This window comes from Myotis daubentonii, chromosome 1, assembly GCF_963259705.1.
Source record: "Myotis daubentonii chromosome 1, mMyoDau2.1, whole genome shotgun sequence".
NCBI classification, from domain to species: Eukaryota; Metazoa; Chordata; class Mammalia; order Chiroptera; family Vespertilionidae; genus Myotis; species Myotis daubentonii.
The window spans coordinates 71314311-71386399 of record NC_081840.1 but is presented as its reverse complement, the minus strand read 5'-3'; positions in this window follow the sequence as shown (position 1 = coordinate 71386399).

Sequence of the window (72089 nt, the reverse complement as noted above, 5' to 3'; positions counted from 1 at the left end):
ATCAGAAAACAAAGGATTGGGGCTATCAGGTGGTCAGAGACACCTAAAAGATGGAAACCCAGACACACCTACACAGATATATACTAAAGGGAAAAAAAGTGTGCTTGCTCTTTGAATATGTAGTATGTGGGGGAGAACAGATTTTTAAACAGAATGTTTATATTCTAATTTTCAAAATGGTAGAAATACAAATATGTAAAGAAAACGGAATGCATGTAAATATTTGGCCATTTCAGCCTTTCTGGGAGATCTGTAGTGGTATAATGTGCCAAGCTATATGATACTGTTGGTTAAAATGGTTTAGATATTGTTAAATAAAGTCAGCAAATCACTTACAGTGTTGAAAGTGTCACTTCTATGCAGAACGCTGCCAGCCACTCCCTAACCTAAAACATTAAGCAAAACAGGGCTCATTTTCCATGGGCTCAATCACTGAAGCTATTTGCCAGTAGAGCTCCTAAGAAAAATACATCTACACCCATTGCGACCCAGTTGCTTGGGCAATTGGGCAACTAACTATGCATCTGGGTGTGCATTACCAATTAGGCCTATGTCTAGATCTGTTTTAAGATGCATGTTTGTAGCACCATGAGAAGGAAAGAAATTCTTTTAAGTTTTTTTTTTATTCATGGATATTTGAAAGAGTGGTTTTAAAGGGGTAACAAATGTAGAAAATGAACTCAATCCCTTTGCACTGAACTTTATGGGAAAAGTACAGGAATACCCATATGTATCATCTGTCAATAAATTGTAGGAAATAAGGGGAAAGGCAATAGCAATTTTCAGTATAACTTTCACTTTAGGTTTTAACATGACCACAATTACCTACTGGAAAACTTTTTGCTGCTTTCTTTTGATATTTGAAGATTTGCCCAATTAAAACATAACTAAATACTGATAAAGTTGGTATGGAGTGCATGAAGAATAAATTGTATTTCCTATATGAACTGGATCTCTAGATCTGGAAACAACCCAAGAGTGTATAGCCCTTATTACCCTTGAATGCTTACTGTGTGCAGTAAACTGCTAAACACATAAGGTACTAAGAGACAGTGTCTGTCTTCTTAAAATATTCAACGTAGACACAGAACATGTTAAGAAATGATGAGAGGCAAAGTCCTTGGCTTCTTTTGGGCCCTGAGGTCATGGAAAAGTAATAAAGGCTTCCTAAGGAACTTCTGTTATTCCAAGCAAATTCAGAGGCACAAGACATACTAGCCTGGGACTGTGATATTAAGAAATGTGGCTATTTTGGCTTCGGAGGACACAGGGCTTCCTTTAATTTGGAATTAGGTACTACAGGAGTATAAAATGTACACTTGTAGGGCCCAGACTAAAAGGGGTAGAACCAAAAGGAATGGGTGCAGGGGGAAAAGGGAAATCCTAGCCTCACCTATGGGAGAGAACAGGAAAGAGTGCTGTGCAGGTGGCTCGGAATTCTGTAAGAAAAAAAATGGGGCTGATAATCAAATAAGTGAGAAATGCTCTTTATTGCCTCTCCCACTTGGAAATTCACAATCACATTAGCCTATTAAATGCTTTGATAAAATCCTGCAGGGAGACTGTATATCAAACTGGTTAAATGTACAACATGGCTCTGGAGCTTAAATGGTCTTAGTTCAAACCTCAGCCCTGCCACAAACTAGCAAGTCACTTAACCCATCAAAATAATAATTAAGACAGCCTGATCCCGGGTTTGCTCAGCTCCAAAATAGGGAGGATTGTAGGATCTACCTCTGGGCTGTTGTGAAGATTAAATAACACATTCCATATAAAGGATTAGCACAGTTCCAGGTGCACAGACAATGCTCAAAACATCTTAGATATTGTTAAAATTAATAGTATCTATACTAATAAAAGGGTAATATGCTAATTAGACCAGATGTATTCTGGACGTCCATCCTGACAAAGCTGGGGGTGTGGCCAACCTGCAAACGGCTCTCAGCCCCTCACCCAGGCCAGTCACACCCTCATCGGGGACCCTCACCCTGATGGGGGCATGGCCAGCCTGCAAATGGCCAATAGCCCCTAGCCCAGGCCTGCCCCACCCCCAGCGGGGACTCGCACCCCGAGGGGGGCATGGCCAGCCTGCAAACCCCTGGTGTCCCCTCGCCCAGGCTGGCCCTGCCCCCTAGCAGGGCCCCCCACCCTGATCTGGGACCCTCTTCAGGTGCCAGCCCCCACCCGTGCACTAGGCCTCTATCTATACTAATAAAATGGTACTATGCTAATTAGACCAGACATCCTTCCAAACAAGGCAGGGGCCAAGGCAGAGGGGGTTAGGGGTGATCAGGCCAGCAGGGGAGAGCAGTTAGGGGGATTAGGCCGGCAGGGGAGATCAGATAGGGGGATCAGGCTGGCAGGGGAGAGCAGTTAGGGATCAGGCCAGCAGGCAGGCAAGCGGTTTGGAGCCAGCAGTCCCGGATTGGAGAGGGTGCAGGCTGACCTGAGGGACAACCCCCCCCCCCCCCCACACACACACACACACGAATTTTGTGCACCGGGCCTCTAGTATTACATAATAACTAAGCCAACCTCTTTAAGTTTGTTTATGGTTCAGGAAGGACACTAGAAGAATACAAGTGGGGGAAGGGGCTTAATAAGAAGGCAGTACACATTTTAACCTATTTTTGTTTTTACAATTGTTGGTAATGGTTGAATAACAATTATCCTAACGGATTGCAATTTTATTTGTAAAGTTACCACTATCTGTGTCTATTTCTTAAAACATAATTACTACATTGTCTATAGATATTCCATTGCTTATCTTTATAGTCTTAATAACTTTTCAGGGCTTCAAATAGAGCTTCCAAACCCATTCCTTAAATGAGGGAACAATCTGCTCAACCTGCTTTAAGAATCCAGGAGTCTCCGCTTGCACTCTCATTTTTCTTATTTATTTCTGTCCTTTCTTTCATCCGACCCATGACAATGTAAAAGGTGAATAACGTGAACAGGGGAAGTGGGTCTATGTGCAGGTATAAGGTGTGAAGGTGCGAGGTTTGCCAGATGGGTAAAATATAATCATTGCCTTTCATTTTCCCTGATCCCAAACTACAGTAAATAAAAAATAACCAAGTATAATTTATATCAAAATTAGACACAATAGAAGAGACAATATAGATCAGATAATTTTTAATTTTTAAAAGTTATTTCAAGAAATGGTCTTAAAAATTTATTTCCTCTCTTTGCCTAAAATTTCAACCACTCAGTGTGCTTAAGATTCTTGCCAAAAAATTTAGCCAAATTTGTTTTATATTTCGGATAGGTCATCATTATAACAGATTTATTTTTAATTCTTCCTCCAGGGGATGTGTGCTCAATTAAAAAAAAATTCCTATGTATCTCCCTGGAATGCTACTAATCTCCAGGTTCATAATATAAAAATCTTTGCTTGTCCTTGTACAGAGCTAAAAGAAAACTGAACACATATATATATGTGTGTGTATATATATATTTGTGTGCAGGGTTGGGAAAAAGTAGGTTTATAGTTGTTAGCATGGAAAATAATACAATAATAAATTATAATAGAAAAATAAACTTCATGTTTTGCATACTCACAACTATAAACCCACTTTTGCCTGTGTGTGTGTGTGTGTGTGTGTGTGTGTGTGTGTGTATGCTGAAATCCACACCTGAGGATATTTTTCTATTAATTTGAGAGAGGAAGGGAGAGAGAGAGATATGGATGTGAGAGGGAAACGTCGACATTGCCCACAATATGCACCCTGACCAGGGATCCAATCCACAACTTAGATATGTGCCCTAATCAGGAATCAGACCTGCAACCTTTTTTTGTGTAGGATGACATTCCAACCAACTGAACCACCTGGCCAGGGCTAACTAGTATATATTTTTAACTAATGGGGCAATAAATGTTCATTTATTCATTTTGGTAAACAAAGTTAATGATCATATTCTACATTTCAGTGGCCACAGAAGATATTGAGGATGTAATAATAATGAAGACAATGCCAACCTCAAAAAGCTTCCAGTCTACTAGCATGTTCGAAAACCCTAAGATTATGCCCTTTTGTACTATTGCAAAGTTTTCTGTAGGATGGTATGGGAGCAGGCAGGGTGGGGAAAGCTGATAGAAAGCTACTGTTTGCACTGAATCTTAAAGGACAAACTAGGACTACAATAGAAGTGGGTTGTGTGTCGGAGTAACAAGGAGTACCCTTGGCCCCTTTCTCTTTCCTCTCTTCTTAACTGATCTCTTCTAGTTACATGACTGTCAGTTCCATTTAAATTCATGTAATTACTACACTTATTTCCTTAGTTCTGACCTTTCCCCTATAATCTAGATTTATATCTAAATTTTTATGTAATATTTAACATCAGATTTTACATGTTTAAGATAGAGCTGTTTGTTCCTCCTCTAATGTTCTCTGTTGCATGAAATGGCACCCCTCCTCACCTTGTTCCTAGTTCCGCTCTTGCACCTTATACCCAGTCTCTGAATAAGTTCCATTGGCTTTCCCTTCAAATTGTACCCTGAATCTGACGATTTGCTGCGGTTGCTCTACCCAGGTCATTTCACCTCTGGATCATTGCAATAGACTCCAAAATAGTCTCCCTAATCTTCTTACCCCCCTCCCTCTCCTCCCCCGACCCCCAAGCATGCAGAGTGCTTCTTTTGAATCATAAGCAAATCGTGTCTCTCCCTGGCTAAAAACTTCCACTGGCTTCAGAATATAGAATAACATCCAAAATCCAGAGTATGGCTTCTAAACTGGCACATGATCTGTCTGGGTTCCTCACTATCTCTCCTCTTAACTGTGTTGGCTACACTGGCCTTCCTGCTGTTTGTTGAACATGGATGCTGCACATTAATACCTTTGCACTTGCTGTTCCCTGCCTGGAATGCCATTTCCCCTGGAGCCCACATGGCTTGTTTCCTCTACTCAAGTCTCAGCTCATAGTGACCTCCTTAGAGACGTCTTCTCTGACTGGTAGCATTAGCAAACTTCCCTTCACCTGTCACTTTCTATTCTCTTGTCAAAATCTTTTTTTCTTCATCACACTTATCACTGTGTGAATTTTATCATATTTCTACATCGGTTCCATGAGGGCAGCAGCTCAGTTTGTTTTATTTGCTGCTATATCGCTAACACAGAGAAGAGGGTCTGGCACATAATAAGTGCTCACTAAATATGTATTCAAAGAGTATTGAGTCTTATTCTCTTGGTAGAAATGGTCAGTTGTATATATGGGTATGAAATTAAAGAGAAAGACCTGGTTTGGAATAAGGTTCTGAATTCAGAGAAAGGCTGTGCAGGTGAATTCCCAAAAGATGAGAAGGGAAGGAATCCATAGAAGCCCAGCTCTTCATTTAATGGGTGATCTGCCTAAAAGCAAACGTTGCATTAACAAAGCTGTAACACTCTTTCCTGCCTCTATGACGAGTGAGGCTGCTCCCTTCCTGCCTCCTTTCACTATTCCTTCCTTAGGCATAGCTTGGAATTTGCTTCATTTCAGTGTGTCTCATTCATCTAGCATATAACAAGGACAATCCACTTCAGCAGCTTATATAAAAAGATGAAAGATTAGCCCTGGCCAGTGTGGCTCAGTTGGTTGGAGCTTCTTCTGATTCCCAGTTAGGGCACATACCTGGGTTGCAGGTTCAATCCCTGGCAACTGATTGGCCTCTCTCTCTCTCTCTCTCTCTCTCTCTCTCTCTCTCTCTCTCTCTCTCTCTCTTTCTCTCTCTCTTACCTTTCTGAAATCAATAAAATTATATCCTCAGGTAAAGAATAAAAAAAGATGAGAGATCATGTATGTTGTGTGTGTGTGTGTGTGTGTGTGTGTACAGCATTAATACAAGTTAGAAAGTACTACATATCCTCACAGTAATGATCAAATACTATGAGAATTTGCCCTGACCGGTTTGGCTCAGTGGATAGAGCATCGGTCTGCGGACTCAAGGGTCCCAGGTTTGATTCTGGTCAAGGGCATGTACCTTGGTTGCGGGCACATACCCAGTAGGGAGTGTGCAGGAGGTAGCTGATCAATGTTTCTCTCTCATCGATGTTTCTAACTCTCTATCCCTCTTCCTCCCTCTCTGTAAAAAATCAATAAAATATATTTTTAAAAAAACTATGAGAATTTGAAGGGTGATTCTAATGAAGGAAGAAGGTATTCAAGTTGGGTCCTAAATTGATTGGCAGGATTTGTTGAGGTAGAGAAGGGGACAGAATGGACAAATGCATGGAGGTAGGAGAGCACAGGGTGTATCTGGAAAAACATTCTCAGCTGGCCAAAATCATAGCTTAAGAGTTCTTGTAGCAACTGAAGTTATACAGCATTCTTTGTTCTTATTTGCTTTTTCCTGCATGTCAAAGAAAATCAAGTATGAGATTTTGATTGTATCTTACAGCCTGATTATGTAGCAAAAGTCTATGGTTTTATTTAGCCCATGTGTGTTTGAAGATCAGTGTTGCAAACCAACAAGCTGTATGGCTGGGCAAAGTGTAAATCTTGGTTTTTTCTTCTTCTCTGATTTCAAGGGTCATTTACATTCTGTGTTGAAGGAGTTAAACCAGCAATAGTTTATTAATAACATTGCTAGTCTTACCCAGACCCAAGGCCACATCTATAGACTGATTTCTGGTATGATTTGAAAAGTTCCCTTTCAGAAAGGGTCTTGCTTTTAGGAACTATCTCCCCTCATTGTTCTTTTTGCAATTGTGGAGGCTAGTCTTTTGAGTTATTAGTGTTTTCATTAACAATGATTTCCAAAATCATTGCCATAACTATCACCTGGAGAAATTATTTAATATGCGGCACTTCTAATTCACTAATGGGCCTGGCAATGTGAATTGTTACCATGGTGCAGGGACCCATGCATCGGACTCCGAGACACACTGCCTTAGAGGACAAACTTACGTAAGGTAGTGTGATTCCTACCTTAGTATGAATTCACTTAATTCAATGGTTTTCTTTATTATAGCAGTTGGAAATGAACCAGCATTTGATTAATAAGGATAAGGACTGAGGAGTCGGCTCATCCTAAGTTAGGTGTGCATTGGTGAAGTGAAAGTGTGAGTGGGAGCCAACAAGAGCATGGATACACTTTGGTTAGTAAGTGGGACAAGGTGTGCAAAGATGCTCCGATGACTGCATGGCTTTCCTTTTGCTAATTTCTGCCAATATTTCTGTGTGAACTATATCATTTTTTTTCCCACTGGCATTTCTTACATACAGTTTAAACCATTTGGGGAATATGTGGAAGAAACATTTGAAAGTTGAATGACAATATTTTGGTATGAGAAAACTATAGAATGTGGAAATATTTCTGTTCAGTCCACCAAGATCCAAGTGAATTTGAAAAAGAAAACGAAGTTTCTGCACATTATTTTTTTTCGGGTCAGTTCTCTAGATAATTGTTGCAAATGTCTTTAAAACCCCATCCTACTCTATTTTTTATTTTTCCTGACATTGCTATTTCTCTCTGTTTGGGGCTTATCAACCACATGAACACACACATGCGTCTTAAGACCTAGCTGCTACTCTTTGGCAGCCCTGCTTGTCAAAAAGACGTATTCACTAGTCTCCATCAGTTTAAGCATGAAGAATAATGTCTTCAGCTTGACCAGCAAGCTATTTTATTGTCTAACTAAATGTTTAATCTCGGCAGAAGCTCTTCATAACTCCTACTCCACAGCAGCGCCAGTGACACTTCTTATTTTAACAGTGTCAAATTATGCCCAATTTATTTTGTTTGATTTCCTTGTTTGTGAACCGTTATGTGTTCTCCAAACCTTCTTTCTGGAAGTTAACCCACAGCAGGGAGACACTTGTCACAAGGTGACTTTACTAGCAGTACTTTCTCCTCGGTGATAGAATTGGCTCACCTGCCAGCTTCAAATGGCTTCCCCCAAACACATACTGGCTGCCTCCCACTGAGATCTGAAGCAACCTCCTGCATCCTGGAGTCTGGCCAAAATGACACTGCTGAGATACACAACCAGGAACTTGGTTGTGTTTTCTGGTGTGAAATGGGACAATGGAACAGTGAACAAATCTCTCTAATGTGAGACTCTCCTTCTTGGGGGATACATGCTATAATATTACATTTTAAATAGAAAAACATTTCTACCTTTAATTTGAGGTTTAAAAGCAGGGATAGAGTCTTGTAAAATGAGGTTTGAATAAATAGGCAATTTATAGAGATCAGAATAAAGGTTCTTACATGTATAACAATGTAGTGTTACCACCTAGTAGCATATAGCTGTTTTTATAGCATTGGGATTTTTGTTCAGTTGTATTATAAAATGTTTAGTTATTTCTGTGTTACGGTTGGAAAAAAAAGGTAAATTATTATCTTCAGGAAGATATCATGTCCTAAAATATAATATCAGCAAGTATTATATTTTGACTTATTGTAGTTTTTTTGCGTTGGCATCACTATAGATTAATTCTCCTTGACTGGAATTTCTTGTGACAAGAAATTCTAGAATCTTGAGTTTTAGGGAGTCAATTCTTCTCTTTGTTTGCTTGCTTTGCATCTCATCTCAACAGTGATGATTTTCAGTTTGTTGGAGGCCAAATTATAGTGATATGCATGCATAGTTCCCATTAGTGTCAATAGGAATTACGCACAGTGACGGAAGAATAGACCCCATATGTTTATGAGAAATGAATGATTTGAAGCATCTGTGAAACATTCTTAAAGGCATCTCTGTCGCTGCATGCAATCACAGCAAGGTTTTTAAAAAAGCACAAGAATTCCCCTCATTATGTAGACTTTAAGGAGCTTATCACTATAACTAAAGTATGTGTTAAAAAACGACAACTATAACTTTAAATAACGCACTACCTGGAACACTTTTGTAGGTGTGAAAGTAACTTTAAAATATGGCCATTCTATTCCAAAATTAATTTGTGTGTTACTTTCTGTGAGCATGTATTTTAATACTGTATTAGCATTTTTACTACATAAAATTCTAGTCATGCCTTGGCAAAAAGTTTTAAAAACTTTTTATTTTGGAATAATTTTAGACTTACAGAAAAGTTGCAAAGATATACAGAGAATTCCTGTTTATGCTCCTGCCAGGCTCCCTTAATGCTAATCTTTTACATAATCATAGTGCATTTGCAAGATTAAGAAATTTATGCCCAGGCTGATGTGGCACAGTGGTTGAGCGTTGACTCGTGAACCAGAAGGTCACAGTTTGATTCCGGTCAGAGCACATACCTGGGTTGCCGGCTCGATCCTCAGTGTGGGACATGCAGGAGGCAGCCAATCAATCATTCTCTCTCATCATTGATATTTCTATCTCTCTCTCCCTCTCCTTTCCTCTCTGAAACCAATAAAATTATATTAAAAAAAAAGAAATTTACTTAGTTTTTATGTAATTAATAGACTTTACTCAGAATTCCCGATGTCCTTTTTCTATTCTAAATAGATCCCGAGTGTCATGGTACATTTAATTCTCATGTCTCTTCATTATATCCTCATGTCAGCTTCTCAAGTTGTTTCTTATTTTGCATGACATTGATGGTTTGGAGGCGTACTGGTCAGGTGTTTTGTAAAATGTCCCCCTAAATTTGGAATCGCCTGATGTTGTCTCACGATTAGACTAGTATTGTGCTTCTTTTGGAAGAATATCAGAGAAGTGAAGTGCCCTTCTCATCACATCAGAGCGTACATGATGTCAACATGGCTTAGCTAAGTGACCCAGGTTAGTATCACTATTGGTCAGGAGATGTCTGCTAGGTTTTCTCTACTGTAAAACGGAGGAACATTAAGCTCCACCTCCAGGAGGAAGGACTATCTACCTACATATGTTATTTAGATTTATTCTCTAGAGATTTGCCACTTTTTAGTTATCTATATATTTATTTCTATATTCAGTTAATCATAGATTTATATCAGTATTGACTCAAGGGTATTCATTTTATTTTTTTGGTTATAACAATACAATGGTTGTTAATTTTGTTGCTCAAACAATAGCACTTTTGACCAATGGGAGCTCTCTTTTTACATGGTTTTATCCTTCCTTATTTCAAAGTTTTTAAGCACTTCCTTATTTGGCACTAGCAGACACTATAGGTTCTTCTTGTATTTTTCTTTCTTCCAGTCCTAGAACCAGTGTTTTCTCCAAGGAGAAAAGGGTCCTCTTATTAGAGAGTGATGGTTAAAAAACAGCATCTGGGTGCTGGGTGTGCTCATTGCTATTGGGTTGTTACTGCATCAAGAACCTCTCAGTAGACATATATATCCTATATAATAAAAGGCTAACATGCAAATTGTCCCCTTGGGAGTTCGACCGACTGGTAGTTTAACCGCATGCTATGATGTGCACTGACCACCAGGGGGCGGTGCAGAACAAAGGAAGACCCTGGCCAGCAGCTGGAAGGCCCCAATTGACCCTGATCACAAGCCAGGCCTAGGGACCCTACCCATGCATGAATTTTGTGCACCGGACCTCTAGTTAACATATATTCTCACATCTACATTTCTATCTATTTACTAATATGTAAAATGAACATGAATTTATACTGACATCTCTGACTCTAATCTAGTACAACAGGTTTCATTCAAATATGCTTCCCCACCCAACACACACTTATTTATTTATAATCTCTTCCTCTTGCTATAAGAGATCTGTCTCCCATTATCTACAGTTTAGTTATTATTTGTTCAAATCTGGTATATGTATAGAGTAGTTTCAAAATTGCTAATCCATTGCCCTGTGAAGAAAAAAAATGTACCAATTAAATTATAGTATTTATGTGCAGTTTTTTTTTCTTTAGAGTGTCAAGTCAAATTACCACTTCACTGAGTTTGTGTCACAGACATTTATAATATGGTTAGACTTATTGTTGCAGTCTGTATTCCATACTGAATTCTTCAACATCCTAGATGATTTCTTTAAACATTTGAATAAAGTGGCACATATGCTATGGATTTGTTTTTTCTCCATCAGCTTGCATTATATTTAGTTTTCTCCTCTTTCTCAGTTTCTTAATTTGGAAGATTAGTTATTCATTCATTTTAGATCTTTATTCTTTTCTAATATGAGTATTTAATGCTACAAATTTTCCTCTAAACACAATATTAGTCACATACCACAAATGTTGACATGTCCTTTTATTTTCCTTTAGTTTATAATATGTTACTTTATTTTTAAAGCTATATATCTCTTTTTTAAAAAATATTTTTATTGATTTTTAAAGAGAGGAAGAGAGAAGGATAGATAGAAATATCAAAGAGAAAGCATCATCTTCAATCAGTTACCTCCTGCACGCCCACTAGTGAGGATTGAGCTCCCAACTTGGGCATGTGTTTTAACTAGGAATTGAACAGCAACCTCTTGTTCCTGGGTCAAATGAAGCTCAACCACTGAGAAGGGCCTAGTGAATAATATTTTACATTTTCCTCGAGTATTACTGTTTGTCTCATAGATGGTTCATACATGTGCAATTTAATTATTTTCAAGTATTTGGATATTTCTAGATATTTCAATTATTGATTTCTAGTTCAATTTTTTATGGTTTGGGACTATACTCTGTACAGTTTCTATTATTTGGAATTTATTAAAGTTTGTTTTATGGCTTGGAAAATGTCTATCTTGGTGATTATTCTATCTGCATTTGAGAAGAATGTACATTTTGCTCTTGGATAAAACATTCCATAAATATCCAGTAAGTTAATTGGCTGATTATATTGGTCAAGTCATCAATTTCCTTATAGTTTTCTGCCTACTTTTCTATCAATTACTGAGAAAAAGCCTCCAATTCTAATCATGAAATTGTTTATTTCTTTTATTTTTTACATTTATCAATACATAATTGCTTCACATGTTTTGATGTTTTAAGTTAATATATATTTAGGATATTTATATATTTTAATATATAATTGACTTCATTATCATTATTTAATGTCTCTCTGTATCTGTAATAATAGCCCTGTTTTGAAGTCCATTTTATTGAAATTAATATAGTTACTACAGCTATCTTTGGTTAGTGCTTTCAGACTATAACTTTCTCCATCCTTTTCCATTAACCAATCTATGTTCTTATATTTAAAGTGGGTTGCTTTGAAGCTGTATATATTTGCGTGTTGCCTTTTTATCCAATCTGACAATCTTTGTTATTTAATGGTTATTTTACATAATTCTTATATAAAGTGATTATTGATATGGTTGGACTAAAACCTACTATCTTGCTAGCCTTTTTATATTTTATTACATTTTAGTTCCTTTTCCTTTTTTTTTGTATTGTAGGGTTTAATTAAGCATTTTTTTTTTTTGTAATTTCATTCTATGGCCTCTATTACTCTTTATAACTCTTTAAAAAACCTTTTAGTATTTTTAATAGGATTTGCAATACAAATTTTAAATTATATAAGTCCATCTACAAATTCTATTATATTGCCTTATGTTTATTTCTAGATCCTTATAATAGTATTTCTACATTTTTTTCTTCTTATCCTTTACGCCATTGCTATTATACATTTTACTAATATATATGATATAAAGACATGCAAAATAATGTCACTGTTATTGATTCAAAGTGTCACTTATCTCTTTTGTAGCAGTTAAAAATAAGAAAAAATATTTAATTTTGCCTTCACATATTTCATTTCTACATTCTCCCATTTTTTGTTTAATCTAAGTTTCTGTCTTCTATCATATTTCTTCTGCCTGAGCAACTTATTTTAACCTTTACACTGCGGAAGGTCTGATGAAAGTGAATTTCTTCAGTGTTTTGTTTTCTGAGAAATTCTTTAGTTACTATTAACTTTTAAAGGATATTTTACTGAGTATAGAATTCTAGGTTGACATTTATTTTTTCTTTAATGTAAAACTTTTGTCTCCTTTTTTTTCCCTAATGAGAGTTCACTCTAATTCTTATCCTAGTTACTTTATAGATATTGTTGTTTCTCCCTCTGATTGCCTTCAAGATTTTCTATTTATTGGTAGTTCTCAGCAATTTAAGTATGACATGCCTAGGTGTGATTTTATTTTAAATAGTTTATCTTATTTTTTAATATCTGAGATTTTTAGATCAGGATTTTGATGCCAGTTACTAATTTTGGAAAATTCTTGGCCATTGTATCTTCATATTTTTCCATTGTCCCATTCACTGTCTTGCTTCTTCTTCCTTCTAGGATTCTAATTATGCATTTTAGAACTTCTAAATTATCCCATAGACCTTGGAGTCTCAGCTCTGCTTCCCTCCCTTGCCGCCGGCGCCCCCTGCCCACCCCCACACACACATTCTTCCTTTCTCTTTGTGTTTCTGTTTGGGTAATTTCTACTGACATATCTTTTTAAGTTCCTTTTAATTTTTTTCTTGGCTATATTTTACTTGTGAGACCAACAAAGAAATTCTTTTATCTTTATTATTGTATACTTAATTTCCAGCTTTTTAATTGATTCTTTTTTATATTTTTTACCTCTCTGCTGAGATGACCTATCCAATCTTGCATGTTGTCTAACTTTTCATTAGAGCCTTTAATACATGAATCATAGAGATTTTATATTTTCTGTCCAATATCTGGTCATATCTTAGTCTGGTACTGATGATTGAATTGTCTCTCTCTCTCTCTCTCTTTTTATAGATACTTGGGTTGTTTCCAGTTTTTTATTATTACAGACAGAGATGCTATGAACATTTATGCTTTTATTTATTTATTTATTTATTTATTTATTTATTTATTTATTTTACTATTTTCTTTTTTTTCTTTTCTATTTTTTTATTGCTTAAAATTTTACAGAGAGTATTACGTATGTCTCCTGTTTTTTATAACTTTTTTTTTTAATGTTTTATAACTTCTTGAAAGCTGAACATGTTGAATAGGACAGTCAATACTGAGGTTTATTATTTTTTATACTTAGAGATGAGCATGCCTTTCCTTTTGCTAGGCCTTTGTGAGTTTTTGTGTTAATCTAGACAGGGTTTGGATTTGGTATGCTTGTTTGTTATGACTGTGGTTACCCTCTATGTACTATTTTCTTGATGTGGGCCCTTGTGCTTGTTTTGCCCTTGGCTTTGTGTCTTCCCTTTGGCCTGCTTCTCAGGGACCATCTGTCTCCTGCTGTTATTTTTCCTCCATACTTAGCCTGGTGATGGTGGGTACAGAAGGGAGACATACTGTGATATTTTGATTTAACCTCAATATAGGGAGGCCTGGAGGTAATGCTAGGTAGGCCTAGCAAATATTCCTACACATTCCCCAAGAAGGGAGTTTCTCTTTGCTCCTTCTCCTATCTCAGTTACAATGGGTTTTACCAGTGTCTTCAGATTACAGTGTTGATGCCCTCCCCGTTGCATATTGAGGCTTTTGTTGCCTAGGGAAGATGGGCTTGGTAAGAGTTTCACAGTGGTTCCTAGTCATTCCCCCAACTAGGACCATGAGATGAGATTACCAAGGAGTCTCTCTTACTTTCCTTTTGAGATTCTTAGAATGAAAACCTGCAACAAGGTGCAAACCACTTGTGTCTGTGGCCTCCTGGGGTTTTGTACTTTTATACTAGTCCACACCAAGCAATTAGCATTTGTGAGAAATGTAGCTTACCAGAAAGAAAATCTTACCAGTTTATGGGATGGATGGGGTTGTGTTCCCCAGGTAATCAAAAGTTCTGTTATTGTTTTTCCCTGAAAACACCTGTCTTTCTCTAGGTTCAATGTTAGTTTTATGTCCTACAATCTCAGTACTCTCATTGGTTCAATGAAAGTCATTAATGCAGTTTGTTCAGTTTTGTCCTTTTTTTTTTTTTTTGGTAAAGATAAAAACAACTTTCCAGTTTGCTACATCTCTGATTCACAACTGGAAGACTTATGTGTTTTTAAAGCTCTGTTCTCATGTGATTTTCTTTTCTTTTTTTATATATTTGTATTTATTTCAGAGAGGAAGGAAGAGGGGGGGGAGAGAGAGAGAGAGAGAGAGAGAGAGAGAGAGAGAGAGAGAGAGAGAGAGAAACATCAATGATGAGAAAGAATCATTGATCAGCTGCCTCCTGCATGCCCCACACTGGGGCTTGAGCCTACAACCTGAGCATATGCCCTGACCAGGGATCAAACTATGACCTCCTGGTTCATAGGTTGACACATAACCACTGAGCTAATGCCAGCTGGACTCATGTGATTTTCAATGATTTTTAAAAAATGATCCAAATCAACCTATGTTTTTTATGGGTTGGATTTTTTTTTTAACTGATTTGACAGAACATTTGTGTTCAGTTAGTCAAACAATATAGTCCATGTAGTCAGAACTGGAGTGTAGGACAAATGTGGACAGAGCCTTTTTTGTCCTTAGAATGAATAAGATCTCTGTGAGTTTTTTTAAATTGACTATTTCTTTTAAATTTACATCAATGTTTTAAAGGGATCAAGATCTCAATCTCTCTCTCTCTCTCTCTCTCTCTCTCTCTCTCTCTCTCTCTCTCTCTCTCTCTCTTCATCTTATATACACAATGTTGAGAATAGAAAAGAGAAAAAAGAATGTCATGAGGCCATGAGGGTTTGGGCAGAATCAGGCTGGTTTACTACTTATTACACGAGCAAGTGGCCTGAACAAGCTGGTGAAGGGAACAGGACCATGTGGTTTCCTGGACTGGCTTATGTGGTGGAAATAGAGATTCGCCAGCATTACAGAGTACCCTTCAGGCTTTTCGGAAGGCGATGGAGAGAGTAGAACCAGTGAAAGGAACAGACAACATCCTATCTAGACCATGAGTGCAAAGCCAGGTATTTTGTCTACCTGTTTTTTTGGTATCTCCTGAAAACTTTTGATCTCCTTTTCATCGGGAAGTATCAGCAGACCCCCATGTTTCTACTCAAGTTCTGGACTTTCTTGGGAGGCCACTAGTATATCTTGGCTAAAATAAACAAGCATGGGCTAGATCAGCGGTTCTCAACCTGTGGGTCGCGACCCTTTTGGCGGTCAAACGACCCTTTCACAAGGGTCGCCTAAATACATCCTGCATATCAGATATTTACATTACGATTCATAACAGTAGCAAAATTTCAGTTATGAAGTAGCAACGAAAATAATTTTATGGTTGGGGATCACCACAACATGAGGAATTATATTAAAGGGTCACAGCATTAGGAAGGTTGAGAACCACTTGGCTAGATGGTCATGCTGATGCCATTCTGCAGCTCTGTGGGGATGCTCCTCTTCTGTCAGGAAGACAGTTTATTCATACCTGATGCCCAAGAGCTGCAGTGATTCCCAGAGAAGGATTTTCAGATCCTTTCTTAGATTTTGAGCCAGGAACTTAAATTCAAACTCTCTCCAAATTTTAATGTTTCATCAGAAACTTTTGGAAAGCTGGAAATTCTTCAGGTCTTTAGGAATGTTGGACAACAAATGGTGGATTTTTCAATGATCCTTGATCTCTTTTGCATTCGGTTTTTCCTAAGGAAATATCTCAGCTAATGTTGAAATATTGAAATGTGGACACAAGGCTAAAAGCATTAAACATATTTATTGGTATGTATATTCTTTTTGGCCTGCTTTTATTGAGTGTGTAAATAGTTACCAGGGCCTTGTGCTAGATTGCAGAAATTAGACCTCAGTGTACCATGAAGGCAGTTCTTGTTTGTATGTAAGTCACTTTTGTGGCTGTCTGATGGCTCCTTTGGTTTTGTTCGTGATGGCTAGCCTTACCTTTGAGGCTGAATCAGAGGGTCTACTTATTATTTGTGTTATAATTACTCTTGTTGGTTTATTTGGTCATGGAAAGTATTCTTGCCACTTCTCTTTGCATCCCCAGTTGACCATGGTACAATTTTGTGCTGTTTCTCTGTGATTTTTTCAGATTACCATGTTGAACCTTCATGTCTTTCCTGCTTGGAGATTCCTGTCTTCTGTGGCAGAGACTACTAGCTGAAAGAAAACACACCGCCCCAAAACAAAAACAGAATAAAGTAGTTCAATCTTTAGTTAATGGATATGGATATGCCCAGACTGATTTTTAAATTGTGTTTTAGCTGATACTCATTCCTATTTTTCTTCAGCTCTACTCTATTTGACATTTTCTATGGAAAACAAAATCAAATGTGGAGTACTAAAATACTTTCCATATCTTTCTCAGTTATTTTCACCAAACTTGAAAGATGGGAACAAAATTTAAAAATCAAAGTTTGTCTCATTGAAACTTCCCTTGCCAAGATCCAAGAGACTAATGAAGAGAAAATAAACTGACTGCAGCCAGGGACATTGCAGTTTCATACTTAGGAGCTTGCATAGGTAATCCTTCCCATGCCACCCCTCAGGAATTGCACAGAACACTTTTATATTCTCTCTATAAAAGTAGCCAGATAAGTTTGGAAAATCCTGAATATATCATCTCTTCTTGGAATGTCAGCAGGTATTCTACATTCTGAGACATTCTGCAGCTAAAAGCTGCTTAACTCTATTTAGCTTATTCCCATATTGATATGAACAAAACTTAACCATGTTATAACTATTGAAGTTATTAAATCCCAGCATCTCTCATAATAATATTGTCATTACTATTTTTCTTTTGGGTTTGTATGTGTTTCATATCTCTTCTCAACTTTTATTTTTCAATTTATTTTTTATAAATTGTATAAGTCTGAATTTTCTTTTGTAGACACGATTTGACTTTTTTTGTCATCATGGGAGATTCATTCTATCTAGTGTAATAACCAATTCATTGGTTTTATAGCTCTCATTTTTCTGTATGTGTTTCTTTATTTAATCTGTTTTCCCTCTCTTTTTCCTCTTCCTTCTTTTTATTGGTTTAAGTTGCTATTTATTCTATTTTTCCTGTGGTTAATTTGGACATTCTTCTTTGATTTTCCACTTAACTTATGGTTATATCCCCTTCCCAGCTTTCATATTGACATATTTTTTCTACTATTATTGGGAAATGAGATAGCATGTCATTCCGCCAAATGCTCTATTTGCTTTAGGTCCTTACTCTTCCATAAAAATGAAACTTTTGGTATAAATTTATTCTCCCACCCTTCCTTTGCCCCATGCCACCCAAGTTTCAGAACATTATTTGCTCCTCTGCTCACCTCTACCCAGATTTCTAAGTTTTAATTAAATAGTTTAGTGGTTTTTGTCTGAACTAGAATTAAAACTTCTTTGCTGTATGTTTCTTCAGTTTCAAAGACATAAAAAGTACATGTATAACTTATTCTTGCTCTCCTAAAGTATCTACATCTATCTATCTCTATTTATCTGTCTGTCTTTGGAAGTTTATTGTTCACCTTGGTTCCTTCTCCTCTTCATCTTTCCTCATTATGAAGTCTACATTTGGCTCATTTGTCATTTGGTTAGAGTCCTTATTTATTTTTATATGGATTGAGCGATTACTCTCTGATTTATTGTATGTTTAAAATTATCTTCCATCTTGATGTCTGACTAATTTTTCTCCATCAGTAATCTCTAGTTGACATCCCACCATGTTTCAAATGAGAAGTTTGATGACTGTCTGATTAATTTTGTTTATTGGTTATCTCTTTTCTGTGTCAATGTGTGATTTCTGTATTTACACTTAGATTTCAGTATTTTTTTTCTGACTGTGCCATATTCCATTTTAAAAGCTACAAGTTGATAAGGCACCTAGTAATAAACAAAATAGTAAACATGTAATATAAAAAAAACCAATATGCTATTAAGAGAGACACTAAAATGCTATAGCTGGAAAGGAACTTTTCAGTATTATATAAAAAGACTCAATATGTGATAGGTATCCATTGCATATAAAAATAACTTAACATTTAATAGGTGCTAAATAATTTCTTGGCAACTAGATACACTGATTTAAAAGATATTTTGGAAGAATAACTATGCATGAATAGTTAGAGAAATACATAAATGGAAAAGTTATAAGAAGATTTGTACCCTACTAGATGTTAGAACATATGATGCACAATAATTAAAACCATTAGGCATTGAGATGAATATACACATAGTTCAATGGAGCAGAACAGATATTTAGAAATGTATCAAAAGATAGCAGATGAATAATAAATGTGACATTGCATATCAATAGAGAGAATGTGGCTTATTCAATGAGAAGGGGATAAAGAGATAAATACCTTTAAAAATTGTTTACTCCTTACCCCTTCTCTTTCAACAAAATACATTTCAGATAAATCAAAGATTTAAATGGAAAGTTGCAACTGCTGAGTTATTAGGAGAAAATGGAGATTAAAAAATCTCTCAGAGGGAGGAAGGCCTTCTTAAATGTGACAGGTAATTTAGAAACCTAAGTAAGTTGATACATTTCATTAAAATGTTCATGGGAAAAGCATTATAAACACATTAAAAAGACAATAAGTTACAAAAAAGAATTCATAAGCACATATTATAGAGCAAAGCCTAATGTTCTTAATGTGTAAGGAATTCATCAAATTAATGATAAAATTACCAACAACCTAATAGAACAATGAGAAAAGAACATGAGCAAATAATTTATTAAAAAGATAATCCAAACAGTTACTTTAAAAGATTTTTTAAAAGCTTAATCTCATTCATAGTATTAAAAGCGCTATTAAGCCTATAATGGGAAACCACATATAAAGTTTTATTCATACTATGGTAGTGAGGAAGTGAGAAAATGGGCACTCTCATCCATCAGTTTTGCATGAGCCTAAATTGTTATAATGTCTATGGTGGGCAATGGAAAAGTATGTTTCAAATTTAAAGTACACATATCTTTCGACCCTGCAATTCCAATTCTAGAAATCTAGCCTACAAATATACTCACACAAATGTGACAATCGATACAAGAATATTCACTGTCATTTTATTATAATAACATAATGGAATGCACCTAAATATCCATTAATAGAGAAGTGGTTAAGGAAATTATTATATATTTGTACAACAATGTATTATGTAGCCATAAAATAATACATTTTGATATCAAGAGATTTACATGACAAATTCCTAAGCAAAAAAAGAAGATCCAGGATAGATTATATAGTATTATGTATGCATGCATGTGTCCTGTATTTGCCTGTAGAGTGCATAAAGCTCCTTGGAACTATTCATAAGAAACTGTCAAAGTTGTTACCTCCAGAAAGGGGAACTGGTGACTGAGGAAGAGAAGTGAAAGGGTATATTAATTTCCTAAGGCTGCCATGGAAAAGTACTACAGACTGGGTGGCTTAAACAAAATAAATTTATTTTCTCACAGTTCTGGAAGCTACAAGTCCAAGATCAAGGAGTCAGCAGGTTTGATTTCTTCTGAGTCCCCTCTCCTTGGCTAATCGGTGGCTATCTTCTCATTGTGCTCTCACATGGTATTTCCTTTGTGTATGCACATCCCAATTAAGATCTACCTGTATGGCCTCATTTTAACTCAATCACCGTTTAAAGGCCCATCTCCAAATATACTTACACTTAGAGGCCTGTTGCATGAAGAGATTCGTGCAATAGGCCTTCCCTTCCCCTGGCTGCCGGCACCGGTTTTCCTCTGGTACCTGAGACGCAGGCCTTCAGTCTTTGTGGCTCCAGACAGAGCCTTCAGTCTTTGTCTGCCACTTTGCGCCTATGTATGCAAATTAACCACCATCTTTGTTGGGTTAATTTGCATATTCTCCTGATTGGCTGGTGAGCGTAGTGGCGGGATGGTCAATTTACATGTTTTTCTATTATTAGGTAAGATATGAATTTTGTGGGGGGCTACAATTCAGCCCATAATAAAGGGCAATTTACTTTTCACTCTAATCCCATTTATCCTTTTTGAGTGTTATATCATATAATATTACTAGAGGCCCGATGCATGGAATTCATGCAAGGGGCTCAGCCCTCGCAGCCCGGGCTTCATCCAGAAGGTTGTCCGGAAGGATGTCCAGAAGGACGTCTGGAAGGTCGTTCGGTTGTCCTGTCTAATTAGCATATTCCGCTTTTATTATTATAGATACTTTGTGAAAAATAACTTCAAAACAACTGCTGTAGTCCAAATGATTATGTCTCTCTAAGTTCATAAGTGGAAACCCTAATCTCCAATGTGATTCCATTTGGAGATGAGGCCTCTGGGAATTAATTAGCTCATGCGAGTGGCACCCTCATGATGGAATAAGGGCCCTTAAGTGAAGAGACACAAGAGAGCTTATTTCTATTCTCTTGTGACCATATGATCTTAATCAGGAAGCAGGCTCTTACCAGATACTGGCTCTACTGGTGCCTTGATCTTCAACTTCCCAGCCTCTAGCACAGGGGTGGGCAAACTTTTTGACTCGAGGGCCACAATGGGTTCTTAAACTGGACCGGAGGGCCGGAACAAAAGCATGGATGGAGTGTTTGTGTGAACTAATATAAATTCAAAGTAAACATCATTACATAAAAGGGTATGGTCTTTTTTTTTTTTTTTTTAGTTTTATTCATTTCAAACGGGCCGGATCTGGCCCACAGGCCGTAGTTTGCCCACAGCTGCTCTAGAACCATGTGAAATAAAAGTTCTTGTTTAAGCCCCCCAGTCTATGGTATTTTTGTTATAGTTGCACTAACTGATGGACTGACTGGGATAATGGCCTTGTAATAAGATGTCAAGCTGAGAATGTGACTTACTATTGGTGAGAAGAACAGGGCTCTGTACAGTTTGGTGTGACAGTTTAACTTGAATATTAAAATAAACTTGAATACATGTGTCAGTTTAGGCAAATAAATGCATGAATTCTTGAAAAGTAGTATTTACTTTATTAAGTATTTACCATATTCCTTTAAATAGGAGGCTTTCAATATGATTCACTTAGCAGGCATTTTCAGAAGTATTTTATTGCATAAAGAGAATTGCACCTGAACATTTTTATTAATTTAACAGTTTAATACTGTCAAAGTAATGTAACAAGATTTTCATGTAGAACAGTTTTCATTCTGTGGCATTATATGCTCCTTTGAGTTACATTGGTTATGTATCTCTTCAACAGTGAATTCACACTTACATTTGAATAAAATTTAAAATAGAATGAACTGAAATACTGTTAATGTAGTACCCATAAAAAGGCAGTTGTATATATTACTCGCAGATATTGCATAGTTACCATGATAAGCTAACGACTATATGTTTCCTCTGAGGTTTTAAAGAACAGCGTGAACAGCCATCTTTCTGGCTTAAGTACAGTCATGTCTAGAAGCAAGGGGATATTCGGGTCGTTCTTAACATCTCATTCTGCCTTGTGATTATTGTAGCAACAGTTGTGAAAAGAACACACGAGCTGCACCTTCTGTAAAACTTGTCATATAACTTGGAATGGGTGCCAAACATCTTTCATCTATTAAAATTATTTGTTTTTAAGGTAAATATAAGACTATAATAAATGTTAATGAAAATATACCATGATTGATTGATTTTTCATGATCATTTTAAAACATCTAGATTATATTCCACTGTCTCAAAATTAGACATATGTTTATGTTCTTTAGAGCTGGTATTTTATCAAGCCATGGACTACCTAGCATTTTTCACTGAGAATGCATTTACTGAGAATGCAGTTTGTGAAATAAACTGGTAGGCAAATGCTCTTCTTGGTTATGTGACATTTAAAGTAGCTACTTGCAGAAATATTCAGTTGTAACTAAAATCAAAGAGCAGTTTTCTTAAGGATGGGTAACTCTTTCCTAAAAAGTCTATAGTTTTGGGGCAACATAGGTCTCATAGAGAGCCTTTGCGAAAATATAAATTCATGGCCTCATCTCTCCCCAACTCCGTGGCCCCCACCTCACAGTTGCACATTATGTAACATAAAGCTAGATAAGTATTTTGACAGTAAATATGAATTTGCCTTAACTCTACAAATTAGAAAGGCAACATGAATTCTAGACTGAAGAAAATAAGTACAAATAAGATTACAAATTACTGATGCTTTCAATATGCATTTAACTTGGACTATCTAAGATTCCTTCTTTTTGTGAGAATTAGACATCATTCCCCAAATAATTGGAGTCACGATGAGTGTCAAGAACTTAGTTAGGAAGACAAACTCAAGTTTTATTAACTGCCACCTAGGTTACTATCACACTTGAGCCATGCACTAACCAGCTCTATTTTGGAACATAGTCTATCATATTAGAACAGATCACAATTCTGGCATTCTATAAATAAAAATAATTTATGAGGTCAAATACTTCAAAACGGTGTGCCCAACTGTTAGTGCAGCATAGATGAGACTGAAAGTAACATGTTCAGGTACAACAAATACTTGTGGTGCTAACCTATGATTTCTCATGTGTCCCCTCAGCCACACACACACACACACAATAGAGGAGCGATATTTCTGAGACAATATGCGCCATAAATTAGGTGGTGACCATTTATTCCTACAGAAGTAATATTTTTCCATCTGCTGGCTAACACCTTATGAATACAAACTGTGTATAATTCCCCAAATGCTTGTTTCAAAGTTTCAGTACAGTGTTTGTTGTATCGTTTTACTTTACGTACAGAGGTTGCTATCTGAAACTGCCTGTTGGAGCAAAAAAGGTGTGTGTGTGTATGTGTTTATGTGTCTCTGTGTGTGTGTGTGTGTGTGTCTGAGAGTATGTGTGTGTGTAATTTTTCTTTTTTATTTTCCCTCTGGCTTATTTTCTTGACTCCCTGGATCCATGCCTGTGTCCATCTCTTACCTTGCTACCTTGTGGTCAGCTTAAGCACGTGACTTCTAGACACCCACACTTCCTCTGCTGGCTACTGGTCTAATATGGAGGCTTGTGTGTACCCCCTTCCCTCTTACCAACACACAATGTGGATCTCCTTGGCTGCCCAAGGACACCCAGTTCTGGCTCTAGGCCAAGCCATATACCCACAGAGCAATTGTAACTCAGTCCTGCCCAGCAAAAAGTAACACTGAGTTAATCCTATGTAGATTTTTGGGGGGGGTGAAAACAATTTAAATTTGGAAAAATTCATCAGCATACTCCCTGCAAAAGTGGGAACGAGTTAATGTTTCCAGGAGTCCCCATGACTAAGGACTGGTCAGGGAGGAGGCTTGAGGCTTATTTTCTTGCCAGCTTTCGGGTCTTCAGTAAAGTCCTCCTGACAACTGGAGTAATGCGAACGTGAGGAAGGCGGGTAGGCATCTAACTGGTGCAAATGGACTGGGTTCCTCGTCTTATGGGCATTAACTCTCCTCTACCTTAGCACACTTAAGCCACTGTCTGAGAAAGCATGGTTTGAGTTTTCCTTAAAACTTACAAAGTTTTAAATAAGATTTCAGGAGAACAGGCTATTCTTCAAATAATTGTGTCTTGAGCGAAGTTTTTGGCAAGGAGTTCCATCCAGCTGCTGCACTCTGGTCAGAGGACTGGCTGTTTCTGAGTGTTCTGACTATTTTGTTAAACCTGGTCTCACTCCCTCTATCCGGTGAGGAGAGCCTGGCAAACTCTCACAGTAGCAATACCCCATTGGACACGCTTGGAGCTCAGCATGCGAAGAAACACTTTGGGGTGGAATTGTCTGTGATGGGTCTACATGAGACTCAGTGAAGTTGATTCTCCCAGTTATAACAAGATTGTTGTTTTTTTAAAAATGTTTTGAGCTGGACAAATTTGGTACATTTACTCCTAAAATATTTTTATTAAGAAAGATAGTAAAGCCTAGCCTTTCCCTCTCCCCTTTGTCCCATTAGCTATGTTTGCAGTAGATTTTAATGTTGTTTTTACTGAGGGTTCACCTTCAGACAGCATCTTTCATCACCAGGCCGGAGTCCTCGTTCAGCATTTTTAGAGCAGTCAGGGGTGAGGCCTTCCCACTCCCACAGCCCCATTAATAAACGGAGCCAGCTCTGCAGCCACTGGCCACGACTCCCAGAGCAGCCAACCCATCACAGCGCGGTAGTAAATCAGCCCTGCGTGTTTTCCTAATTTTAGTTGGGCCTGACTTAATCCATCTAATAGAAAAAACATCTGGTCTTGTTTTACTTTTAATCTGTTCTTTACATCAGGAACCTTATCGCCCTGGGACCAGGTAGTTACAAGAAGTTGGTTCTTGTGCCTGGGCATGGCTCTGCATGGTCCGTGTCTAACAGGGGCCTGCTTTCCATTTATGCTTCCCAGTCCTTCAGAGGCCTTCATTAACAGGAACGCACTGACATCGCAGTCAGTTTGGGGTTGTAAATTCCCTGGTTAGTGAAAAGCCCGTGTTGTGACACATTTTGGGTCAAGGGGAGCTGAGTATATAATCTGGAGATGGGGAATGTGGTTGAAATTATTTTTCAGTAATCCATTTGCAAAGATCTGAGTATTTAACAGCCTTTCCATTAAGGATAAATATTCTAAAACATTATGTCTGAGTTGAGTTTTCCTTTCTTATGGCTGTATTATGACATACGGAATATTATTTTTTAAATGTATGAAAATATCTTAGAGGAAGCAATAAAATATTGTCATATGGAATCAGTTTAGTTTCTGTTTACGTTAAGCATACAAGACAGTGGAACCTATTTAACCCCTTTGAAAGGACCACGGAATGACTCCATTTTAACATTTTCTGACTACAGTGGGAAGCTGTTTGGATTTTAGAAATCATTTAAATGAAAAGGGACCAGGTGTCATCTGGTTTCCCAAAAAGCATTGGCTACTGACTTTGTGTTCCTCTCCTCGACATTCACCTCTGATTATTTGCCTGTTTCCAGCTCTCCTCCTCCCTGACCCCCTATATTCCAGAGCTCTTCCCCTCTCCCTTTGGTTTTTGAGAGAACTTTTGATAGCATGTGGAGGTGGATTTCCTGAGTGAGCTGAGATCAATGGTTGTGAAGTTGCCTAGCCCTCCATTTGGCTCTCTACTCCTCTACAATGTGAGGTAACAGGGGACGCTATAAGAATTAGCTTCAAATAGCCCCAGGCCTAAGAGCTCTTCCCAAATCTGCAGTATGTTAGGGGACTTTCACTCCCCGAAGTAATGTAGCTGTTTATGCACTCCTGCCCCTGAGTTCCTTTTAACTGGGGCCAACGAGCAGTGCACGAGCATCGGTACTTGGGCAAGCAGGAATTAATTATTGAAATCAATTATTGCTTCTTTCTGATGACTGCAGTCAGTCCTCAGCGAGTTGACATAAAAAAATACTTGTCTCGATGGCTGTCTCTGTGAAAAGAAATTGAAATAAATCAAAAAGGAAAGGGACTGACTTTGGATGTGGTTCTATTTCTCAAAAATTTTACCGGTTTGGAGTTTAAAAGAAAAAAAAATTAACTCTTTTCTTCTGTGGGTGGGGAATTGTGTTTCCTACACAGTAAAAAGATTTTTCTCACAATATAAAGAGCTGTTCTGAATTTCTAACGTGAGTAACTATTAACACTGATTGGAAGTCGACTCCAGCCTGGCCAGTGTTGTTGTTCTGAAGACCGAACCAGTGTCTCTTGTTTGCTGTCTGTATTCGTGTGTGTGTGTGTGTGTGTGTGTGTGTGTTTGTGTGTGTGTGTGTGTGTATCCCTTGCCTCCTAATCTTTGCCAGGAATGTCCTCTCCTGTTTTCATTTGTTTATTTTGGAAACATTAAGAATTTATTGGGCAGGCACTCTAGGGTCTAAGGTAGTTTACCCTTAGGAGACGTTTACACACGGGAATGATATGGATGAACATCCAAAGGGAGTATTTCACAGGGCTCTCTGGGAATAGGGGGTCACCTCATGAGCCAGCAAAGTTTGAACACACTTCCAAAAATTTCAAGTGGGGCCAACAACATTTTTCAGTATAGTTTATTTTTTATGTTTTTATTGATTTCAGGGAGAGGAAGGGAGAGGGAAAGAGAGCTAGAAACATCAACAATGAGAGAGAATCATTAATTGGTAGCCTCCTGCACATCCCCCACTGGGGATCAAGCCAGAAACCCAAGCATGTGCCCTGACTGGGAATCAAACTATGACCTCCTGGTTCATGGGTCAGCTCTCAACCACAGAGCCAAAAAAGGCCAGGCTACTGTTTTCAATCATAAAGCCAACTCACCGTTTATGATAAACTGATTTCTAACTAGAGATAGTATGATTCTTAGAAAAGAAAAAAAAAAGATAGAGCTCAAGACTGAAATATACACTTATTCCCCTGGCAATTCTACAACTCGACAGCAGACAAAATTTGAGGCCTCCAAGAAGCTTGAGGCCCTACTAACATTTGAAACTGCAAGATAAAGGGAGTGCTTTTGAGGCAAACACTAAAAGAAATGGAGAGATGGTCCCCTTAGAATAGAAAGGATTCACCTGAATCAGAGAGGAAGAGGAGAGTTTCAGAACAGAAATGAGAGCAGTGAGGTCAGTGAGGTCCTGGGAATGGGGTCTGGCTGTCTGGACAGTTGGTATGACCCTGAAGAGGGACTGGCTGAGGTATGCTTCCGGGCAGCCCAGGCTAGTCCCGCAGGAGACCCGGTGGTCCAGGGAGCCTTGGAGACAGGAGTGAGGGACAGAACAACCACAAGCAATATGACTGCCAGTCACGGCCCCTTTCCTCCATTCCTAATTCAAATGTCTTTAAAATACTCTGGCTCTTTGTGTAAATCTCCTGGGACTTAACCAACTCTGAGAAAGAGGAGTGGGAGACGACCAAAACATGGGAGTTATTTTCTGCTAGCTCAGCAGCATCAAGATAGGGCTTGAATGGGAAAGAAAGTTGGCTTATAGAAAAATGAGATAATGTGTATTTCTTGCCCCCCAAATTTATGGATTATGATTTCTGCCTGTTGCAAATTTATATCCATTCAAATCCCTCCTAAATTTCTGCAGCCCGACTGGCCTATGGCTCATCTCCTCTCTGCTGTCCTTCTTTTAGAGCTCCCTGTTAGCACCTGAAAATTATTGCTGTGTAATCTGGATTCTTAATAGAAATTCCAGGAAGCTCAGTTCTGGGCAGCATATGTGAATTGAAAGGAAATAAATATTCCTCTTTCGGGGTCAAGAGGAGTCATGAGTAATTTAATGTTGGCATCCTCCCTCATCCCTGGTTCTCTCTGGAGTCAGTGACAGTGATTAGGGATGGGTCTCTGTCTCTTGCCTCTCATTCTTTTCTCTCTAGCTGTGCAGTTGCTGCATGGCTCTCTCTTTTCCTGCTTTCTCTCTTAGATCTCAATATGAGATAGCCAAATGAATAAATTTAACAAATATTTAAGAATTCCCACTGTATACAGTACTGTTTACAGCCTGCCCAAGAAGCGATCACTGTAATAATACAAAGTATTAAACAAGTGGGAGAGAGGCTGAATGAAGAGGAAAGGTGAGTGGTTGGTAGGTGCTGAGTTCAGAAAGAACCCTTGGCAAAGCCACTCCTGTAAGAACATTAATTGGTCTTAGGAACTGGCAAGAGGCTCAGGACATTACAATTTTTAATGCAGGAAATTTGAATTATGATTTTGGAATTATCTTCTCACTTGCTATGCTTTTATTTTATTATGCCAACACCCCTCCCCCCCCAAAAAAAAAATTGCCTATTCAAAACAAAACAAAATAGAACTGTTGCTAAGATTTTCTTTATTAAGGAAGGGCCTCCGAGTACGATTCCACATTGTGAGGGTTAATGCTTCCTTAGTGGCTGACGGGGAGCCATTCAAAGGGTTTGAAGCTTGTTATTTTCACATCGGTACTGTGCATATGTCTCCAGAGTGTGGGAGCTTCATAAACAACACATTTTGATCTGAGCAGATGCACTGCCTCTCTGGAGGTTAAGAAGTTCATTATTACAGACAGCCCACCTAGCATCCATTTGGTTAGACTCCGTTAGGTATATTAAAATACAATGCGAGATGTCTGAATGAAAAGTTTATTTGGTGACCAGTGGGATATTCACATCTATTCCGGACGAGGAAAAGTTTAGTCTCAGTAGCAGTGGCCACATTTAAGTGATATATATTTGTAATATTGACTACTATGCGGGTACTGCTGATGGCTTTTACTGATTCTTAAAATAAATATCTTCCAGCAGTATTTAATAGACATGATCTTAGCCAATTTTTATATTCCAGGGAGGAACTAATGTTATTGTCCTCCTAGGGTACAAAGGAAATATGGAGGCAGACAAGGGGGATACATGATATTCTCATATGCTTTTGATTCATGTTTCACCTACATAGTCATTCTGCTCTAGCCTAAATGATTCTGTTATTCCAGGAAAAACAAAACAAACAAACAAACAACAAAAAACACACACACAACTACTTTAGAATTAGCTGGGCAGCAAATGGTATCCGTTAAAGCAAAGGGCTTAAAGAGGAAATTATAAAGTATATCAAATTTCTCTCAAATGAAATATGACTCCTAGGCATGGAGATCAATTTTTAGTTGAGAGGTAGTGAATGGAGGTTAAATCATGAATCCACACTTTCCCTTGTGATCATCAAATCAGCACTCTTAAATTGTCTTCTTTAAAGGCTCAAAGTCACTTGTTGTTTTATGCTTCTCCTATGTCCCTGGTGCTCACATATTAATGGTCTTTGCCATTTGTAGAGTAGCAAGCTGCCAGATCAATAAGCATGCTTAGCTGCTTGCCATTAAAATTGATCTGCACTCTCCTTCCGATTGACGTCATATCCAGCTGTAAATATCATCAAGTAAGCTGTCAGCTCATTTTCATTATGAGTGTTTTTCATTTCAAAAGATGGACTCCTGTTGGACAGCGTGTTAGGATTTTTCTTCATTATGTCTGACATTTCCCCAATAGCATCAAGCACATCTTTAAAGGAAAATCAGGATTAGCCAGTAACTTTTAAAAAGGAGGGCAAACCAGTGGCAGCAACAACAGCAACAAACAAGCAACAAAGACTAAACCACTAGAGAGAAACACCTTTGCAAGCCAAGATGTCAGAAATTTCCATGAAAATCTGAGAAGTAGCAAGACCTGAATGTTCTCTTTCAAGTGAGAACCAAGCCCTGGAGGCCTTGATGAGCATCTGGGTTTCCGTAAAGAAAATCATGGAGTTATGTCCTTAAAAGATACATTTTTCAATAGGGTTTGCCCCTGGGACTTTTATAGGTATACTTGTGTTTATGTGAGAGTCGATCAAAAATTTTCGCTGAGAAAAATTCTGGTGTTTTCTATAAACCATCTTGAGAATTAGTGTCATGTGGTGGTGGGGGTACCTACCTGGATGTCCATTAAGGTGAAAATTCTGGAAAGGTCACACTTTTTCTACTAGAATGTCAGACTGACCACATGAGTTTGGTTTCTAAAGAATATTCCTCTGTCCTCATCTGGCAACACAGAACATTGATCCCCAGGCCTTTACCATCCAGCTCCCATGGAAGGGCTGTGAAATGATAGTAAGTATAAGTGGCTTAAAGCTCATTTATTCCTCTAAGAATTCTAACCCGGTATAGACACAGTAGAATATATATGTGTATATTTGTATATATAACTTATAAATTTAAAAGACAAGCACAGAAATATATTGGGGGTAATAAGATGCACACAAAAATTGGAGAGAATTTTTGTATTATCAGAATGTCTGATATAACAGACTTGGACAGTGCTAGTTTATCTTTTCATAGAATTTTTATTATTCAATTATTTTTTACATTAGGACTCAATTTTTTCATTAAAAGCTATTATAAGAAACATTTCTCTAAAATTCATAACTAAATTTGTTACAAAATAAAAATGAGTACAACATATATCACTCTATATATTCTATATGAAGTCTCTACTAAGAAATAGCTTTTAGAATTTAATGCTAAGCAAACTTTGTTTTTTTATGATAATCTAGAATCTTCTCCTTTGTTGGTAATCTACATTGTTTATCTGATATTTCCCTTTAGTTTTATTTGCCAGGAAGCTTAGAATTCAATTTGAAATGCACAATAGAAATTAGATAGGCCTGATAGCACATATATGTTCTACATATATGTATTCTTGATTTTATATCTTTATTATTATTACCACTTTACATAATCTCTTTTTAAACTATCTCAAATCCTTTGTTTAAAGAAACAGGATGTAAGTAATTATGAACAAAAAACCCCCACACACATTGTTTATAAGGGTGTCAGTTTATGTTGCCTTAAAAAGTTCACTTCCCATAAAAATGAAGACCATGAATTATTCACCTCAAGAAAGTCTATGTTCTCTTTGACAGAATGCACAGAATTTATAGCACTAATAAGACCTACACTGTGAATGCCTACTTAGTAATAGATGGCAGAATATTTACTGTATCTTTGCTAATCTTTCCAACCACCTTGCAAATAGGAACGTGTCCCCATTTTCTGAGGCTCAGAGAGTTTGAGTGACTTATGTAAGGTCACCTACCTGGTAGGTGACAGAGGCACTGCTCAAATTCCTCACAAGAAGTGGAGAAATAAACTCTGTAGAGTATTGGTTGCAGAGTCTGGTGCACTTGAAATTATAGAAATGATAAATTCTGTGTCTTATTTTTCTTGGGTGCCATGCCAAGCAGAGAATAAATGCCAAATAATGTTTGATACATAATGAAAGAGAAAATGAGTAAATAAATTATGGAGTAAGTAGGAGAAGTCAAATGATATAAAATATAATGAATAATATAATTATATAGTAACAATTATCTACTTAAATACTTGGGTTCATGTTAATATTTGTATTGTTGGCATTACATGTTATATTTAAAGTGATAATTACCTATTACTTCACAGCATTTTCTAGGTGATTTTACACAAGTTATTTCACTGAATTTCATAGATCTGTGAGATCGATGTCTAAAACCAGCCTCAGAAATCATGATGGTGAGTGATGGGGTTGGAATTTGAATCCATGTCAAAATCTAGAGTTATGATCATAGGAAACTTTGTTGATAAATGATTTTTATTTAGTTGGCATTTTATTTAATTCTATATTTTATAAATTACCCAATGCCAACTAGATATCAACTTAGTTGAGCACTCTTTCTGGAGGCACTTTCTTCATTTGGCTTTCAGGACCCCACACTCTCTCAGATTTCTCCCTACCTCACTGGCTAATCCATCTGTCTTTTATGTTGATTCCTCCTCTTTTTTTTTTTTTGAAGGAGAATATTGGTGTGATCGGGTGCTTAGTCCTTGGTCCCCTTCAATTCTCTGTCAACACTCATTCCTTTAGTGATATCCAGTATTATGGCATTAAATACTATTTTATGCCCCGAGTCCCAAATTTAAATATCTCCCTCCAGACCCCTTTCCTCCAGATTTATAAATTCATCTACTTTGCCATTTGTTTTTGGCTGTCTGTTAGGTACCTCAAACTCAACATGCCCAAATCTTATCATATTTTTCCTCCTAAAATTTCTCTGTCTCAGTTTTCCTCATCTCAGTTAAAGGCAACACCATCCTCCCAAGTGCCCAGGCCAAATAACTTGGTGTCATCCTTGACTTTTCTCTTCCTGTTTTTTAAATCCCACATCCACTACATTTGCAAATCCTGAAATATACTCAGGAGTAGATAATTAGGTCAAATTTTATTGTCCCTAAAGCTATCACCCAGACTTGAGCCTTTACCATTTCTCTGCTGGATTATCCTAATCTCCTAACTGGTCTCTCTACTTCTATCCTTTCCCCTTAGCATCAGTAGAGCAGCCATGGTGATCCTTCTGAAGCATAAGTAACATCACATCAATCCTATGCCTAAAAGCCATGTAACACTTCTGTATTGAATTATATGAAAAAATTAGAAGTCTTGACAATTGTTTACAAGCTCTACATGCCCTGCCCCTCCATTTCTTTTTGAATGTCCTCTTTTCCTACTTTCCTCTGCCTTGCTCTTCCTTGAATATGCCAGGCAGCTATTCATTTTAGAACTTTTTTTCCACCTGTCTCTTGTGTCTGGATCAAGAACACTCCAAAAGGGAGATTCTCAGTGAGACCTACCCTGATCATGCTATGTAAAATTGTACTCTTTCTTCTCATTACCTATACACCGATGTGCTTTTTCTTTCTTTCTTTTTTTTTTTTTTGATTACCAACTTACTTATAAGGTAATACATTATTTATTTATTATGCTTACTTTTTTGTTGTTGTTTTCTGTGTCAATATGCTGGAATATAAACTCCTCAAGGGCAGAAGTAGTGGTTTCATTTATTGATATATCCCAGTCTTCTAGAACAGTGCATGAGTCACAGCATATGCACAATACATAGTTGTTAAGTTAACAAACTAATTCACATGTGAAAAATTGCAGTGCCTTTTGCAGTTACTATAGGTTCATTGCCAACGATTCTAGAACAAACGGCAATGGCTTTTTGGGTTATAAGCAGTTACTTATAGGCAGGTTCATATCATACCCTGCCTTTCAAGTCAGAGGTGTCTGAAGTCAGTGTGTTCATTTGACCAAAAACATCTCTAAACCTGTTAAAGGGCACATAGACACACACCCTTTTCTTGCCACTTGACATTTTGCCACTCTGTTCATTGATTATCTAATAAAGTGTAGCGCTGTTTATTACAGATGTTTTCTGGTTATATTTTAACAGATACAGCCATGGCAAACAGGATTTCTCTTCCTGGCATTCATTTTCAATGTCTTGCTTCTGGAAGGGTGTTGTCCAAAAATGAAGACTATCTAGAACATGTATTTATTTTGGTAAATCAGAATCTCATACAAATCTGACTTTAATTTTCACTTTCAGATAGTTTATCTCAATCATAACTAATGGGTTATAATTGACATCTGATCCTGCATTGCTTATTAGGAAAACTCCTGATTATTTTTCTTCTTTTTGTGCAAGCCCAGAAAATGACACATCTTTATTTTATTATTTTTGTACTCCTCACCTGAGGATATACTTTTATTGAGAGAGAGAGAGAGAGAGAGAGAGAGAGAGAGAGAGAGAGAGAGAGAGAGAAACATGGATGTGAGAGAGAAACATCAATGGGTTGTCTCCTATATGTGTCCCAATGGGGGACTGAACTAAGGCATATGCCCTGACCGGGAATAGAACCTGCAACTTTTTTGGTTTACAGGATGATACTCCAGTGAACTGAGCCACCAGTCCAGCTCTAAACACATTTTTAAAACTTTTATAAAAATATATTTTTAGTATTGATTTCAGAGAGGAAGGGAGGGAGGAGGGGAGAGAGAGAGAGAGAGAGAGAGAGAATTATTGATTAGCTGATGCTTGCAGGCCCTCCCCTGGGGATCGAGCTTGCAACTCTGGCATGTGCCCTGACCTAAAATCGAATTGTGACCCCTGGTTCATAAGTCGACACTCAACCACTGACCCATGCCAGTTGGGCTAAACACATTTTTAATAAAAATATTATCCTCAACATGATCTTCACTTGTTAGGTAAACATCTATGTTGCTCAGCGTTGAAGCACTAAGTTTCATAAACACTGGAATCTAGAAACTATAAGGAAATCCATAGAAAAGGGCAAAACTCTCTCTTTATAATAGACTTTTCCTTCAATTTAGTGTATTATTTCTTTTTAAGCATCTGAATCAATATCCTCTTTAACCATTAGCAGAAAATGAAGTGATTAAATTTGTGATGAGCATTATTAAGTACCCCAAACTACAAGTCATTTTTCTAGGTCTGAAACATAGAATGACAAAATCTTAGTATTTCTCAGAATTTCACATATAATTTATAAGGAAAATGTTTGAATTTAATTTATTACTTTGTTATTAATACTTTCCTCTCAAAAACAATACTCTCCTTTAATTAGTTGCTTAATTTTCTTTAATCTTGATTAACAATTTAGATCATCTTGGGTTTTCAATCTGTTTTGTGAGTTTAACCACCCCACCCGCCTTCCCCAAGTTCTGTATTCATTCTGCTAGGTTGATTTGATTCACTCTCAATTAATTAATTTACAATTAATTAATTAATTCCCCCTTGACAGCTGCCTAGTGGCATCACAACTCATATTAATAGTGGCATGCCTGTTCTAATTAAAATCAATATGTAGCTCCTAATGACATTGCCTTATCTACTAGAAACACTGAAACACTAAACGGAATACGTTCTGATTTTAGACTGAGATCCATATAACCTCATACCATTTGATAGTATAATTGCAATAAAAATACTTATTTTGTATCTTACAGTATAATATCAGCAAGATTATTTACTAGTACATACCACTCACTGTTTACCTTAGTAATCAACACATTATCTTGAAATTAAAATGATATTGGCCTTTTCAGTCAGATAAATGATTCCTCCTCTATACATGTTATTCACTTTAGATTTAAGGATATGTAATGCATTCATTCAAATGGCTTCTAATTTGCCAGTCTTTACCATGATATAAGTTCTAAATTTGTTGCAAATATTGTTAAATTTGTAGAGTAAGGGTTTCATCTTAAAATACTTTTAGGTTTCATTTGTGAATCTGACACTGACCTACAATAACATATTAGGAGGAGACAAAATTACTTTTGTTTCCATCCCTACTGGAGCAGCACTGATAAAATTTTATAGTGGGCTGGTATAAGGATTAAGTTATAGTTCCCTCCCAATTAAAGAACTGCCAGTGTATTATACAATGTCTGGCAAAGAAAGCAGAGAGAGCTCATTTGATATTGTTTTAAATTTGGCACAGAATTTTATATAGTGTGGGCTTTGTCTAATAGATCATGACTATAATTTTAAAAAGATGTTTCAGATCATATTCCTTAAGCTGAAGAGAAGCTCAGCCTTTCTGAGAAAACCAAAAGGTCTAAAATGTGCTCTCAACAACCCAAATGTTCTATAAACATGTTGCTCTATGCTTGTTTCTCCGATCTACTTTCCTTGGTCAGCCTTATAATTTCTCCTTTTCCCGTCTGACTATTTATGTGTCATTAAAAAATCAGCATCTTCAGACACCATCACAGTATATATATAAAGCTAAGTAATCAGTATCAAAACAGCTTAACCTATGCAGAGCTCTGTGTGGAAACCTATGTAAAATCCAAAGAACTTTCTGCACTCAGGAAGCTAATATATCCATTTCCCTTTCAATGTCCATTTCTCCATTTTCACTCGTCAGAAATGGTCAATTCTGATTTTTTGAACTACTTCATTCTTATTTAGACCCTTTCATGTAAGCTTCTTTTTAACGATTCTTATTTCATCTGCATTAACTCTTGTCACAATATTTTACTCCCCAATTCAAAAGAGGTTCTTTTATTTTTATTCTTTTAGTTTATTCTCTTTAATGAACCACTGAGCAACATAACCCATCTCATACACAGAGTAGTTAAATCCTATCTTCTGTGGAATATTGAAATCTTACCCCAGTGCAAATATAAAATAAACAGACACTAGTTCTGTAATACCTCTGTGTGATGCAATTCCAATGATTTGGCCCTTGAAAATCACTGGTTATACAACATAGAAAAAAAGAACCTTTCAAGGGAATAAGCTAACATGAGCATTTCTCCTTATCAATGCCGGTATTAATCTTTGTTGAAACATGGATGGTATAACTCTAGTAAATCTGGTGACCAAGGTAGTTTCTTTATTCAATGAAACATACTAAAAAAGCAAATCAACTTTTTAGGTTTTGAAGTCTCTTGGGCTTTCTGTTTTTAATCAGGCTATTGATTCTCTTTCTCACTTGCTACTACCACCAAACGTAGGCACACAACACTGGCATACACTATTCATGATCAAAACCAGCAACTCTGGTTGACTTTTCACTTAGACCCATTGAAACACTCAAGAATCTCTCTTGAGGTGCTAAGAATGACTATTGAGATCACCAATATGGTAGTATTCTTCGTTATAAAATCAATATCCATTAAGCAATGTGACCATTTCTCTCTTATGCATTGTTTTTCTCTAGTCCCATAGATGATTACATTTTTCATTTTAAAAATTTAGAAAATAGTTTCAGAAATACAAATTGTATGTTATATTGAGTTGTAAGTGGGGTGTCTTTCCACACTGCTTTAATTCCTTTTTCCAAAGGCAAACATCATTCTTGGTCTCTTATGTGTCTCTCCGTGTTCATTCCATAGATTTTACATACCTCTGTCTCTATTGATCAGTCCTTCATCCTTTAAAAAAATGCAAATAACAACAGATTAGATACATTATTATTAAGTGAATTTTTTACTCTAAAAAGTGTCTTTTGAACAATTACAACTAATTTCTGTAGGCACTCCCCCTCAAGGAGGAGGAACATCACCATCTACTCCTTAAGTCTGAGATGCTCTTAGGATGAAAGGGAGGAAAATAATAATTTACATTGGAGAAAACTGACAAACAGTAGCCTAGCCAGGCAATCAAGGATAAATGATAAGTCATGTTAAGTCATCAGTCATCAATGATCATGTTGATAGCATTTACCCTAGATATCATGTGATGAGAATGGCAATTTACTTCTGTAGTCTCCCCAAATTTCACAACTTCTGTCTAGCCATGAGAAACATCAGACAAATCCAAATTAAAGGACATTGTGTAAAAATGCCTGACCAGTATGCCTCAAAACTGTGAAGGTCATAGAAAGCAAGAGAATCTGAGAAACTGTCATAGTCTAGAGGAGCCTAAGACTTTATAACTAACTTTAAGGTGGTATTCTGAATAAGGACTTCAAGTAAAAACTAAGGAAATCTAAATATTGACTTTAGTTATTACTAACACATGTTTATGGGTAGTAGTTGTGACAACTGTGCTGTAGTAATTGGGTGTGGGGTACATGGGAACTCTGTAACATTCTTGCACTTTTTCTGTAGTTCTGAAATTATTCTAAAATGTATTAAATATTTTTAAAAGTGCCCCTTGCTTATATTTGTATTTATATTGTTGTTTATAATCATAACTTACCAAGTGTAAGCATTAACATAGTTCAGATAATGATTTAACTTTCAGAAGTAAATTATAATTTTAAATAAAATATATGAATATTCAGGTTTACTCTGTACACTTATTCTCTTAATAATCTTCAATTTTATATAATATGTGACTAAAGAAATGTATGATTGCTTTATTCATAACAAAAATATTAGAAAATAAACTTTGTGAATAATTCCCACAGCCAAGAGTATTCCACATTTATGTTACTCTTGGACTATGTAGTCTTAAAGATTTTCATCAATGATAAAGTAGATTCACTTTGGATTCTAAGTCTGGATAATAGGTTAAAGTCGCAAAATAACAAAATAATATACATATTTAAAAAATACTGGTTGGATTTAAGCATAGCTGTAGAATCAACTGTGTATTATTGGGTATTATTGACCCCAAATCAATAATACACTATCACTTACAATAAGATGCAAGTGTGGGATGTGTAACAATTGGACAACATCACCTATCATATGTCTAAGGTACGGCTAAAGGGGTTTTCTGAGTAGGAGCATAGAGCTTATCAGGCTGAACAGACAGGGGCAGAGCCATCTCTAGAAACCAGACCTTCTAAGAAAACCAGCTGCAGAAGTAAGAGGGTATATGGTGAGATAGGTGGAAAATGGTGTCTACAGAGAGGAAAAGGAACAGAGGTGGAAAGGCCCAGCCAGAAATAATTTGAAAATTCATTAAATGAGTAGAGGAGATGATAGGACCAATAAGAATGTCAACATCTGGATCATTTGCCAGAGCACCTATTTTCATATCTTTGTTCCTTGATAAATTCATTCTCTCTACCTGGAACACTCTTCCCTATTCATCAACTCCCCTTCTTTATAATTCAGTAATACCAGAGTTTAACCTTATGTGGGGAAGGTCCCTAAACCTCCAGGTTGAATTAGGTGCCACTCCTTTATGCCTTCATTGTCTCCTGAAGTTTCTATCTATAAGAGACAGACCTGTTGAATTGTGTTTGTTTATCTGTGTACCTCCTGTAATTGTTTGTGAATTCCTTCCTGGCATGGACTCTGCCTTTTTGCTGTTTGAATCTCTGTGCTCCATGCGGAATACAATGAGCAATCACAGTAAATACTCTATACTTGCAGAATAGAAGGATTAGCAAAAATGAGTCAGGGCATCCATATTGCGGCCACTCTAGTGTTGGACATGTTTTGAACAGAGAAGGACCTGTACTCTGGTATTCTGTGATTCAATACAAGCATCTTGAGCCACGGGGCAATCCTTGATTATTACCTCGCATTATTCAGATCCTAACACTTGACCTGCACACAATCTGCAAACACACAACCCAAAGCAGATCTTAGGGAACTGAATGGAACTAGTGACACAATGATGACAAACTGTAGGGAAATAAGACTTCAGAAGAAAGGGTAAAGGAATTGGTACTTTGTTTCTTCAGGGCCCTACACAAGAAGGCAATTTGATAAAAATCTTCAAGGCTAGGCAAGGATTTTCCATCTGAACTAAAGATGGAAGAGAAAACGAACTCAAACTTGAGTACAAAGAAAAATTACCCATCAGTTACAACTATTTATCATTAAGATACATTCAAGGAAACGGTCTTACAACTATATTCTGGGTAGATTTCTGTTGGAGTTGGATTACGCTTAATCCTGTATGAAGTTGAGTCAGAGAGCAAAATGATTTGCAAAATGCTTTGTCCAGCCCTAAGATTCAATGATTCCGGGGATGAGACTCCATTTCTACTTAAAACGTTGATCCTGGAGAAGTGTGATTCTCAAAGCAAACTTAAAGATAAAGCGTTACAGTTTAGATCTTCCCAAATGATCTCCTTTAAGTTGTTGCACAACCGGAGCCTCTAATGGTCATGAATCACTGCTAATCTCTTAGAAACATATTTCTTCAGATAACATCAGTTTCTCTCAGAATACAGAGAGCTAAGAAGGACTGCATTTCTTTTGCTCCTACTGAGAATGAATGTAGATAGTTACTTGAGACAGAAGAAGGTAAGATCACTTTGGGTTAGCATCTGGTTTACAAACAGGGTGTTCTTTGTATGTAAAACCAGCTGAGCCAAAGCAGAGTCTGACTTGTTCCTTGTGATAATTACGCACTCAGACAAAATTCCTGTTACATTTTTCCTGCGGTCACATTCGCCAGTCACACTAAACCAAACAAAATCTACCTTCTTTGTCAGCCTGGTAACTTATTCTTTGAGGATAGCTTATAGCGTTCTCTGAAAAGATGATACATAATAATGAAAACATCATGAGAGTATATCACGTGTTATTTAGCTAGTGATGAGAGCACTTTGAGGTGTATAACAGCAGAACAAATTCTTTTGTGCCATTTCAAGGACTGTGAAGTCTGTTTTAAGCAACTATAGAAGGGAGCTGCCCTTCTTCCTTCCTGTTTATTTCTGCATTTAGATCTCTGGAAGCAAAAACAATCCAGATGACCTAAAAACAAAAGGCAAGATGAACACATTCAAGTTTCCTTTTGACCTTGTACCTCTGATATGCAAGTAGCAAATTTTCACATGAAAAATAAACCCTCACAGCTACCACTCCCACCCCTTTTATAAGGGGGGAAAAAGCCTGAGGCAAACATAATCAACTATTCTGGGAAGAAGTTAAAATATGTATGCAGCCATAGGGAATTCCAGTATTTGAGTTGAAACACACAGTTCCAACTGCAAGCTGCTGTTAGGGTTACAGTGCTCTGACCACTTAGGCTGCAAGTGAAAGAGGCATTAATTAAGTAATAACGATCAAGGTATGGGGCATTTCCTGGGGATTAATGACTAGCTGGGGGAGTTGATAGCCCACAGTGCAGCCAAGGGCCATTAACCCCAGCTGGTCATCAATTCCTGGGCCCTGTGTTACAGTCATTATTGCTATCATAAGCCAAAAATGAAAAGCAAATGGGTCTATGGATTACTTTTATGGATGATGCAGTTTCAATTGGTATCTACAGGGCATTCCTGGAGAATGAATGCTCTGTCCAGGAGCCAATCAGGTGCTTCAACATTCCATTCTATTTAGGATGCTGCCTGGGAGGAATAGAGGGAGAACGAGGTAGGCAGCCAACGGTTGAAAAGTTTCAGGTCTCTGTTGACACTTGAGAGCTATGGAAGCCATAAAGACCCCATGGAGGAAGATTCAGCGAAAGCAAAGAAAATGTGCTATGGAGGTAGGTGTGTATGTGTGTTTTCTCCTGGATGCCCCAGTTTAGTTCCTTTATTGTGAAGAGGAGAAAAATCACTGGATAGTAATGAGACTCCTAGAAGACAGAAAGTGCCAATTTGCAGAAGGAAAATAGAGAGATGAAAGGACAATGTACTCTGTTTAAAAAAATGAAAACCACATACATTAAAAATAAAGACTACAAGGGACTGTCAGCCTACAGTGATCAAATTGGACAGGTAGAAATTAATTATATTTGGTTTAAGAAACTGCTTCTGCAGCCGTGGTCAATTTTAAAAAGCACATTAGAAGATATCTCAAACTGACTTTCCAGTTACCATAGATGGCAGCAAAGTGTGTTGAAACAAAACTCATTTTAAATGGGTAAACGCATTCGATGCTGACTGGCAATATTTTAAAAATTCATAAATTTAGTCACTGGTCAAGCTCCTTTGAAGGTGACTCTGAGGAGAGTTGGCCCCTTCTAAAGGAGAACAATATTAATGGGAGCCCTTCGCCATCAAATTAATAATCTCAAACAAGAGGGTGTAGTGGAACAGTGTGTGAACATGGACAAAAGCCTGTTGTGTGTTGCTAGGAATAAAGAAATGTTGAATCGGAAGTGATTTTGTACCAGAATTTTAATTGTAATTGTAAAAGAATTTTACAAAACCCAAGACCCAAATCTACCTTTTCCTATTACTTTATAGTTATTTGAGAGATGAGATTTTTAATGTAGAGATGTGTGAGAAATTAAGATATTGGGTTTCAGGCACTTATTCTTTATTGTGAACAAACTCTTAAAAAACATACCTTTTCAGTGGAGAGGAACTGCTTGTGATACCATTGTAATTAGCTAGTTATCTTTTAAAAATATATTTTATTGATTTTTTACAGAGAGGAAGGGAGAGGGATAGAGAGCTAGATACATTGATGAGAGAGAAATATCAATCAGCTGCCTCTTGCACACCTCCTACTGGGGTGTGCCTGCAACCAAGGTATATGCCCTTCACCGGAATCAAACCTGGGACCTTTCAGTCCACAGGCCGTCGCTCTATCCACTGAGACAAACTGATTAGGGCTAGCTAGTTATTTTTAATAGGAAAGGAGCAAAAGAGAGGCTAGACATTATAAGCATGGCCCTCTGCGCAGCTTCACCAGGAAGCTGCAACTTCACATTACTCTGGGAACCATCATCCCAACCCCCAAAGATTACTGGGGGAAGGGACTGGATAAAAGGGAGGATGGATGCCTGCACAGTAAACTTAGGGTGACCTAGGAATGGCACTTGTCAATCAAACTTGGAAACAGAAATCATAGGCTAGAGGAGGTGGAGCCAATGCAAGCCTATGAAAATGTGGGGATACATAATCCCCCAAACAAAGGAGTTTGTTCTCTCAGCTCTTGGCTCTCTTGCATTCACCTGTATGGCCCACAGCCATGCAGAGCCACACACAATGGGCTGATGGACTGCAGCCGAAAACACAAATTAAGCTAGACTGATGCTGGATTGGATTATGCCCTAACATGGGCTGAAACCTCTGGACACTGGCTTTGATTCTAACCCTATTGAAGCCACAGCTACACTTCTTTCTTGGTTCAACAAAGGGAAATGGAAACTTGGAAATTCAGGGGTTTGATTCCACAAAAATGAAGCTTTCTACAATATTTCTTCCTCCGGTGTGAGTCTCAGAAAATTCTTTTTCTTGGGATATAGGAAGAATTCCATTCCCACAAGCAACAGGTGGGGGCATGGACCTCTCCCCAGTAGTAACACTTGCAAAACAGTGTGTCCATATATACACATACCCTCCTCCCATTGATCAGAAGCAAGGGTTAAAGCTAGACTGAAGGAAGATTATCAAAAGTTCAATGACAAAAATAAAGAGTATTAGTGTTTCTATGGCTGAGTGGCAGATAATAAAAACATACCTTGTTAAATACAAATGAAATACAAATGGCATCACTGTGTTTTCAGGTTGTTTTTTTTATACGCATCATTTTTCTTTCTCTGTCATCACAATATTTCAAGGAAGGAGATTTATCGTTCAGTTGGACAGAGCTTAGAATATAGCCTGAATTTAGCTATGTTTTGTTGACTCCCAAATATGCAGAGAAGAATCAGCCTGGTGATGGTAGCCTTTCAGTGTTCAAAATTCTCTTCAACTCTCCTGATATTCTTTACATGCCCATGTATCATTAAAGATGGATACAAGAAATTCACAAACTTATTTGTATCATCGACTTACTCATCCAGTAATATAACATATGTGAACAAAGTAAGCCGTTAATTATTTTTAACTTTTTAACTTTGCTTCCCTCCAAAACATTGTCCATCTTCAGGATTTCAGATATCCATCCAAGTGAATGCCTTCCAAACCTCCATTTTCAACACTAATCTCTCACTGAATCTTCAGTCTTAAATTTACAACAGTCTTCCATCCAGAACTTTATATCTATGGTCCTTTTGATTCCTGATATTCTGTGGTGTCCTAGCTAAACCAAGGGTTAGGTGACCCTGAGGTGGGGGTGGGGGGGGGAAGTTGGCAAAGAATGTAGAAAAGACAGACAGAGAGAATAAGCTGGGTCTAGGTGGATCTTCCTGTGCCTGGCTGAGGCCACAGAGAGAGACCCAGACAGCAAGATGAACCTTTATTTTATAGCCAGAGGTAAACAAGGTAGTGGTCACCATAGTTACAATGTTCTTGTGAGTTTCACTTATTTTGGAAGCACTTGCTGCACCTCCCACAGCCCAGTAGCTACCCAGATAAGATATAGGGAGCATCATAAGGTCAAGCCTAATTATTCTAAGAGGACTGTGCCTTCTAAGATGGGACTTATTTATGGCTTTGCCAACTGGTCAGTCCTAGGCTTAAACCTATAGCTGCTCCCTACATCTTGCCCTTTTTTTATTTTTAAGCTACCATAATGAAAGCAAAGCTTAAGCATCAAGAACAAAACTCTGGCTATTAAAACAATAACAAAACAATGCCAATGCAAAACCCAAACTACAGACATGTTATCATTTTAAAACTTAAACATAAAGAATAAAGCTTTGGCTATTAACAAAACAATGCCAAGGCAACACAGCAATAAGTGAGAAATCAAACTACAGTAACATTTTTCTACTAAATGAAAATTTCTTTTGCTGATTTACTCTGTCCTTGGACTTGGCTGCATAAGACCTTGCAGAAGACTGGCAGCTAACAAATGCTAGCATAGCCAGAAACATGGTTCAGGGAGTAGCTTCCACTTCTTGCTTTTCTACAATCTGCTGGGCCTCAGTTGTTAACTTCTTCAGCTGACCCCATGTTGGCACTTCAGTCCCTTTCGTAGCCTTCTTTTTCTTCTTTTTTCCACTTTGCTGTCATCAGGGCAACTCTCAGTCTTTGGAACGATGGGACAAGGAGCTTCTCTGGGTCCATTGTGGTGACGCACGTAATGCTCTGGTACCCAAATTGGCTGCACTGCTCCTTCTGGAAAGATACAAAACACAACCTCCTCCCCACATCATTACTAGATCTGGTAAAACTCTTGTCTGGTTTGTGCATCCTTCCACCAGGCTAAGTTGGCAGAGGCTATTGTACAGGAGCCCCGATGCCTTTGGCCACTGTACAACTCTCTGCATTGTAATTCAAAAAATTTAACACATAACATTTTTCTCCCCTGTTTTTTGTTTTTTTGTGTGTTTTTGTTTTTTCGTTTTTTTTTATAATTGCTTTTTGAGAGTAGAATGGGCTCTTTCCGCTGTTGCCTGAATCCTGATCTATCACCCCAGGGAGAACTTGCCAATCCTGCACTTCCTGGGGTGGCATGATAAAGATTTACTGAGCCAGCTGGAAAGGCTGCAGTGGGGTTAAGGATAAGGCCCCTACTGTTTGGTGGGACCGGGGAAGTTTCCCTTCCACCTTCATCCATTCCCTTTCAGGAGTCGGCTCTAGGCAATCCCGAATCAGGGATCACAGACTGAAAGTAAAGAGAGGAATTCTCCCTGGACCTTCAACTATATAATGATCTCTAAGTTGCTTTCCTACATTCTCCCATGTCTCTACATTTACCTTTCCTTCCTCAAGAAACCATGGGCAGTTTTACTTACAAAATCCAACAAATAGAAAAGCTGTTCATACTTTACAAAACAGCCCCGTGCTTGGAGCATAGCCTTATAAATTATTTTCCTGCGTTCCTGAATTTCCCATGTTTTACACCTAGTTATATCACTAAACTTCACTCCTTACCTTCCTTCTTGTTTTCTCACTGGAGTGTCCTTTCACCTGACAATTGCAATTCCCCTGAACTCAGGCCCCAGGTTGGGCACCATATGTGGTGTGCCAGCTCAGCCAAGGGTTTGGTGACCCTGGGGTGGGGGGGCGGGGGGGGGGGGGCAGGGGGCAGGCAGCGAAGGATGTAGAAAAGACAGACAGAAAGAATAAGCTGGGTCTAGGTGGATCTTCCTGTGCCTGGCTGAGGCCACAGAGAGAGACCCAGACAGCAAGATGAGCCTTTATTTTATAGCCAGAGGTAAACAAGGTAGTGGTCACCATAGTTACAATGTTATTGTGAGTTTCACTTGTTTTGGAAGCACTTGCTGCACCTCCCACAGCCTAGTAGCTACCTAAATAAGATTTAGGGAGCATCATAAGGTCAAGCCTAATTATGCTAAGAGGACTGTGTCTTCTAAGATGGTACTTGTTTGTGGTTTTGCCAACAGGTCAGTCCAAGGCTAACCCTATAGCTACTCCCTACAATATTCAATAGCTCCAAAACTAGAATCAGTATTCTCTGTTTCTGGAAATACATTTTTCTATTCACCCAGGCTGAAGACCTTGATGTTATCCTTGATTCTGACTCTCTATCAACAGAAGAGTAGAGGATTCCAAGAATCAAATCAACGATTTGGGATATGAGGAAGAAAAAAACACCCAATCACAAGAGCCAAAAATAATCCAAAAATATGAAGAAAGTGTAAGGAGCCTCTTGAATAACTTCAAGTGTACCAACATTCACATTATGGGAGTGCCAGAAGAAGATGAGAGAGAGCAAGATATTGAAAACCTATTTAAAGAAATAAAGACAGAAAACTTCCCCTACTTGGTGAAAGACATAGACTTACAAGTCCAGGAAGTGCAGAGAGTCCTAAACCAGAGGATCCAAAGAGGCCCACATTAACATATATCATAATTAAAATGCCAAAGCTTAAAGGCAAAGAGAGAATCTTAAAAGCAGCAAGAGAATAGCAGTTAGTTACCTACAAGAGAGCAACCATATGACTGTCAGAAACCCAGAATTATGATAACCTCCACAGAAACTTTGTAGGCCAGAAGGGAGTGATAAGAAATATTCAAAGTGATAAAAAGCAAGGATCTACAACCAAGATAGCTCTACCCAGCAAAACTATCATTGAGAATTGAAGTCAGATAAAGAGCTCCACAGGCAAGAAAAAGCTAAAGGAGTTCATCACCACCAAACCAGTCTTACATGAGACATTGAAGGGTATGCTTATAAAGAAGAAGAAGAATGCCGGAACCGGTTTGGCTCAGTGGATAGAGCGTCGGCCTGTGGACTGAAAACTTCCAGGTTCGATTCCGGTCAAGGGCATGTACCTTGGTTGTGGACACATCCCCAGTAGGATTTGTGCAGGAGGCAGCTGATTGATGTTTCTCTCTCATTGATGTTTCTAACTCTCTATCTCTCTCCCTTCCTCTCTGTAAAAAATCAATAAAATATATTTAAAAAAAAGAAGAAGAAGAAATAAAAAACAACATGAGCAATAAAATGGCAATAAATAGATATCTATCCACAATTGAATTTAAAAATCAAAAAAATAAAAGAATAAGGAATCTAATGAACAAAATAAAATAATGAATAAAATAAAACCAGAGACATGGAAACATGGAATAAACTGACAAATCTCAGAGGGAAAGGGCAGGGCAGGGGTGGGGGGTGGGGGTGGGAAGAGATTAACCAAAGAACATATATGCATTACTTATGGACACAGACAATAGTGTGATAAAGGCCTGGGGTCGGGTGGGAACTAGGTGGAGGGGCGTAATGGGGAGAAAAAAGGGGGACATCTGTAATACTCTCAACAATAAAAATTAAAGTAAGAAAATAAAAAAGATGTTTGAAACCACAGTTTGGAAGAAACACAGAGTAAACAAAACATTTTTTAGAAAGGTGAACAGCAAAGATGGCAAAGGGATAAAAAGCAAGTCCTAAGAGGATACTCAGAAGGAAACAGCAACACTGATTATTGATGGTCTAGTGAATGTCTAAGACATGAGTAGAATTAGACTAGTTCTGATAACCTCAAGGATGAAATTAGCAAGGAGAGGGTATGAACATCCAGGAGGCAGATTTTGCTTTAATGGAAGAGTAGTTTCTGATCATCATAGCAGTACCTAGACAATGAATGTCACTTAGCATAGATTGAACATCTACTTTTCAGAAATGACATAGAAGAGATCAATTTGATATTCTCATAGATGTATTTTTTGTTTGATTGGCCCATTAATTACCATAAAAAAATTTAAGAAAGAGTTTATATACATTTGGATTCAGAATGAACTCTTTAGTTTATTGTGGCGGGCTGGCACGGCCATGGCATACTCAGCCCCACATCGGGCGCCTTATGTGCTGCACCAGCTCAGCCAGGTTCAGTGAGCCCAAGTGGGGGGGGGGTGAAGGATTGAGAAAAGACAGACAAGAGAATGAAAGCTGGGTCTCAGTGGGACGCTGCCCTCTCTGATGGAGAGAGACAGTGCCATGGACTACAAGCCGTGTCTTTATTTTATAGCCAGATTCCACGAGGCAAAGTAAGGGCGTGGTCAAGACGTTTACAACATTCTCGTGGGTTTCGGTCCTACACAATTACATGCACCTGAACTCTATCAAGCCCACATCACTCAGGCACGTGGGGCCATGTGTTCAGACCATCGGTTCAAGCTTACAACTATAGCTGTTGGCTATAATTGTGCTGGGAGGGCTCTGCCCTCCAAGCTGGGACTTGCACGTGGCCATGAGAGGACTGTGTCCTCTCATCAGTCCGAGGCTTGAACCTGTCCAAACACTACAGCCACTCTCCACAGTTTACTGGTTGCCATAGAGCCACCATATTTTATTTTCAATATTATATGTTGCACACATTTTTATTTTTACTTGCCTGGTTTTTGAAGACCTTTGAGTTTGCAAACCCTGACTTGGAAGACTTTTTCCAATTGTGATATTTTAAGCTTCTCTTCCTCAACATCAATTTTATCCTCACATCCACTGTCTTCATTAATTTTATATAGGTTTCCTTACCTGTGACAGCCTCTTCTCTGCCCCATTTATATTTTTAAAGTAATATAATACCAGGAGATCTAAATTCTGTAAGAACTCACCCTTATTTTGAGTCCCATTACTTTGAGAGATTTTTGTCCAAGATGTTACAAAGAAATAACAGTTTTATTCCCCAATATAATACTAAACATTTGAAGAATAAAACAAAGAAGAGTGACTACACTAGGGGGACCTAGCGTAGTATGAGAATAGATTGGGCTATAGCTGAAGCTCCAAGTTGAGCAGAATTATCCACTTTATCTTAGGTAGTAAGACTTAGAATATGGGGGTGCAGTTGTCAACTTGAGTTCTCTTCAGTGACGATTGCATGTGAGAGGAAGAAGAGCAGAGAAGAACTATGTATGCCCAGTGATCCTTTCCAAATTATCCTATATAATAAAAGCCTAATATGTATATTTTCCCCTCTGGCTGTTGTGAGACTGGTTAGAGTGGGAGTTTGACCACTCGCTATGACGTGTGCTGACCTCCAGGAGGCGGCGTGGGACATGGAGGTTGTCAGTGACATGCTGCAACCTCTTGCCGGCTACCTGGAGGGTGGGGAGGTGATAGAAACAGAGGTGCAGTGAGAATGCAGGGTGTCTGCCGAGCTCGCTCTCACTGCCCCTGCTACCCTCCCCCAGGATGCCAGGGCTTGCATGCCGGGGAAGCCCCTGCGCTTAGGTGTCAGGTGCCCGCGAGGAGCCAGCCCCAACACTTGCATGGCCTCTTTCGAGTGAGCAAGGACACAGCTACTGGGACTGCAGGGGCTCAAGCAGGAGCCAGTCTGTGAGGCTGGCAGGGAGAGAGCGGGCTGCCTCCTTCCCCCCACACCCCCACCAGCTAACCACCCCAAGCTGTGCCCAGGCCTGCAGCATTTGGCCATGCTCACTGCATCTCTGAGTGGGGACTTGGGCACCATGACCCAGGAAAAGAGGGAGGCGCGGGGCCCTGGGTCCCAGGTGTTGCCCAGGGCCCAGAGGTCAGCTGGGACCTGCCCTTCCATGCCAGATGCTCACCCTTCGATTGCCAGTCAGGCCTAGGGACTGCAGCTGTGCAAGAATTTCGTGCGCTGGGCCTCTAGTGCTGTGAGATAAAGCCTCTGCAGCAGCAGGGAAAAGCCCAGAGTTACACTTTTTGAATCCCCTTTACAGGAAGGAAACATCAGGGTGGGAAAAACTATTTGCCAGTCACCTCAGTGTTTTGTTGGGTTTTTTTTAATATATTTTATTGATTTTTCACAGAGAGGAAGGGAGAGAGATAGAGAGTTAGAAACATTGATGAGAGAGAAACATCGATCAGCTGCCTCCTGCACATCACCCACTGGGGATGTGCCTGCAACCAAGGTACATGCCCTTGACCGGAATAGAACCCGGGACCCCTCAGTCCGCAGGCCGATGCTCCATCCACTGAGCCAAACCGGTTTCGGCCTCAGTGTTTTTTGTAATTATTTTATGAGTAGTCTAATCTCCCCCAAAGATAAGATGTTTAAGAAGTGGCATTTACAAAATTCTTTCTTTGTTTAACTTAAAATGCCCAGAACTAAGGAAAGAATTTATAAAGTCTAAATGCTATCATGCAATATAAAGAGCAATGAGTGAGAAGTCTGCAGACTTGAGTTATAGGCCTAGCTTTGCCACTGTGATATCTTCATACCTCCAGGCTTTAGTTTTTTATCTGTGAAAGGAGGAGATTGGAAGAAAGTATAACCCAGGAGGGAGTCATAGGCCTAAGACCCATAAATGTGGTTGAAATAAATGACAAGAAAAATTGGTCACAGCAATCTGTTCAGATGTTGAAATAAAATAAAAATAAAATATAGTTTTTCCCTGATATTGCAGAACTAAATTGCTATCATCGAATTTAATACAAGAGAAAGAGCTTGAATATCCATATAACCACCTGGTAATGACATAAACGTTGTTGTTTTTTGCACAGTTGCCATTTGCAGGTGCCCACAGCTGCCTCCCCGGCTTCCTCTTCCTGGACAGGGTCATATACTCCATCGTATTTTATCTTTAAAATATGAATGTGTTCATCTTGGCAAGGTGTCCTAGAGGAGAAGGACCTGGTAAGCTAATTCACACAAAGGTGGGAGGTTCACATTATGTATTCATTCGTAGCAGAATTTTAGGAAAGTGTTCCATGCTAGGTGAGGAGGTATTTTTGGACATGTAGTCATTTTTCCAGCATCTCTCCTACCATATTACACGGTTCCAGTACAGGCACACCCATAAAGCCGCCTCAGCCTGCATCTGAGAGCGATGAAGGTTGTGCACGTGTGTGGAGTTGTGTGTCACGCACCATAAAGACAGGCTGACAGGGAGGTCCGTGGCTGGCTGTTCCACATCAAGTGGATTATCTTGTGAAATATCCTGAAGTATATAAATCTGTTTGGATTCTCAAGAGACAGACTAGATAACTTAGTAGGTTTTTTTGTCTGCTTCTATTTCCTGAGATCTTTCTTCTACCAACAAAAAAAAAGAGAAAAGAAAGAAAGACCAAAAAAAAAAAAAAACACCAAACATTTTTGGTTCTCACATGTTGGAACAATTATCCAAGAATATTTCATCCCTGAGAAAAATATAACCTCTGAGTCGCTGCCAAAGTCAGTGAGATCTATGGCAGCTTGCCTTCTGCACACAGACCTTGCACATTAACACTTTAAGGACCCGAGCAGAGAGCACGTTTCACTGTTTCCTGCAGCTCACTTGTGAATGAAAGAGACTGACTCAGACCTCGAGGAAGGTGCCCTATGGCACCTGGGGAAATTTTTATTACAAAGTATGTGCTAAATGGGCTCAATTCTATTTTTAGGGTTGCCAGTCATAGGTTGTAAACATCATTTCTTTTCATATAACTGACAACTTGAATAAAATATTTAAAAGGCATTCTTTAAGGTTGAAGGATATTGTGACACAGATCACCAACCCATTTCCTCCACTTCCTGGACGCAAAGCTGAACTCCATTTCCTAGTGCTCCTTTGCAGCTCGGGGAGGCCGTGGCGCTGAGTTTCAGCCGTGGATGTAATCAGAGGTGGCAGACCCAACACTGGGCCAGGCCCTGAGAAGCTCCCCACTTCCCAGCTAGCTAGAATGGAGTCAGCCCCCAGGGGGACAGTGGGGCCACATGTTGAAGATGGCAGAGTCTGGGTCGCTGGTGTATCTCTTCAAGGAGCTCTACCCAAGTGGAACTCCCACATGGCACTGTTATGCGAGTGAGAAACAAGCTTTTACTGTGTTAAGCCCCTGGAATTTGCCGGCTTCTCTGTGACATTGGTTGGCATTGCCTTGACCAATACAATTATGATCACATTAATTTTCCTGAAGGTCATTATGACAGAATGATTTAGTTGGGATAACATGCTTTTTTGGGGATGCTAAAATTATGTCTGACAGGAAATTATACTCTTTGACTTTGAGGGTTTTCTTTCTTCCACACCTGACACAGTATCCCAATATTTTCTGATTCTCATCAGAGCTCATATTGGTGGCCATTTGCCTTCTCATTTTATTTCTTCCTTCTTTGTTCACTTCCCTCTTCAACACCTTTGCCCCTCTTTCTCATTTGGCACATTCATTCATTCATTCAGCTAGTATTTACGGTGTGCCTACTATATGTCAGACATTTGCTGGGTACCAAGTGGACATGTGGTTCTGTTCTCCTTTCATAGAGTTTTGGTAGGATGTGGGGGATTGATAATAAACAAGAATAGGCACAGGTGAGTGCTCCATTATGATCAGTACAATGAAGGAAATGACTATGGTCCAGGGATGGACACGAATGATGGAGGGGTGCAGAGAACTCTCCTTAGAGAGGATTAGAGCAGAAGATTCCGAAGGGGCGACATTTCAGCTGTGAGCCAAGGAAACAGGAAACACAAACCATGAAAGGAGTAGGGGAGGGGCATTTCAACTTGTGCAATGGCACTAAGGCAGGGAAGTATATTCCAGATTTAAAGAATTAGGAGGAGGCCACTAGGACGCCAGCTCTGTGGCTTCTGGAGAGAGCGGCACAGAAAAGATGAAATTAAAGAGCACACAAAGTTGTCCCCGGTATCAAATGTCACGGGAAGGAGTGTGGCTTTTAATATAAGTGCAGTGAGAAGTCATTGACACATTTAAGTAGGAAAGGAGTCACGTAGTGAATGTTTTTTAAATACTTTGGCTTTTGCTTGCACAATAGATGGGAGGAAGCCCAGGTTTGGGATAATGATGATCCAGGAAGGGGAGCTGCACAGTTGTCCAGGTGACGCCTGATGCAATTTGGACTGGAAAGGAGGAATGGGGATTAAAAGATAGGAATGTGTTTGTGGCACAATTTTAAATGCCCCTGTGACATTCAAGTTGAGATGCCAAACATGCAGTCAGATACATGTGTCTGCAGGTCAGAGGAGGGTTTCTGGACTTTAAACATATATTTGGGAGTTGTGTTACCAGTAGTGTGCAGTATTTTAGCCACAGAGAGGAGTAAAAGACCCAAGGTTCTACTTACACTCAGCGTGCTTTTTGGATCAAAAAGTCCTGATGGAGAGAAAAATAATCCTAGAGTGCCAATTAAACATGGCTGTGAGGAGGGCAACTTCTAGTCAACCCACAGCAAGGGAACATCTGTTTCTAGGGGGTCCCCGGAAAAGGTGATGCACTGCATCAAGCTCTCCACGTTTGCCTTCAATCACCATCGTGACCAGCAGTGCAAAATTTATAAAAACTAAAACAGGCTGACCTTGGGTTTTGTGTTGATTTCCTTATAGATTTCCTGAAGGAGAATGGGATTGGCCTCAGAAGGAAGTGGGTAGGAACCAAGAAGTTGCCGCTCTCTCCAGAAGCCACAGAGCTGGCGTCCTAGTGGCCTCCTCCTAATTCTTTAAATCTGGAATATACTTCCCTGCCTTAGTGCCATTGCACAAGTTGAAATGCCCCTCCCCAAGAAGTTGCATAGTGATTAACCCTCAGCCTGAGCCCAGCTTTGCTCCTTGTTCGATGGGGTCGAATCAGCTCCACCCCAGTGAGAGGCAAGAATGGCTTCCGGGGCGAGAGCCCTTCCGGGGTGATGTTCTACTTCAGTGCAAGGTCTCAGGTGCGTAGATCCACAGATGGTGGCCACCGCAGACTCGCTGTGGGAAGTGCTCTGAGACCCAGGCCTCCGTGGAAGGAGTACACTCGGCTGAAATGCCAACCAAACCCTTCCTCCTTCCTCAGGCAATTAAAGGGCCTGGTGGCACACTTGGAGGCAGTGTTCATGCAGGCGATTCTTCTGCTATTAGAGAGCAGATTGACTCCATTTTGATCATCCTGCCCTCGTCTGCTTGGCAGGCGCAGTGTGATGTCCATATGCTCTATTGTTCCCGTCAGCAGGGCGCTAACGTTTCTTTTGCTGCTGCTCTCACTTCTGTGGGGGATGTTTTTTTAGCCCCCTCTTCAATGTTGCCAACACATACATATATATTTTTAAAACATAGCACTTATTCTGGTTCTGCAGAAGGTGTGAGAGCTGTGTCCTCTAGCCATGGTACTGCATTTTCATTCAAACTCTGCTTCCTGCCTTGAAATGCAGCGTGGATTAGTTTTCCAAAGAGGTACAGATCACCAGTAAGTGGCAGTAGCCTGGCTTAAAGAAAGGCTGCACTTACACTTCAGAGGCGACTGCCTGGAACTGGGAAGGGTTTGCAGCCAAACGGAATTTATTAGCGGGATCTATAGAATGTGTTTGAAGAGCTCCGGTGGTGTGAGCCGGCAGGCACACAGGTTGGCCCACCATCACACAAAGTCAAACAGGCCAACTGCTCAGGGGATTCAGACTGGCATGCCCTGTCAGCATTTCTTTATTTCTTCCTGCAGAGAGACACAAATGGAACAAATTTTCAGTCCCAGTGACTTATGCTTTTTGTGCATTTTTCCCTCTTCCTTAGAGCTTCCTTCCATGTTCTCGGCCTCCGAGTTAGCTTCTCTTCCCCAGATGGTATTAAGGAAGCAATTGTTTCTTTAGTGGTTCCAGCTGATTCCCTCCCTGCCAGTACCTGGATTTCCTGTCGGGCTGGATTTGTAGCTGGGGAGAATTTTCTCAGTTCCTCAAGTAAAGATTTTCAACTCCATATTCAATGAGAGGGCTGAGGAATTTGGCTTCTTTACAAGAACTAATCAGTGTAAAGTGTAGGCTATGCTGCACCTGATCCTGAGAGACCCCCACAGGAGTGGGAAAGATCATTTATTCTTCTCAGGGGTATGGAGTGTTCAAAACTCATTTCAGAATATTGATGTAGTTCTTCCAGATGACTTCTTTGCTGAAGGCTTGCCCTGATAGGGATCACCCGAACTCCGCTGGAGACGACAGCAAGGTATGGTGCCCGGAGCATGGCCTTTGCAGCCCGGCTCCTCTGGACGCAGACGGCAGCTTTTACTGTCTGGGCCACCTGGAAGAGCTAGCCTCCGCTCCCCTCTCAGCCGCCTGGGGAGAGGGTCTAGAGGTGACTGTGAGTGTCAGGAGTGGGGTAGGACCGTGATCGGCGAACTGCGGCTCGCGAGCCACATGCGGCTCTTTGGCCCCTTGAGTGGGGCTCTTCCTAAGCCTTAGGAGTACCCTAATTAAGTTAATAACAGTGTATCTACCTATATAGTTTAAGTTTAAAAAATGTGGCTCTCAAAAGAAATTTCAATCGTTGTACTGTTGATATTTGGCTCTGTTGACTAATGAGTTTGCTGACCACTGGGGTAGGAGAACAATCTGACATTGCAGTAATGGGTCTTCCTATGAGATGACATTTGTAATTTTTCATCATTTTAAGTTTCCACCATGAAGGAAGTCTTGTAATTTTTAAAATTTTAGGACAAATAGAGTTATAATCTTTTCTTCACCCAATAGTTAATTTTATGCTAAGGCATTTCATGATCTCTTCCATTGTAATCAGAAGTCTGAATTTTCTATCCTAGGACCTTGCAATGGGATGCTGGGTGGGGTGTGCCCTAATTTGTGTATAATTAGTTGAGGTAGGAAGAGTTTTCCCTTCAGTTCCCTACCTTTCTCCCCACCAACCCTCAGCATTTGGGTTTAAGTGCGGTAGTGTTTGTAAAACACCTGGGAATCAATTTAAACCATCTTACATTGAACTGACTGACTTATCTGTTATTATTCAAACTCAATTTTATTATCCAAACTCAAAAGCAGCCTAAATCTTCTTGTTTCTGCAACGGGAAGATTGTGATTCTCTGTACTTATTCTGAAACTGCTACCTGTGTTGTTGATAGAACGTCCCATAATTGTGATGGGAATTTTGCCCTCTCCTCTTTCATAATTTGGGTGAATTTTATCTGAGTGTGAAGAAGCTCATGGCGGTAGTTTAAAAGAGAAACACAATGCTGTCTGGTCATTTTCATGAGACTCTCTTGTCCATTCCCACCAGATGGACCCTGTCACATGAATATTCAGGGACCCCGAAGAGTCCATTAAAAACAAAGTTGAACTCTACCTGTTTATAGATTACTTCTCTTTGTAATTACACTATGTTTCAGCAACTGATAGGAATGAAACTTCTTAACAAAAACAACTGCCTTTCTACAACTTGAATTAAAGGAGAAATTAAGGTCAATTCTGTTTCAAATAACTGTCTCAAAAGAAAAAAAAAATATCTTCATTAATCAAAAGCATGCAGATCTACTCCCCCCTATTAATCCAGGTATATAGAAACTCCTAACACTTGTAACCAATCTCTGTCTGCTCTAATGGATATTTGGAACCTTTATTGATTTGGGCAAATTTGCTTCTTCTAAGGTCAATAATGATAAATGAGTCATGTTCTGCATGAAGTGACTTGGTACTTTGAATTAAATGATTGTAATTATCTGTAGTTATTCTGTAACTGCTACTGTTACTGCTGTTGACAGAACATCCATGTAATTGTGATGGGAATTTTTCCCCTTGCTCTTTAGTAATTTGGGTAAATTTTATCTGCGTGTGGAAAAGCTCACGGCACTACAGGGCACCTTCCCCTGCACTGCCAGGTCCCCCTGGTCTAGCTCTGGATTGGTGTTGACCACAGGCTGTCACACTGACGTGGTGCCTGGGCATGGTGAGGAAGGGGCCAAGACATGTGCTGCCACTCGCTGCCTTTCTAGTGGCGAGCCAAATCAGGATCAGAACCCAGGGATACAAGGCTAATCCCCACCATGTTTCCTAGGCCAGCCCGATAAGGTATATGTTTGGAAGCGATCATCCACCCTGTGGTGCTAAACATTCACTGGCAATGAGAAGACCCTGCATGCCCACAGCCCTTGCTGTGCTCCCATCTGCAACCACAGTGTGAAGGGAGAAATATCTGTGCAAAGCCCTGTGTTCTGCCTCCACGAGGTCTCCCGAAATTACAGTGGCTGCCGGTGCACTGCGTGCTCTCAGCCAACCTCTGGCTCCAGGGTTTTGCTCATCCGCTCCTTAACCTACAGGCATTAAAAGGCAGAAAGACTCATTTCATATCCTCCAGCAAAATGCTTCTTCTCTAAACCAAGGGCCGAGAGATTTGTGTTTTAACATGCATACAGCAAATTTTAAGTTTTTGGAATCTTTTCAGAGAAAACCATGTTGGGCAAGGTATTTCATTTTTCTGTGCCTTTGTTTTAATGCTGGCAAAATGAAGTTGAAACAAATGACTGCCTTTGGAAGCTCTGGGGTTGCTCTCACCTAGGATTCTGGGCCAATTGGGCTTTTAGAGGAAGGTCAGAGGTATTGTGTTTGAATGCAAACTTGGACTAGATGTCTTCATATAGACCTTCCCCACCCCCCACCAGCATCAAGTGGCCTGATAAGGGTCCCTCTTTTAGCTTGTGTGCTTCAAAACTCAGAAAAGAGAGAGGAGAGAGAGAGAGAGAGAGAGAGAGAGAGAGAGAGAGAGAGAGAGGGAGAGAGAGAGAGAAATCTGGCTGAGAGGAGGAAGCTGTTTGCTAGAAGTAAAATAGAAGAGAGAGGGTGGAACTCAGTGGGTGAGGCCTCACCTGGGAAAGCAGCAGACCTGGAGCAAGAAATGCCTTTGTACCAGCCATTTAGAGAAGAATACTGGATAGCAACACATAACGTGTGCTTCCTGCTAGTTATAGAAGGGCACAGATGATAAGAACTTGCTGGAGTTAGGGGTAGGGTGAAAAGGAAGAGATGGATGAAAGTTGAAGCAGTTTAGCACCCCTGGGAGAGGCTGTTGGATACTGAAAATCCTGGTGAGGAGGAGGGTTTTTGAAACTGGATACAAGTTGCACAAGGAGATGGGAGCAGAACAGGGAAGCGAGTGCTGTTGCCTGGTGTGCTCTCTCCAGGCCCTGCTGGTGTTGGGGCTCACCACCCACTGGAGGAGCAGCTGGGACTGGGGACAGAGCATTTTGGACTGGGTACCTCCCTGCCTTCACAGTCCTTCATGGTGAAGAAGGAGCATTAGGATTAGTGTCTTCGACTCCAGGACCTCTCATTCCCTCTCTCCTCCCCCTCCTCTCCCGCCTCTCCTAACCTCCTCAGACTAGAGATTTCCAGCAGAGATCCAGTCCCATTTGTTTGTGCTCTGTTTCGGGAGTGGCACTTAAGACATATTCATCTGGCTTCCATCTCCATGTCAGCCTGAGACCGCCCCCAAATGTGTTTTTGTAAATTGCCACGAGACTAAGGCCATCTCCCTCACCACCCCAGCCTACCTGTGCCGATGAGAAAGGAAAAACTATAAATAATGTGCAGTCATCTTCACGCGCTTCTGGCTCCCTCGGGTGGAGAGGCACCTGTGGCCACCTGCCTGGGTCTTCCTCCTGGGGCACTGGTAACGAGGTGGAAGCCGGAGAGAGGACAGCCATGCTCGGTCACAGTGTGGCTGTGAAGGCAGCAAATTGAGAAAGGCCTTTGAGAAAAACATCACACCACCACAGGGCCACCGATCTCTTCTCCATCTTTACTGCACAAACTGTTGAAACCTCCAACACTGCTGTAAAGCCAGCAAAAGCTGATGAACTTGTAGCAGGCGTTAGCCCTTGTAGCCATATAATTTCAGCTTAAACTCCCCTGTCCCCCAAGAACGTGGTTATGAAGACATGGAGACACGGGAAAGTGAGCATTCCTATTTAAGTCAAGTCTGGAATCAGAGGTTTCAGCTCGGGGCCAAAACCTTTAACCCGATTGGACCCATTTGGCCATCCCTGCTCAGCAGGAGTCTTGTAATGAAATAATGTGTCATAACACACCTTCCTTCTTGACTAGTGCTGGTCAGGGATTAAGTGCTCTTTGAAACGGGAGAATACCAAGAAGAGAGGGAATCTACTACGACTTACAGATAAACCAAGTGAAGGGTCTGGTTCAAATAGTGAACCTGTTAAGAAAGAAGAGAATGAATGCAATGGAGTGTTCTTTTTCTTCCCGCACATGAGCTGCAGCAACTCCCGCCCTGATCCAACATCTGTCTGCCAGATAATGTGCACAGCTGTACGTGTCATTACTTGTCTATCCAGTATCACATGGTAGATGCTGTGCACTTTGGAGGAATTGGAAGGAAATCTGTCAGAGAGAGGAGGCAGCCCACAGAGGTAGCCTTGCATTCCAGTTTGATCTTGATCATTATTTTACTCAGAGTGCCCACTTTTCACTGCAGAGTCTGAACTTTAGGAAACAGAGCGAGAGTGGGCACTCAGGAAGCCAGCTCATTCACTTGCCAGGGCACTTGTTCTTTATCTCATGTGGTTGCAACAAAACACGACAACCATTGCATATCTGTGCCCCGAAGGCCTGCAAGTGTTCCCGCATGGGGAGTGCAGGAGGAACTGGCCTGCCATGGCCTTGGTAGACACCAAGCTTAATGTCAAACAAGGAGCTGATGCTGGACAGAAAACAGCATCTGTTCAATGTCATTGTCTTATTATTGAAGAGGCACTGAGTAGACAGCTGGGACTTGCTGGCTTGTTGGCTGTTACTTTAACTATTTTTTTCCCTTTCCAGCTCATGAGGCTCTTTTTATGCTCCTTCCTTTTTCTTCTCTCCCTGACCCAGGCCTTTGATCCTATGTGGATGCGTCAAAGGGAAAGAGTATTGTAATTATTAAAATTCACATGAAATAAAAAAAAATGGAAAATAGATCAGATATTAGCAAATGGTGAGAGAAACAAATGCAGGTTTCTGGGTACCCCCAGGGGAAATGAAGCATGTTGTCTGCTATCAACTGACAATAGGCAGCCGCACACATGCCAGGAAACACTTAATTGGGCCCATTTGACCATCCCTGCTCAGCAGGAGTCTTGCAATGAAATAATGTGTCATAACACACCTTCCTTCTTGACTAGTGCTGGTCAGGGATGGGGCACAGGGAAGAGCGATATGGGGCTCATGTTGTGGCTGCATGGCATGCCTGGGCCAAGTGTAGGTGGGACTGGGGCGCAGGCAGAGGGCTATTTCACAGCCAATTTCATTCTCCAACTAAGAGAAGCCCCCTTCTTTGCTGTAGGTAAGTGAAAAATCAGAGGGCAAACAGGCTCAACAAAACGGAGAAGCAGTTATACACATCAGAGGCCCTGACACATCCCAGGGAAACACTGAACTTTTGTACCATTGTGAGACTTGCAACCTTTCATTAAAAGGAAAAAGCCATGGGACCTGTGCACAGCTATTCCAAGCCTGTGACCAGCAGTATTTCACCTTGTCCTAGAGCAGTGGTTCTCAACCTTCTGGCCCTTTAAATACAGTTCCTCATGTTGTGACCCAACCATAAAATTATTTTCATTGCTATTTCATAACTGTAATGTTGCTACTGTTATGAATCATAATGTAAATATCTGATATGCAGGATGGTCTTAGGCAACCCCTGTGAAAGGGTCGTTCGACCGCCAAAGGGGTCGCGACCCACAGGTTGAGAACCGCTGTCCTAGAGTGTCACAGGCAGCTCTGTGGAGCAGTTGTTGTTGATGAGGTTGTCCAAAGGCTCTATTTACACCAATCAAGTAAAAGAAAATGTGAACTCTACTGAGTTATCCCTAAAGCAAATATTCAAGACAGCTGCCTTTGGAAGTAAGGGATCCTACCTTTCCCATCTTCCATAAACTGAAATTCCCTTTAAGGAACTTTAGCACAAACCTCAAGTATCTCTGGCAAAAATGGTCGATGGGAATGAAAGAATTTATTTTGCTCAAGTCTCTGGTTTGTTTGAGAAAAAGAAAAGGCTAGAAACTGCAACCTCTACACCTTCTCTCCTGAGCACTGATAGGAAGGGGACTGTTAAGAAAACTTATCTCCAGCAAATTATCAGTTGCTATGAATTAGGAAATTAGAGAAATTGGATGCAGCTCTGGCTCAAGGCCTATTTCCCCATTCCCACACCAAAATGGAATCCTAAGTGAAAAATTACAGCATCTCTACCCAGTAATGAAATGTGCAGAAGAAATGAAAAATGCATTACTTTACCCCATGTGTATGTACTACATCATTACACCACTGAGAACGTTTCACTAATGATTCAGAACATATGGGTGGCTTACATAATGAACGACAATGAGGTACATTAAAAGTATAGATGAGTTTAATTTGATATATTTATTTAACTGATTAAAAAATGTTTATCAGGCATTTTCATAGAATTTGTATAGATGGCAATTATTCCCATTGATGGAGTTCAGACTCTGTTGTTATGAAGTTTACACCAGCATAAGTAGAAAGTAATCTAGTTAGCCAAAATAAAGACTATCCTAAAGTCTAAACTCTTGCTTGTTTTAGTAGTTTGAGTTGTGAATTCATTTCATTCATATCTTCTTTTGAGTGTTGGATCTAACTCTGGGCAAAGTTCTTTCATCCAGTTTAATATGTTTGACACTTGTGATAAGCATTTCATTTTTCCATAGGTTGTTGCTCTCGCCCTTTCTTCCCTTTAATAAAAAAGAAGTGTGGGGCATTTAAAATGTACCTCAGAGATATAAAAATATACTTTGATAGACTGTTATTGCTTTGTAATCTCTCTATATATAAAACCCTAAGCGACCAGACAACCAGATGCACAGACAACCGGAGGACCAGATGACCAGCCTGTAGCTATGACATGCACTGACCACCAGGGGGGCAGACGCTCAATGCAGGAGCTTCCCCCTGGTGGTCAGTGCGCTCCCACAGCAGGAGCACTGCTCAGCTGACAGACAGGCACCAGACACCCGGCTCACGGCTGGCGAGTGCAGCTGTGGTGGCATAAGCCTCTCCCAGGGGACACTCCTCCTGCCAGCCAAGTGAGCAGCGGTGGGGGCAGGCGCAGTGGGGCTGGGATGAGTGGGAGCAGTGTGGTGCCCAGCCTGGGCTCAGGCTCCTCCCTGGCCACCTGCCACTTCGCGTACTACTTCGTGCCATGCAAGATCAATGCAGGCAGACAGAGGGCTAGAGCCTGACGAGCTAGCAGGTAAGGCTGGGCTGTGGTGGTGTGGAGGTCCACTGATCCCCACAGGCCAGGCCGAGGGGCCTCTAGTCCATATATATATATATATATATATATATATATATATATATATATATATGGAGAGAGAGAGAGAGAGAGAGAGAGAGAGAGAGAGAGAGAGAGAGAGGTAATATACAAAGTTGTCTGGGACTCCGTAATGGTCACGACTGAACAAATTTGCATATTACCTCTTTATAGGCTGCCCACGCCCATGGGGACTGCTGCGTGGGGAGGCAAGCCATGGATGGCGCAGGCAACCAGCAGGCATGCAGAGAGCAGGGTGGAGCAGGCCCGCAGAGGGAGTGAAAGCCCAGAGACGGAGGCGGGGTGCCTAGGCCGCCTCTACTGGGATACAGCCCCCAGCAGGCCCGCCTCTGTCTGTGAACTGCAGAGGAAACACCTTTCCTTACAGCTCATTGGCTAAGCTCCCTGTATGCCACTCTCAGTGTTCTTGATAACTTTGGTAATAAGAATCCAAGAAGGTGATCTAGGGTTTTTCACCTCACTCCTGGAGTAAAAAACGAAGGTCCACTGCTGGGGGGGGGGGGGGGGGCTAAGAAATGTCATATCCTGCCCAAACCAGTTTGGCTCAGTGCATAGAGCCTTGGCCTACAGACTGCAGGGTCGGGGTTCGATTCTGATCAAGGGCATGTGCCTAGGTTGCAGGCCCCTCCCTAGCCTGGGCCCAGATCAGGGCGCATGCAGGAGGCAACCAATTGAAGTGTCCCTCTCATACTGATGTTTCTCTCTGTCTTTCCCTCTCTCTTCCACCTCTCTAAAAATAAATGAAAAAAATATTCTCAGGTGAGGATAAAAGAAAGGAAGAAAGAAAGAAAGAAAGAAAGAAAGAAAGAAAGAAAGAAAGAAAGAAAGAAAGAACTAAAGAAAGGTCATATCCTATGAAAGAGACATCTTGAAAATGCCTAAAGTAAGTTGTCATTTTTTTGTGGTGAAGGGACTGGAGTCCGTGCTGATGAAAACACCTTGGCAGCTGGCAGTGGCAGCAGCAGCGGCGGGGTGATGGGGGTGGCACCTTCCCCTGATCAGCCTGCAGAGGGAGGCCAGATTGTGGTTTAGGCCTGCTCCCCAGGGGGAGCGGTTCTAAGCCGTCAGTAGGACATCCCCGGAGGGCTCCCGGACTGTGAGAGGGGGCAGGCTGGGCTGAGAGACCCCCCCTCCAGTGCACGAATTTTGTGCACCAGGCCTCTAGTATAGCATATAATTAGATTGTATGCTCTTCAGGAAATAGGAAGTAGTTTGGCTTATAGTTAGTATTGGGTGGTCAATGTATCGGTTTAGATGACTCTGCTTTTATTGGATCTAAATCAAAGTTGTTTGTTCAGCTTTATTCATACAGTATAACCTCAGTCTTTAGTATTTTCAGGGAGTGAAGCTTTACTTTAAGGTTTCAAAGAGAAATAAAAAACCTTGTTTGTTTTAATTGAATTCATTTTATATAGTTCTGAGTTTTGAATAATGGCATCCATATCCAGCAACAGGTTGCAACAATTCAGAAACCTCATCTTAGCTTAAAACTCAGACTAAAACTCAATTTTATGTTACAATAATTTTATATAACCCCTGTTTCATCTCAATTTATGGAAATAATTAGGGCAAATTAGATCACAGGAAAGTTTAATTAGCCAGGCATAGTTTTGAATTAAAGTTCATTTTCTGTGAAAATTAGAAAAGCCTGAGTGCTTGGTTCTTCATTATCTGAGGATTTGCTATCATACATCAATGGCATCCTGCTCAGATGAGGGTGAAGCTGTGGCCAGAGGGTGGGCATTCACTGACCCAGAACTGAGACAGGGCCTGAAAGCTGAGTGGTTAAGAAAGAAAATCACTATAAATTGAGACCCAACTATTTCCAGTGCAGGAAGCTCCAGGTTACAACTTTCTGCTCTTCATTATGCATTTTCACATTCCTTGAGGAGTTCATTGCTTGAGAAGCTACTATTTGATATTTCAAAAATATCAGCATCTTTTCCCCATATCCTATATGCTGGAAACCATAGGACAATGTTTGTACCTGGATATTTGTACCTGAATATTTAGGGGTGGAGATTATACTTTTATAAATAAGGGGGTAACTTTCCTGATTTTACATTTACTATTAAGCTTTAATTTTTCTAATAATCATATTATAGGGCCCTCCAAAAATACAATATGCATAGCATGTGGCTGCATACTTACTTTGTATACACATAGGGAATTTTTAAGATATTTTATTGTTGATTAAGGTCTTTAATTCAAACTTATTTAGTTATGGTAACTCCATTTGGATTAAGGTGGGTAATTAAGGTCTGCCTTAAAACCTGGTTCACCTCTGCACTCTTTCAAGAAGCTTCCCTGGACCCTCAGTCCATTTGTGTCCCCTGCTCTCTTACAGTACCCCTTGTAGCCTGCCTTGGAGGAAGGCTACTCATGCATTACCACACCCCCGCCCCCGTAATGCATCTTCTATCATTCATCTTTGCATGTGTCACAGCACTTAGCATAGGGTTTTGCCTATGGCAGGTACTTAATTAATATTTATTTTAGTGATTATTAATGTGAGAAGTTGTTTATTATGCCAACCAAAGTTTTTTTTTAATATGTTTTATTGAATTTAGAGAGAGAAATATATGAGAGAGAAATATCCATCAGGTGCCTCCTGCATGACTACTTCTAGGGATTGAGGCCACAACCAGGTCATGTGCCCTGACCAGGAATAAAACTGGTGATCTCTCAGTCCATGAGATAATGTTCAATCAACTGAACCAAGATGGTTTTGAGACACATCTATGTGCAGTGAACATCTTTGAATTTCTTTCAGTCTTACAGTGTGGAAAGCAGTTACCAACTTGGTAACTTATATTGAAGGAACCACCAACTGAGGTTCCACGTGTTTACCACCTTCCACTTCCTGTATCTCTCTTTCCATCTCAACTCAGACTAATGGTTTTAGTGTAGAAAGACACTAACAAACATATGTTAAAGCAATATTTTGTATCTTAAATGGCAAGCCATCAAACATAGAATTGAGCAGATCATGTAGATCAGACATGGAATTAAATTTGACTTCCCCTGAATATGATGGTCAGAGCCTTCTTGTACACGGGAGTGGGGAGGTGAGGGGCTAAAATAAGTACTATAAACAATTACTAAAAACGAAATTGGAAGCATTTGTTTATAAATTGCTCTCAAATTAAGAATATATGAATCTCTTACTTTAGTTGTAATTTAACCAAGTACATTTTTTTCTGTCTCTTTTCTATAGTCACAGTAGCATCAGTATCATAAAGGTCCAATAAAGGCCACTGACTAATTTTCATCCAGACACATACATTTATGTTATCTGAGGTCCATGAGTTAATTTTGGAGGATGGTTAATATTAGTTTCAGATGATATTTAATTAATAAAAATGTCTATCAACGTCACAATTATAGAGGTAGTTTGTACTATAATTGTTTGTATTTTATTAAAACAAGAAAACAAAGGCACAATTTTCCAAGAATCAAATAGCAAAGGAGGGGTAGTGAAATGTCAGATTTATATCTTTATCTTTTCTTATTAAGATGTTGAGCCATGTGACCTATCTGTGAGTCTTGGACTATTATATGAAAGTGGTTTACCTTGTTATGCCCAGATTTCAGGATCCCCAAGAAACCACACCAGGGAACCAGCCATTTCCGATGCAAAAGCAAAGAGTCTTTATTTGAGCTAGCTCGGCTCCCCGACCACACTCACCTATGCAATGGCAAGCCAAGTGGCAGAGAGAGCTAGCCCTGTGGGAAGAGGGGTTTTATAGGGGGTTGGGGTAAGGGGAGGAGAAAGGACCGTGGGCCCTGCCGAATGGCCAGGCGCAAGTCGATGTTTTGTTACACAGGATGTGGTCATATCTATGGTGACTTCCCTTGATTGTCATTGGTTAGTTTAAAGAAGTCCTGGGTGTGGCTAGCAGAGGCTTGGGCTTCTGGGAAGAAGCCTTGCTGAGCACATGGCTGCCCAAAAATGAAGGATCCAGGGTAAGATGGAGGGTGTAGGCATCGCCCTTTCAACCTACCATAATGCCTTAAGCAGAACTGTGAATCCCCCAAATATGTTTTGTTTGTCTCTGAAATGTTTTTAGGATTATATTTGAGCATTATATCTGATACCATGGGAATCTGAGGTGTTTCAAATGAAACTACGGTAAGAAAATACGACTTGGGGACCTTGTATTCTACCAACAGGTTTACTAAACTCAACTTGCCATCCATTTAATAAGAAGAATTTATGGTCTAAGCAACCCTTCCTGCTTTACCCAAATTGGGGAACTGATTAAGAATTTTGACTAAAAGTACCATTGAATTGTACACTTAAATGGGTGATATGAATTTATGGTACATAAATCATATTTCAATAATGATATTAAAAATAGGTACAGTTTCTGGATTGCTGCAAGTAAACAGAAGTGGCTTAGAAAGCCACCCAGATTTGAGTAAGTATCATTTTAGACCAAAGATTTGAGAGCTGGAAGAGAATTTATAACTTCTAGTTACAAAAACTAGAGGCCCAGGGAGGCTGAGTAATTTGGCCAATATCTTGCCTATCTTGTGTGAAAGGCAAAGGCAGGTTTTGAGGTCCATTTTCCTAAACAAATGAGAGCAAAACTTGAAGTTCCCATGAGTTCACTGCGTTGCCTTCTTCTGTTCTTCAGGGTCCCTACTTCTAAAGTTAGTGAGCTAAGGTCAGGGTGGGGAACCTTCTTTTCTGCCAAGGGCATTTGCATATTTATAACATCATTCACAGGCCATACAAAATTATCAACTTAAAAATTAGCCTGCTGTATTTGGTCAAACATTTCATTAATTCACACCTAGTGCCTTTTCAGGGCCAGACCAAATGATTTCTGCGGTCTTATACTGATGAGGGCAGCATGTTCCCCACCCCTGCTCTAGGGCATTGTGTAGTTTTGTGCTTAAAATAGTCATATCACTTGGTACTGGCCTCAGAACCAAAAATTATCTAACTGAAATAGGTTGGGTCTATAAATAGATATGTCTGTGGGAAAGGAGATACATGCTTCTTCTTTTCTTGATTCTCATTTAATTAACTTTATCACACATATTCTTTGCTTCAAGCAATATCAAGTCATTTTGGAAAAGGTTTATATGTAAATAGTTCAAAAAAAATAAAAAAATCATGACATTAGTGTCATATTGTCTATACTGTGAATAGTCTGAAATCAAAGGTTGCAGATCTTTAACATTATTAGCCATACATTGAAGATGTAGAAACTGCCTGCATGCTGGAAACCTTTTTTGAATTAAAACTTTTTGAACTTTTATCTGTAAACTAAAATAGATCACTACATTTGGAGAAAGTATCCATTTCATTGTATCATGCTGGGATTGAATTCTCTATAAAAGAAACAACCTTTTTTTAACCTTTATTTATTTTTAGTTCTAGGTCTAATTTCACTTTAAGAAATATGTGCTTCGTATTTGCAGCCAAATGACCTTCATATTTACAATAAGAAAAATGTGCTTTATTATTTGAAACAATAACCCATGTTTTACTGAGAGGCATAAAAGAAGACTGAAATTAATGGAGAGACACACCATATTCCCATGTGGAAAGATACTTTTTCAAAAACTAAATTCTTCTTAATTTCTAGGTTTCATTCAATTTTATTGCAGATCTTAGCAGGATTATTTTTTCTTAAATTTTATAGTTATTTTTAAGTTGACCTTAAAAATGAAAGAGTGAGACTAGACAAGAAAATGAAAAGGGGGGGAGGGACAGAAGTCAGAGGTAAAATTATAAATTATGTACAATTTCTGAACACATGATATAAGCTATAAAAAAAATATGGTACTGGCATATGGATCAATGACAATAAAAATGAGAACCAGGGGGAAAACGACCCTGATATATCCATACTAGAATTTAAGTAAAATGGAAAGATAAAAAGAGCTACTTCCTCTGGAATTTGCTTTGAATAGCAGGAGAATAAATATCTCTTTCAGCTCTTACCCCACATGGACCTCTCCTCCTCTTCTGCTTAGAGAAGTGTTTGTGGAAAATTAATTTAAACAAAGGGTTTAAACCACAAATATTGAAGCCATTATAAAGACAAATTGATTCCAAGGCGCTGCCTTTTCTTTGTAAAGCTATAGCCTTAGGGCCATGGTAGACTGCCCTTTTAAAATGTTGTTTTAGGAAGTGGTCTCTGAGATAGAGATTTGAGTGCAAGTAGTTGATTTGGGAGGTAATCCTAGGAAGTACTAGTAGGGTTATAAAGAAATAAGGTAGGGAGAAAGGGCAGCCAAGGAAGTTTCAGTTCTCAAGCACCTTGCCCTTGTAGGCAAGTGGAGCCTGCTCAGGCTGGGTCATCTGGAAGCTGGTGTAGAACATGCACCTAGATTCCGCCACTGCAAGCCACCGAGGGTAAGAGAACTTGGGTACTTATACAACCAATTCTTTTGGTCATTGGTCAAGGGGAGCAGGGTTAGGAGAGGGGAAGGCATTAATCTCTGGCCAGTTCTAACCTGTTGCTCCCTGGATCAAACACACTTTGGTGGCCAGATAATGTCTCAGGCAATGAATGCAAGTGATGGCAGTTGGAGGTTAGGCCAGCAACCTCTGAAGTGCTAGGGGCAAGGGGATAAAGATGAAGAATTAGCAGTATCTCATACAAAAGCCAGTACTCTGGGTGTGTGCATTGCATAACAAAGAAATTAGTCTTTTTTTTTTTTCTTCCTGTAATTAACTGGGACTGAAGAAAGGTGGGGGTGGGAAAGGCTGATAATTGCTGAGCTCAGGAAAGACACACCACAGGTACCAGAATTCAGTAGAGAAAGCAACTTGGCATCTGGCCAGTCTAAGGAGAAATTATTGTGACAGTGATTGGAGGGTGCTATTGTGGAATTTTAGATACGATGATGTTTTAAAATGAATCTTAGGGCATTTCCCTTTCCACATCATACTCTCCCTCAATTATCTCCCAATTTTTGGTAGGAATCTGTATGCATAACAGCCTTGTGTTAGCAGTGCCTTGAAAAATAAAGATGAAGGCACTGTGTTCATGTTAACGATGAAGTTGTGCAGAGCAGTGACAAGAGATGGTTAGAAGTCTTTGACAAAGAGTTTGGTCTAAGAGTTGAACACTCAGAGGGGAATCCCTGGGTATATCTGGGAGACTGCTAGTAGTCATTATACTTTGTTTAGATTTTATTTTAAAGGGTAATCCCAGAAAGCTATAGGAGTTGATTATGTCTTTACAAAATTTTGATATATTGGTCATTACAGATTTTTGAATTAGTTTTGATTTTTAAAAAATTATTGATCAAAATATTATTGATCTTAATTATTGAGGTTTTCTTGGTGCCCCCTTATATTTTGCCCTAGACATCAGTTTGTCACTCATTTCCTCCATGTTCTTGTCCTGACAAGGTCTATTTAGATCATATCATTATTGCAAGATAGTATCATAAATTACTGGGGAAGGGTGAAGACAGTCGGAAAATGAATCTACTATTTTAAAGAGAAAACCTTAAGTTTATTTTTTGTAACAAGTACATTTTAGTCTGATTAAAGTATTAAATAAATAAAAGTAAAGTATAAAATGAAATTAGATCTCAGGATATAGAAAGGATTCCTAAGCATAAAGCAAGGGAAAAATGACAAAAAAAATTACATAGATTTAACTATATAAAAGCTTAAAATTTCTGCCCTAGCCCAGTGGTTGGCAAACCGCGGCTCGCGAGTCACATGCGGCTCTTTGGCCCCTTGAGTGTGGCTCTTCCACAAAATACCATGTGTGGGCACACACGTACATTACGAAATTGACTTAAAACTTTAAGTAAAGTTTATTAAATTAATTTTAGGGAACGTTGTGGAATGAAAGAAGACGTAGTGTCGAGGATTGAGAAAGGTATGTTGAGATGGTTTGGACATATAGAGAGGATGAACAAAAGGAGATAGACGAAATAAGTATATAAGACGAGTGTGGATGGGAGAGTTGGAAGGGGTCGACCTCAGCAAACGTACCTCAATCAGATTGAGGATGTTTTTAGCAAAGGCCAGCTTAGGAGTACCCTAATTAAGTTAATTACAATGTACCTACCTATACAGTTTAAAAAATTTGGCTCTCAAAAGAAATTTCAATCGTTGTACTGTTGATATTTGGCTCTGTTGACTAATGAGTTTGCCGACCACTGCCCTAGCCGGTTTGGCTCAGCTGATAAGAGCATCAGCCTGCAAACTGTGGGGTCTCAGGTTCGATTCTGGTCAGGGGTGTATGCCCCAGTTGTAGGATCGATCCCCAGTCGGGGGCATGCAGGAGGCAGCCGATCAGTCCATGATTCTCTTTCATCATTGATGTTTCTAGCTCTCTCTCCCTCTCCTTTCCTCTCTGAAATCAATAAAAATATATTAAAAAACAAACAAAAAAACCCTTAAAATTTCTATATGTTTTAAAAAACTTGTAAATAATAAGGAAATTGACAAAAAATATTTTGAAAGGACAAAAACTTGAATAGACAATAAGGAAATTTACAACAAATATTTGAAATGACAAAATCATTAATATGTTAACATCATTTTTAAAAAGCAATTTTGAAGCTTGAGTAAAGATCCTTAAAACTGTCAGTACCCCTCAACATAGGAATCTTACTCCTAACAATCCATTATTTTGAAATAGTCAGAGATGTGGGCAAATCCTAAATAATAAAAGTCTAATATGCTAAGTGTCTGGTCATCTGTTCAATCAATCGAAGCGTAATATGCTAATTATATGCTAAGGCTGCTCAACCACTCACTATAACATGCATTGACCACCAGGGAAAAGACAGTCGACCAATCAACCAATCACTATCATGTGCACTGACCACCAAGTAGCAGATGCTCTGACTGGTAGGTTAGCTTGCTTCTTGGGTCTGGCCGATTAGGACTGAGCAAGACAGGCTGAACACACCCTGGAGCCCTCCCACAGTCCCACCTTGGCTGGCCAACCTCTTGGACCAGGCCTGAAAGGGAGGGCAGTTGAGGGTGATCAGTCCTGCAGAGGACGACAGTTAGGGGCCATCAGAACTGCAGGGGAGGGCAGTTGGGGGTGACCAGGCCTGCAGGGGAGGGCAGTTAGGGGCAACCAGGCCAGCAGGGTAGGGCAGTTAGGGGTGACCAGGCTGGCAAGGGAGGGCAGTTAGGGGTAATCCGGTTGGCAGGGGAGCAGTTAGGCACCGGTGGGGTCCCTTGACCTAGCCTGCACCAGGACTCCTTGGGGATGTCAGAGAGCCAGTTTCAGTCCCATCCCACAAGCCAGGCCGAGGGACCCCACTGTTGTACGAATTCATGCACCGGACCTCTAGTATTTATATATAAGTGTAGTGTCATGTAGAGTAATTAGTAATGACAAAGAATCCAAATGTCAAACAATACAGGGATGGTTGAAGAAATACAGGGATGGCACAGTGACAAGATGGAACATTATCCCATCTAATAAAGAGGTAATATGCAAATTGACCATAACTCCAACACACAAGATGGCCACTCCCATGTGGTCAAAGATGTCCACCCCCATGTGGACACAAGATGGCCACCACAAGATGGCCAGCAGGGGAGGGTACTTGGGAGGGATCAGGCCTGAAAGGAAGGGCAGTTGACAGGGATCAGGCCTGCAGGGGAGGACAGTTTGGGGGCACCCAGGCCTGCAGAGGAGGGCAGTTTGGTGGGACCAGGCCTGCAGGGAAGGGCAGGTGGGGGGGACCAGGCCAGAAGGGAAGGGTAGTTGGGGGCAACCAGGCCCACAGGGGAGGGCTGTTAGGGGTGACCAGGCCTGCAGGGGAGGGCAGTTGGAAGGGACCAGGCCTGAAAGGGAGGGCAGTTGAGGGTGATCAGTCCTGCAGAGGACGACAGTTAGGGGCCATCAGAACTGCAGGGGAGGGCAGTTGGGGGCGACCAGGCCTGCAGGGGAGGGCAGTTAGGGGCAACCAGGCCAGCAGGGTAGGGCAGTTAGGGGTGACCAGGCTGGCAAGGGAGGGCAGTTAGGGGTAATCCGGTTGGCAGGGGAGCAGTTAGGCATTGATCAGGCTGGCAGGGGAGTGGTTAGGGGGTGATCAGGCTGGCAGGCAGAAGCGGTTGGGAGCAATCAGGCAGGCAGGCAGGTGAGCGGTTGGGAGCCAGCAGTCCTGGATTGTGAGAGGGATGTCCAACTGCCGTTTAGGCCTGATCCCACCGGTATCGGGCCTAAACGGGCAGTTGGACATCCCTCGAGGGGTCCCAGATTGGAGAGGGTGCAAGCTGGGCTGAGGGACACCCCCCACCCCCATGCACAAATTTCGTGCACCGGGCCTCTAGTTCAAATATAAAACTTCTGCTTTTAAAGAATATTTAACCTGGTTTTGAGCTATAGCAGTGGGTCCACATAGCAGAGGAGACACCAGGAACATACCTTTGAGTTGCCCCTGATCATTGCAATGGAGATCACAATTGACTGAAGGACAGAGGTCCCTCCTCCAAAAGTTTCTAGATTTTGTAAATCCTAGGTTCTGGGAAAGATCCTAAGGAAGGGCAAATAAAA